The 63,358-nt window shown below is 47.3% G+C and overlaps 1 protein-coding gene across 1 annotated transcript; it reads right to left on the reverse strand.

Annotated features, from left to right (window-relative positions):
- Nucleotides 1-11,170: 11,170 nt before the first annotated feature.
- PRCC (proline rich mitotic checkpoint control factor) lies at nt 11,171-51,224 on the reverse strand. The gene is made up of 9 exons (XM_078785489.1): nt 50,855-51,224; nt 50,552-50,596; nt 46,661-46,792; nt 46,291-46,486; nt 25,402-25,514; nt 18,096-18,182; nt 17,199-17,339; nt 12,025-12,090; nt 11,171-11,840 (listed from the first exon to the last, which is right to left on the reverse strand). The coding sequence occupies exons 1-9, from the start codon at nt 51,140-51,142 to the stop codon at nt 11,754-11,756; spliced, it is 1,155 nt and encodes a 384-aa protein (XP_078641615.1). The 5' UTR covers nt 51,143-51,224; the 3' UTR covers nt 11,171-11,753.
- Between the last annotated feature and the right edge of the window lie 12,134 nt (nt 51,225-63,358).

Here is a 63,358-nt window from a genome sequence, read left to right on the forward strand (position 1 = left end):
ACGCATCTGCCGACCCTCTTCACGCATCTGCCGACTCTCTCACGCATCTGCCCACTCTCTCACGCATCTGCTGACCCTCTCACGCATCTGCCGACTCTCTCACGCATCTGCCCACTCTCTCACGCATCTGCCAACCCTCTCACGCATCTGCCGACTCCTTCAAAAGGCTTGCGCGCACGCTTTTATTGCATCTCGGGCGATCAAGCCGCCGGCCTCCAGGACACGCCCATCGGTGAGCTCGCCTCGGCCTTGATTGGTCGCGAGGGTCACCGATCCCGCCCCTAGAGGAGGCGTTGGCAAGGCCACGCCTTGTTCCTGGCGCTGGGCTGACTCCTCCCACCTTCTGTTCCGAGATGACCTCGTGCTCAATGGAGTCTTGCGGCGAAAAACACGGTCCCAAAGCAGCAGCGGCGAATGCAGAAAACCGCACGCAGAAAACCGCCCAATGCAGTTGGCAATGGCTGACAAAAGGGGTATTGGAAGGGAATCTACCTTATTTGAATTCGGTGCAATGGAGTGTCAATTAATGGAAGACAAAGCCTTAAACTAAAACACATAATAAGGAGATAACTACTGAACAGGGAGATCTATGATTTGCTACGTGATTGTATATGGAATAACTAAGGGGACGACCTTTGAACTTTATACACAACCCGGAGGGTGATATTTTACAACAATTCATTACACTTACAACGATAATAAAAAAACACAACACCATTCTCACATCCACAACAATATATATATATATACAGTATATATATATACATATATATATATATATATATAATATATATATATATATATATATATATATATATATATATATATATATATATATATATATATATATATATATATATATATATATATATATATATATATATATATATATACATACATATACACAGACTTGGCATTTAATATGGAATATTTTTTTTGTGGGGGTGAATTTACTTTTCAAGATGACTTAGAACCAAAAGTTCATTGGAATTATGTTGAAATTATTCTAGATTTTGTTAATGTGACCTTTAAAAGAAACAAAAACCACATTTGACATTTTGAAGCAAATAAATTGATCCTTCAAAGTGATGTAAACTGATGTCGAACTCAATTCACGGACAGTAGTGTTAAACTTCTGTACGTTTTCCAGAAGTATCTCTTTATTTTGCACATTAGCCAAAAAACTTTTCAGCAAAAACAAAAGCTAAATTATGACTGGGATTACCGACAGTAAAATTACAGTTCAGTACTTCGTGTAACCCCCACAAGCATTCAGGAGAGCACGTACATGTCGAGGCATGCTGTTCACGAGATTTGCCAAGGTTTGGACAGGAATCGCTTGCCATGCAGTGACAATAGTCTGCTGCAATTCACGCACAGAGGTGGGCTGCTGGTCCAAGTTGTCGATTTGACGCGTTAATTCTGCCAACAAGTTCTCTATCGGATTCATATCCGGAGACATGGCAGGCCACTCCATATGCCGTGGTGTAGACACCACGGTCAGCAAGAAAGTGTTGGATCATGCGAGCACGATGAGGCCGTGCATTGTCATCTGGAAGACAAAGTTTCCTCGAAAGGCTGCACAAGCAAATGGAAGCAATGTTTCTTCCAGAATGGCCCTGTACTTGAACTGGTTCAGGTTTCCATTCAGAACAACCAGGTCAGTTTTGCCCCCTGCATGAAAAGCAGCCGAAACGGTCACCCCACCATCTCCAGCTTGGATTCTTGCACTACACAATCTTTGTTGTAGGCTTCATGCACTTGTCTGCGCACTCGGACGCGGCCATCTTGACGATAGACCAGAAATCTAGACTCGTCACTGAAGATCACGTGATTCCAGTGTCCTGGCTGCCATTGACGGTGCTCTCTGGCCCACTGCAATCGGCACTGGCGGTGTTGTCTGGTCAGGCGTGGCTTTCTCAGGGGCCGCCTGGCACGATAGCCTGCTTGAACCAGTCGTTGGTTGACTCGCCTTCTGGATACAGGCACATTTGTCAGTTGCTGCCACTCAGCCCTAAGCCGATTAGCTGACTTGGTACGGCCATTGCGGACTAACCGGTGCATCTGGCGATCATCCCTCCTTGTGGTTCTGCGGGGACGTCCTGGCCTCGGTATTGGCGTAGGGACACCCCTCTGAGCATTTCGTTTCAGGATCTTTGACACCTGACCTTGAGTGATGCCATACTGCCGAGCAATACCACGCTGTTTCATGCCGTAATTTCGTAAAGCCACCACTCCATGACAAACAGCATTGTCGAGTTGACGGACCATCTCCAGAGGAAGCGGCAATAACTTTTGGAGACTGGAAGCAGTTGTTTTCCACTAATACAGAACGCAACAACCCTTGTATACCCGACTGTGAAGCCAATCATCAAATGCACCTGTCCATACATTTTGCCACGCCACCTGTGATATAGTGTGATATAATCCTGTTGTTGTCTTCTTGCTGCGACAGACAATCAGTGACATGGTTCTTTTAACAAATAAATCACCAAAGTGTAAAAGAAACTCACCAGAATGATATATTGAGTTAAGAATGTAAACCCAAGTCAAGAAAAAAAAAAAAATTCCATATCAAATGCCAAGTCTAAATATAAACTGAGCAATCGGGGGAGAAGGGCCTTGGTAAGAGGTGACCAAGAACCCGATGGTCACTCTGGCTGGGCTCGAGAGATCCTGTGTGGAGATGGGAGAAACTTCCAGAAGGACAACCATCACTGCAGCACTCCACCGATCTGGGCTTCATGGCAGAGTGGCCAGACGGAAGCCTCTCCTCAATGAAAGACACATTTTGGCCGGGCGGCCAGCTCAAGGAAGAGTCTTGGTTGCTCCAAACTTTTTCCATTTCAGAATTATGGAGGCCACTGTGCTCTTGGGAACCTTCAATGCAGCAGAAATTTTTTGTGGGCTTCCCCAGAAATGTGCCTCGAAACAATCCTGTCTCTGAGCTCTGCAGGCAGTTCCTTCGACCTCATGGCTTGGTTTTTGCTCCGACATGCATTGTCAGCTGTGAGACCTTATATAGACAGGTGTGTGCCTTTCCAAATCACGTCCAATCAATTGAATTTACCACAGGTGGACTCCAATCAAGGTGTAGAACCATCTCAAAGATGATCAAGAGAGATGGGACGCACCTGAGCTAAATTTCAAGTGTCATTGCAAAGGGTCTGAATACTTAGAATGTAATATTTCAGTTTTTTTATTTTTAATAAATTTGCAAAACTTTCTAAAATCCTGTTTTCTCTTTGTCATTATGGGTACCAGGGTACCCGGTGTGTACCCTGGTTAGAATAGGTACACCGTATCCCTGCGTGTCGAAAGAGGTGACAGAGGATTGGCGTCAAAAAACATTGCCTCAAACAGAGAACCATGACAATTACAACGATATATGGGCAGGGTACAGCCCGAAGTGGAGATCGGTTTCTGAGGTTTGGGACATGGAATGTCGGGACAATGACAGCGAGATCAGAAGAAGTGGTGGAAGTATTGGTCAGAAGAAGAGTGGACATATGTTGTGTGCAAGAGACGAGATGGAAGGGAAGTGGTGTGAGAATGGTGAAGGGTAGGTAGGGACAGAAATACAAGTTTGTGTGGCAAGGGTGCCCGGAGGGCGTGAATGGTGTTGGTGTCCTGTTTTCTGAGGAGTTTGTAGACAGTGTGGTGAGTGTGACTAGAGTGAGTGATAGGTTGATGATGGTGAAAATGATGATTGGAAAGCTCTTGGTGAACGTCATCTCGGGATATGCTCCGCAGGTTGGTCGGAGCGATGAAGAGAAAGACAAGTTCTGGTGTGCGATAGAGAAGCTGATGGAAAACGTGAAAGATGGGGAAGTTTTTGTGGTAGGAGGAGACCTAAATGGACATGTGGGAAGGAGTATGGACGGTTTTGAGGGAGTTCATGGGGGTTACGGATATGGTGAGAGAAATGGAGAAGGTGAAAGGATTTTGGAGTTTGCTGATGGAGCTGATTTGTTGATTTGTAATACTCAGTTCCAGAAAGGGGATAATAAGCTTGTTACATACACGTCAGGTGGGTCGATGACAACCGTTGACGACCTGATGGTGCGAAGGCCAGATAGGGGGCACCTCCGGGACACAAAGATGATCCCGGGGGAGGAGGCTGTTTCACAGCACCACATGGTTGTCTGCGACATAAGGGTGAAAGGTGCGAGGAGAGCTCGGCGGGTGAAGTACCAACCAAGAATGATGGTGTGGAAGTTGAAAGAAGTGACAGTAAGGGAGGCATTAAAAGAGAGGCTGAGTAGGGTAGAGGATGATGTGGTTGAGGTTGAACGTGGTTGGGTGTCAATGAAAGATAGTCTGTTGGGAGCCGTTGGTGAGGTATGTGGATCTACAAAAGGACCACCGAGGCACTCGGAAACATGGTGGTGCGATGAAGTTGGAAAGAGGATTGACGAGAAGAGGAAGAAGTTCAAGGAGTGGCAGAAGGCGAAGGGTATGGGAGCAGAAAAAGCAGAGCATGAAAGTTATAAGGCAGCCAAGAAGGCTGCAAAGAAAGAGGTAGCAAAGGCGCAGGAGGCATGTAGGAAAATGTTCGGAGAACGCTTGGATTCGGAAGAGGGTCAGAGAGCGGTATTCAGGATTGCAAAGCAGATAGCGAAAGAGAGGTGTGATGTGATGGGGGTGAGTTGCTTGAAGGATGAAGTGGGACAAATCGTTATGGACCCAGATGGAATTAAAGCAAGATGGAAAAGATATATGGAAATGCTGTTGAATAAAGAGAATGAATGGGATGGCAACATCGAGAGTAACCCAGTTTTAGGACCGGGAAAGAAGATAACTGAGAAGGAAGTTGAAGCGATAAAAGCAATGAAGAGTAGAAAAGCGGGAGGGCCGACGGGAGTTGTGGGAGATATGTTGAAGGCAGCAGGAAGTTGGGGTGTGAAGAGAATGACAGAGATCTGTAATCTGGTGGTGAAAGAAGGCCGCATTCCAGTGGATTGGGAACTGAGTACCCTCGTCACTCTATACAAGGGGAAAGGTGCCCCTCCGGAGTGTGGCTCGTACCGAACGATAGTTATTGGAGCATGGAATGAAGGTATTGGAAAGGGTGTTGGAGAGGAGGATAAGGAAGAAGGTGAAGATCGACGAAATGCAGCCAGGAAGAGGAACGACAGACGCGCTCTTTATTGTGAGGCAGTTGCGGGAGAAGTACATGGAGAAGAGGAAGAAGTTGTTTCTTGGGTTTGTTGATCTGGAGAAAGCATTCAATAGGGTTCCACGCGAAGTATTGACATGGGCATTGAGGAAGTTAGAAGTGGAGGAATGGTTGATCAGAGTAGTGATGGCAATGTACAAAAGAGCGCGCACAGCTGTAAGCACGAAAGACGGGAACAGTGGTGAGTTTGAGGTGAAGGTGGGAGTGCATCAGGGGTCGGTACTAAGTCCACTACTATTTGTAGCTGTGATGGAGGTGCTGGCTCGGAAAGTAAAGGAGGGTTTACCGTGGGAGTTGTATGCAGATGATCTGGTGTTGATTGCGGAAAGTATGGATGGACTGAAGGAAAAGATGAACAGGTGGAAGGAATGTGTGGAGACAAAAGGTCTGAAGGTGAATATAGGAAAGACGAAGGTGATGGCAAGTGGTAAAGCATGTGGTGAGGTGGAAAGAACTGGGAAGTGGCCATGTGCTGTGTGCAGGAAGGGTGTCGGAGTGAACTCCATTCAATGTGCAATGTGCGCTGAGTGGGTTCATCAAAAATGCAGTGGTCTGAGCGGGTCATTAACCAGTGTGGCAGCTACATTCAAGTGTAAGGTGTGCATAGAGGGAGCTGCAGATGGAGGAAATGTTGAGTTGGATCTTGGAGACGGCATGAAGCTGGAAGGTGTGAAAACATTTTGCTACCTCGGAGACATGCTGAATGGAGAAGGTGGATCAGACTCGGCAATGATTGCTGGAGTGAGATGTGCATGGAAGAAGTTTCGGGAACTGAGTGGCGTGCTGATGAGGAGGGGAGTGTCGTTGAAGCTGAAGGGAAAGGTGTATGCTGCATGTGTGAGAAGTGTTATGATTTATGGGAGCGAGACATGGGTCATGAATGTCGAGCAGCAACGAAGGCTGGAAAGGGTGGAAATGCGAATGGTTCGGTGGATGTGCGGACTATCGTTGAGAGAGAGGAAGACAAATGATGAATTGCGAAAGATGATGCGAATAGAGCCTGTGATTGAGGCTGTGAAGAGGAACAGGTTGAGATGGTTTGGTCATGTGTTGAGGAATGATGAAAGTGACTGGTTGAGAAGAGTGATGGAAATGAGTGCAGAATGAAGTAGAGGACGGGGAAGACCGAGAAAGACTTGGCTGAAGATGGTGGAAGAAGAAATGTGGGTCAGGGGGTTAACAAGGAGAGATGCAGAAAATAGGGCAAAATGGAGAAGATTGTCATGGGGACCGCAAGGCTGACCCCCGCTCCAGCAGGGAAAATGGCCTTAAAATTAAAATGCATGTTGTTGTTGTTGTTTGTCTTTGTTATTGTGGGGTATTGAGTGTGGATTGATGAGGGGAAAAAATTAATTTAAACGATTTCAGCATGAGGTTGCAACATAACAAAATGTGAAAAAATTGAAGGGGTCTTAATACTTTCTGAATGCACTGTGGATGTTTTTGGGACATGGATGAAATACCTTAATGAAGTTCAGAATGTGTCGATTGGCATGCGCCGTGTCAGGAAGAAGAAGAACCCACCTCAATGTAAATTAATGTCTGGGTAAGAGCGTTTGTCTCCACACGGAAGAGTGGAGTTGTGTTATTTAGATAGGGCTTGTGATTTATAAGTCCCCTATGTGTGAAGGCCTCTTGTAATTTTGCCCTTCGTTTTTATATTCATCAAAAAGCCATGCCACGAATGCTCCATTCACCCACAACACCGGCAGGGATAGCAAAACCTCCACAGCTGCTCGATAGGACGAAACCCCACCCCTCCTACAACCGACGTCATGCAAACTTGCTCGATTAAGGACTGGGTTCTGCCTCGATGACGCGTGTAAAAGATAACCACGCCCCGAGCTTTGTGAGTGGTTGAGGAACTATGGGGTGATTCAATCGCGCTCGGCGATTGGTGATATGACGTCAGGAAGCTCGGGCTGAAATGGATAAGGAGGAAGATTCCACCTGAATCGCTTTCTTTTTTGTTTTGTTCTGGTTTTGGTCGAGGCAGTCTCTCTTGCCTGGTCGGTTGCTCTTCGTCTCTTCTTGCCTGGTCGCCGACGAAGGACACGATCGTACTGCATTTCGTGCGGGGTGCACCTGACAGGCAGTCAGAGCTCGGTGCAGCCGAACTTGAAGGACCGAGGGAGGAGCTCTTGCCTGTTTTCCTCGCACACCGGCGGCTGGTTGTGGACACGACTTCACGCCAACACGTGTTTTCTCACGCAGTGATGCGGGATCTGTGATGCCCATCGAACCCTCGTTGAGACCGGAGCTCAGTGGCTGCACGACATCCGACATTTATTTTTACTTTCGTTTTCCCTTGTCTTTTACAAGTCTGTGTGTGGAGGGACCCTCATTTCGGAATTTGTTTACTTTGCTTTTCCTTGTTCCTTGGCATTATTTTAATTAACCCATTATTTCTGCATTTTACTTTTGTGTGCCGAGTCCCGTTTGTTGAGCGAGGAATAAACCCTCGTCGCGGCTGTCCGTTCAGGTAAGGTCTCGGGTTCTGCCCCGCGTGCGCCAAAGAGATAACCCCGCCAGGTTCGGCTTGAACGCCTCGGAGTTATAAGATCGTTCAATTATTCGTTACCCTGAGGTCTTCGCCACAGGGCTCACACGACAATACCATTATAAATAAATACATATATAGACTTCTTTTTTTTTTACATCCAGGGAGATTGATGTAATCAGGTCATTATTACCTTGCTTCATACAATGGTTACCAATGGCAATATGTAAAATATTTTCGACATAATCATGGTTTAAAATCACTAAAGGCAATGATAACTTCAAACAAAGGAATTGATTGCTTGATTTGTTGATGCAGAGATACGTACATTACAGCACACACCATGTTTTAGTTTCCACCCGCACCACAGCAGTGCCGTTGATTGCACGCGTCACCATGGTGGAGGAAGAGGAATACCAACCCCCCACCGGGGGGAAAAAATACCATGTAAAAGTGAGACCGGACCCACGTACAAACTGGTATGCAGAAAATTCTGTGTAAAGTCGAAACTGTTGCTTTTTGCTTTTCAGCAAAGGACTTCTGTGACTTACTGGGACTGACACAATCTGTCAATTTCCCGACCCGGATTTCAGTTAACGGAGCATCTTCTCTTCTGGACTTGGTTATGACTAACTTCCCTGAAAATGTCTGCTGCTCTTCTTCTGCTCCAATCGGCTCTTCTGATCATGTGCTTGTTAAAGTGGACATCTCTCTGACCATTCTCAGAGAGCCTCCTCAGTGTCGACGAGTCTGGCATTTCACTCAGGCCAACTGGCACGGTCTTCAAGCAGCCATCAATCATCTGGACTGGTCTCCCATCTCTACGGCCTCTGACATAAATTCTTCCTGGGAATTCTTCCAAAGCAAACTGCTCTCTCTCATGCACAGATTTATCCCATCTCATCTTCTGTTGTCATACCCTTCCTCCCATCCATGGTACACGGAATATTGTGGTGAGGCTATTGCCCAGAAACAACTTGCTTTCGTCTCCTGGAAAGCAAATCCAACGGAAGGAAATCTCATTTCCTTTCACAAAGCCCGAAACAAGTGTGTGTCCACCCTCAGGAGAGCCAGGAAAAAATATCTCTCTGTTCTCAGGACCGAACTCTCTTATCTGTCTCCCTCTTCCAAATCCTGGTGGCATCTGGTCAAATCTGTTTCTGGTGTTTGTTCCCCCTCCATCCCCTCCCTCACCTCAAATGGCCACACGGCTGACTCCGCACGTGAAAAAGCTGAATGCCTCAACTCTGTGTTTGCCTCTAAATCTTGTGTCCCAAACCCATCCCTCTCTGTACCCACCGTACCCAGTTGCTCCTGGACTCTGTGTCCTTTCCTCCTGACAAGGTGGAAAAGTTTCTGTCAACCCTCGACTCGGACTCTGCAACTGGACCTGACGGCATCAGCCCACGGATCCTAAAATCCTGTTCTTCCGCTCTTTCACTCCCTCTCTCTGTTCTCTTCACCCTCTTTTGCTCATGGTCATCTTCCATCTGCTTGGAAATCTGCCAACATCACCGCTTTGCACAAAAAAGGTGCAAAAACAGATCCCAGCAACTACAGACCAATCAGCCTTCTCCCAATTATCAGCAAAGTCATGGAATCCATCATTGCTTCAGATATGAAATCTTTCCTCTTCTCCAATGGCTTGATTACTGATCATTAATTTGGTTTCAGACCTGGACACTCTACTCTGGACATGCTGCTTCTGCTTTCTCAACAATGGATGGAGGTCCTCAATGCCAAACAGGAAATTAGAGCAGTCTCCCTTGACATATCACGTGCCTTCGATACGGTCTGGCACCCCGCTCTGCTCACCAAACTCTCCTCTTTTGGTATCCATGGAAATCTCCACGCATGGCTGGCGGACTTCCTCTCTAGTCGTAGTCAACGTGTGGCCCTGAATGGGTTTCTCTCATCTCCTCTTCCTGTTCAGGCTGGAGTTCCACAAGGCAGTGTTCTGGGCCCTGTGCTTTTTCTGGTCTCCATCAATGATCTCTCTGACTCTCTTGAAAATCCTCTGTTTCTCTTTGCTGATGACTCTACTCTCGGTCGCTCCATTCTTCATCCCTCAGATCGGCAGTCTGCTGCCTCCTCACTCTGCAGACCTGGACAAAATCACAGACTGGGCAAACAAGTGGAACATGTCTTTCAATCCTGACAAATCTCACACTCTTACGATGTCTCTCCGAAAAGACCGACTGGACAACCCTCCCATCCACTTTCTGAATAATCCTCTCCAAGAAGTTCTGTCACCCAAGCTTTTGGGTCTCACTATCTGCCATGATCTTTCCTGGGAAAACCACATTTCAAATCTGGCCTCCAAAGCCAGTCGCCGACTGGGCATCCTCCGTCGTGCGAAGTCCTTCCTTGGCACACCTGAGCTCCTCACCACATACAAAGCTTTCATCCGCAGCTCAATGGAATACTGCTCTCCCCTCTGGGCTGGTGCTCCTGCCTCACACCTAGCTCGTCTTCACGCTGTTGAAACCAAAGCATTCAGAATCATTGGAATCTCCCGCGATGAAGCTAACTCCAAGGGCCTCTCACTCACTCACCGCAGGCAGGTTGGTGGTCTTTCCATCTTCTACCGACTCCTTTCTGGCCTTGCCCCCCCGAGCTCTCTGGGCTCTGTCCCACAAATATTCCTACAGGTCGCACAAGATCTGCCTGCAACCCTCTTATGGTCAAACTGCCAAAATCAACTCTCTGCTCACCTTCACTCCTTCATTCCTCTTTTCTCCCACCTCTGGAACAAACTCCCTCACTCTCTTCAATCCCACTCCACCCTCCAGGTCTTTAAAACAGCTGTTCACCACCATCTCTTATCTTCCCCCATCCAAAACCTTGATCTTTTCTACCCCCACTAATTTCACCCCAATTCCACTTTTTTGAAATACCAACTTCTGTCCTGGAAGTCCTTGGTGTCCTTGTGTTTTATACTTCTCCCTCCACCCCCCCCCCCACCCCCCCCTTCCCACACCTCCTCACCCCAAGCCCTCTCCCTTCCACACATCTCCCTGCTCTCAAATGTTGTGTTTGTGTGCTTCCCCTTCTCTCCCCATCTTGTTTTCCGCTCCCTCGTTTTGTGTGTTTTGTTTGTCTGGTTGATTTGTTTGTGAAGTAAATGTTAGCTCTTTCACAAGCCTCGATTTAGTATTTAAAAATAAAAATAAAAAATAAAAAAAAACTGCATAAACCAAACCTGATAAAAAGGTTTACTGTGCAGTACAATACAACTATTTGTTGAGCATAACACTGCTCCCGCTTCCTACCCTTCAGATGACGATCAAATCAATGTTTGTTTGTTTATTTGTTTTTCTTTAAAACAAAATGGTGTGGTCATAGAATGCACACAATTGGAAAAACAAAATGAAAACAAACAACCATTGTGGATGGACATTGCCTCAATATCAAGCCGAGGCTCAGATATCCTTCAACAAATTTTCAGATGGTTGTGTTAATTGGAAGAAAAAGATGACAACCATCAGGACTGAAATATCTCCCAGTTTATTAAACTCTGATGTTCGAAAAACATGAAACACTCAACAGGAATATTTATACAAAAGTTTATAAATTTAAAAATAAATGTAACCTCACAAAACTTGTAGAATTTTTTTTAATCAACGTATGACCCAAGAGTATCATCCTTTGTCAGAATTATATTCCAAGTTTGTGTGACGTTGTAATTAAAAATGCAGTTGTACACAAATGACATGTTAAATGTACGGGGATGTGGGACTCATCGGACAACAAGTTCAATTCATATTGACCACCTTTACAACGTGCGTGGTGGATTTCAAGAGGTACGTACATCTCGATAATCATTGAACCATTCCATTTGCAGTTTCCCGGTGTCAAGAGGGAACCATCCCGATAATCAGGAGAAAGTGCTAGAAATACCAAGGATTCGGTAGCAAAACCTTGCAAACAAAAGATAGGTGGCACGATTATTACAAGGCATATCAAAGGGGATTGAACCTCCACTGGCCGAGCAAATTCACTTTGTACCCTCACAGGGCCAAACTTGGGTAATGTGTGCAAGGTTGTGGTATAACAACACTGCAGGAAGACGTATTAGAAGCCATATTTGGCCTGCGTTTGCCTCCGAGTAAGACGGTTTTCTGACCACGAATTCTTCAGTTCCAATTCCCGTTCCTTCGCCTAGTGATACAAACACATTTTCGAAGAAAAATAAGACAGATTGCATTTTCTGGTATTGTATGCATGGAGGCCTCTGCCCTTTTTTGTACGAAGAAGAAGAACCATTATATTGTCACACTGGTGATTCAAGAATGCCATGCTGTTTAAAGAAGCACCAGCGGGGATGAAATTTGAGGTCACTCACCTGGTGGATTAGATACGAGAGCTGATGCTTCCTTCGTTGTTGAGATGTTGGTTGCTCTCCGCGTTTCTGGAAATAGAACGTAAAATAAAAAAGACATAAGGGGAATGGGGAGCAGAACATACTAGAGAGTTCATAGAACATCTTACCCCCACGCAGTCTTGAGATAAAGGACGGCAAGGCTCTTTTAAATTCTGGCTTTTGCATTTCTGACCACAATTTATTTCCTACGAATCACAATTTTGTCTAAATCTCGAAATCCCCCAATGCTGAGAGAACAAGCGGAAAATTTGATTGGTCAAGATGGCATAAAATTGTCCCAAGTAGTGCAACGCTGGAGGTTTTTGAAAGTGTCAACAAGGTGATTTGCATTATACTGTGAACAGTTCAAATGTATAATTAATTTGAAATAAAAGAAAAAATAGTAAAGGCTGTATAAATTTTTTTCAGAAGTTTACAGCTGTAAGAAGTTTCGGAAGTTCCACCACCTTAATTAACATTCATTATAATCATGCCTCTGTGTTATTTTGTGACATCCCTAAGTTTCCTGTTTGGAATGATTTTCAATTTTGTTTCACTCATGTTAGTCTTTCTGCACGTCTGGCAGTCAATTTGATTGGCATTTGGGAATGCTAATATGCAATTCCCAAAGTGCTACCTCTGCAGATATCGAGTTGAGATCTCTTTGCACAGTCCATGTTACAGATGAGTTTCACATAATCAGCAAAGAGCACGCATTGGCTGACATGGTGATCGGACAGATTATGAATCGGAGGGGGACCAATAACAGAGCCTTGAGGGACACCGCATGGTGCAGGAACCCTACCAGAGAGGACACCATCAACACAGACACTGAACTGCCTCGAGGTGAGGAATGCCACCAGCCACTCCTTGACATTTCCTACAATTCCATAACTAGTAAATTTCTTGAGAAGTCGGTGGTTGACCGAGTCAAAGGCTTTGCTGATGTTTAAATAGCATATGTCAACTGAAAACCCCTCATCTAGCATACGGGTTACTATCTCCACAGTGGTGAGGAGGTTGGTGAGGCAGGATCCTCCTTTGACGAAGCCATGTTCAGCATTGCAGAAAAGGGAGGGGTTTGTTCGGTAGTCCGTGATTGCCGACTTCACAAGTCTCTCCATGCATGACCTTACACACTGCACTTGTTAGGCTTATGGGGCGGTAATTCATGACCTCGTCCTTGGGCCCTCTCTTGTGGATCGGTATAATGACAGCGTCCCACCAGTCATTAGGAACGGTTCAACTAATTAACGTTTTGTTGAAAAGGATAGCTCAAGGGTCAGCCAGGACTTCAGAAAGGGCCTTCAGGATTGGTGAGGTGAACACCAAGTCTGCAGGACCTGATAGTAGAGTCAAGGCGTGACAGGGCACCTGCCACCATGGTAGGAGTGACCTGCAAATCCATCATCAGCTCCCCTCTATCGCTGCTCAAATATATGGTCCGTGAGATGGAAATCGTATTGATACAAATTTTATTGTCATTGGTATTTACAATGAGTCGTTCCTTGTGCTGTATTTGACTCTCTCTGGTCAAGGTTTTAGCACGGTTACAGGTGCGCTTGCAACACTCCCAGCTGAGCTCTGTGTGTAATTATATGTACGCTCTCCAGAGATGGTTCCTACATCGAGGCGCTCTCCTGACGCGACTTCAGAACCAAGGCGGCCTCAAGACTGGGGTTACATGGCAGAGAGGGACATACAGTGCATTCAGAAAGTATTCAGACTCCTTCACTTTTTTCACATGTTATGTTGCAGCCTTATGCTGAAATCATTTAAATTCATTTTTTCCCTCATCAATCTACACTCATAACCCCATAATGACAAAGAGAAAACAGGATTTTAGAAAGTTTTGCAAATTTACTAAAAAGAAAAAACTGAAATATCACATTTATATAAGTATTCAGACCCTTTGCAATGACACTTGAAATTTAGCTCAGGTGCCTCCCATTTCTCTTGATCATCTTTGAGATGTTTCTACACCTTGATTGGAGTCCACCTGTAGTAAATTCAATTGATTGGACATGATTTGGAAAGGCACACACCTGTCTAGGAAAGGTCTCACAGCTGACAATGCATATCAGAGCAAAAACCAAGCCATGAGGTCGAAGGAACTGCCTGCAGAGCTCAGAGACAGGATTGTATCGAGGCACAGATCTGGGGAAGCCTACAAAAAAAATTCTGCTGCATTGAAGGTTCCCAAGAGCACAGTGGCCTTCATAATTCTTAAATGGAAGAAGTTTGGAACAACCAGGACTCTTCCTCGAGCTGGCTGCCCGGCCAAACGAGCAATCGGGGGAGAAGGGCCTTGGTAAGAGAGGTGACCACGAACCCGATTGGTCACTCTGGCTGAGCTCCAGAGATCCTGTGTGGAGATGAGAGAAACTTACAGAAGGACAACCATCACTGCAACACTCCACCAATCTGAGCTTTATGGCAGAGTGGCTAGACGGAAGCCTCTCCTCAGTGAAAGACACATGAAAGCCCACAGAATCTTGCTTCTCACAGTCTGAGAGTCCTTTAGGTGCTTTTTTGCAAACTCCAAGCAGGCTTTCATGTGTCTTTCACTGAGGAGAGGCTTCCGTCTAGCCACTCTGCCATAAAGCTCAGATTGGTGGAGTGTTGCAGTGATGGTTGTCCTTCTGGAAGTTTCTCCCATCTCCACACAGGATCTCTGGAGCTCAGCCAGAGTGACCATCAGGTTCTTGTTCACCTCTCTTACCAAGGCCCTTCTCCCCCGATTGCTCAGTTTGGCCAGGCGGCCAGCTCGAGGAAGAGTCCTGGTTGTTCCAAACTTCTTCCATTTAAGAATTACTAGGGCATGCCCGTACTATATCTATATCTAAAATTATATCCCCCCCTCTATTTACATGAAATGTTTTGGTCCATTCGCAACGCCAAAGCGAACGGCGAACGCTTTACATGAAATGGTTTGGTGCATGAAATGTTTTGGTCCATTCGCAAGGCCAAAGCGAACGGCGAACGGCTTGCGAGTACAGTGACAATCCCCCCGGGGTTTTTATTAGTTTTAAAACATAGTTTAACGCCAACATAGCGCCAACATAGTTTGCAAACGTGAAATAAATGAATACGCTCTCAAATGTGCCATCCGAGGCAGAGTGTGTCCGCCACGTTCGGCACACGCGATAGCTCGCTGCTCTCTGATTGGTTGAATCGTTTTTTGGACATAGCTCGGTAAGTAATTGTCCGATTAATATGAAACCTTGAAAAGGCACATCCTCGGGTCCCCAGCAATATACCTGGCAAGTTTAAAGTATATCGGACCCGTGGTTGTCGAGAAACAGCGGTCACAGACAAACGTACAAACGTACAAACAAACAAACACACAGAGATTACTGGAATTATAGATAGACTAGGGCATGCCCGTACTATATATATATCTAAAATTATATCCCCCCCCCTCTATTTACATGAAATGGTTTGGTCCAAAGCGAACGGCTTGCGAGTGGTGACAATCCCCCCCCTCTATTTACATGAAATGGTTCGGTCCAAAGCGAACGGCTTCCGGAGTTTGGTAAAGAAATCGCCATCGCGTACACAAACGCGCAGGAAAGCGAATGAATCGCAAATTCGTTTTTATTAGTTGTAAAACATAGTTTAACGCCAACATAGTTTGCAAACGTGAAATAAATGAATACGCTCTCAAATGTGCCATCCGAGGCAGAGTGTGCCCGCCACGTTCGGCACACGCGATCGTTCGCTGCTCTCTGATTGGTTGAATCGTTTTTTGGACATAGCTCGGTAAGTAATTGTCCGATTAATATGAAACCTTGAAAAGGCACATCCTCGGGTCCCCAGCAATATACCTGGCAAGTTTCAAGTATATCGGACCCGTGGTTGTCGAGAAACAGCGGTCACAGACAAACAAACAAACGTACAGACGTACAGACAGACAGACAGAGATTACTGGAATTATAGATAGATGGAGGCCACTGTGCTCGTGGGAACCTTCAATGCAGTATAAATTTTTTTGTAGGCTTCCCCAGATCTGTGCCTCGATACAATCCTGTCTCTAAGCTCTGCAGGCAGTTCCTTCGACCTCATGGCTTGGTTTTTGCTCTGATATGCATTGTCAGCTGTGAGACCTTATATAGACAGGTGTGTGCCTTTCCAAATCATGTTCAATCAATTGAATTTACAACAGGTGGACTCCAATCAAGTTGTGGAAACATCTCAAAGATGATCAAGAGAAATGGGAGGCACCTGAGCTAAATTTCAAGTGTCATAGCAAAGGGTCTGAATACTTATGTCAATGTGATATTTCAGTTTTTTCTTTTTAATAAATTTACAAAACTTTATAAAATCCTGTTTTCTCTTTGTCATTATGGGGTATTGAGTGCAGATTGATGAGGGAAAAAATGAATTTAAACGATTTCAGCATAAGGCTGCAACATAACAAAATGTGAAAAAAGTGAAGGGGTCTGAATACTTTCTGAATGCACTGTAGGTGACTTCCAGCTGCAGAAGGTTACTCTTGAAAACATTCCACAATGCAGAGACCAATGTATTAGTCATCGAATGGACACCCCAATCAAGACTTCGAGCTTCTTCAATAAATGCCGACTTGTCCATTTGTATCTCAGCTTAAAACTCGGCGCTGGCCGGCGGTTTGATGGAGTCGCCATGGGCATGGTGAAATGGATAAAACATTGTCTCGAAGACCAAGGGACGGAAGTGATCTCATGTTAGAAATGTAAGAGGGATCATCAGTTAAAATGAGGTCGAGAGTTGACGACTCCTATATCCCATGTAAAATCTCGTTGGAAAGAGAATATGTTGGAAAAGGAGATGGTTCTAAATCAAAATAAAAAAGGAGATAGAAAAACAAACAAACAAAAAAACAAGCACAAACAGCACCCGCAGCACAAATCTCAATGCGAAAGTGACGTCGGAAAAAGTTATTGCAGCTCTAAGTCTTGATTGGGGTGTCCATCCTATTACTAATACATCAGTCTCTGTGTTGTGGAATGTTTTCAAGACCAACATTCTGCAGCAAGAAGCCACCTATGGCCCTCTCCGCCTCGCGTCAGGTCTCAAAGTTATCACAAAGTTTGCTCAACCTGGCAACAAAGCCAAAGTCTGTGCAGAGTTTACTTTACCCAAATAACAAAGTTTATTTCCCATGTGTGCGCCACCTTGCTGAAAGACTTCATTTCCTTCTCCTCGGTGAGAGACTTTGTGAGGTAGTTCTGCAGCCCACTCAGCTGTTCATCGCCCTTCACTTCAATGAAGTTCACCTCTTCGCCACGGTTACGGCGTCCTTGCAAGCGCTTGAACTGGGAATGGAAAGTGGGATGAGCATGTGTTTATAAACCACATCAACAAAAGAGAAACAAACCACAGTCATTTTTTTCTCAGATAATATATAGATAGCTCCAAAGAAGAAATCCTTTACATTTGGACACAGATGTTCTTACAACGACCGCCAACATGGACAAACGAACGCAGTGCATGGGATTTCAAATTACGATCCCAGAATCATGGCATCCCAGAGGATAACGCAAGCCCCAGGAGAAACAGGTCATCAGAAGAAATGATCAAAACAGTTTAGTTTTGTATGCACTGATAAGCCAGATCTAGAACCAGACCCCAACCAAAATAGAATCCACTCGTCCACCTAGTTTTGCCATAATCAGTCTCCAACTTCTTCAGATATCGTGTTACATTCAATGGTGAAGAATCATTTTAAAAATCTATCTGATCTGGATCCGAATCTTCACCAAAATCTAATCAATTCTTACTTATCACACACCCAACCTGTCCACCAAGTTTCATCCAAATCTGTAATAACATTTTGAGACATCCTGCTCACAGACGAACAAACAGACATGAAAACACAACCTCCGTCCACCTTCGGCAACAAGGTTGTAATCCATCCATGTCACTGTTCCAACACTATCCGATACCTCTACAGCACATTTAAAGGTCCGCAGCGTTTATAAAGTCTATCTGCAATGTGCTCTTCTACTGCAAAAACGAATTCCAGAAACAGAAAGCAGCTGGGTGTTTGTGAAGGAGCAAAAATAACAAACCGCTTCATTTTCAAGAATGCTCGACCTCGCCGGATCCTGCTGGGCACTCTCATCCACGGCCTGGTAATAGGATTCTGCACAAGGTCCCTGTCACAACAAAGCATCACCCGTCAGTTTTGCATAGCACAGGACCTCTTCATTAGTCATGGGCAAAAAGACAAAAAGTTATCCTGACACTTAACCTCCAGACCTATTCTGATTCGCATGAGTAATTTTATTTATTAACCTAAATTTGGATGCCCCCGAAAATGTATCATATCGGCCCTAATTTAGTAGAATGCACACCACCACCTCCTTTTTTTATTTTTCCAATCAAAAGGAATATACGGAAGCTCAAGTCCTAGAAATACACTTGGACAGGTTGCGTCGCTTTTGCTCGACTTTCTATTTGTGTTTTATGGCATTCATTAGGCTTTATAAAATTGTTCTTTGCTTCATTTGCAAAATTCACCTTTAAAAAAAAAAAATTTAAACAAACTTATTTTTGTCATTGCATTAACGATGGAACCGAAACCAAAATGTTTATAACAAGCTGTTCAAAATTCCATGGCCATGTGACTGGAATGCAAACATTGTTGTCTTAATTGGATGCCACTTGTAACTGACCAATGGCAATCAGCCAGTGGCACAATGCCTCGTTGTGAGTCTGGTGTATATACCCAGGATATTGGGTTTACGGTTGTACAAAAATTACATGATAAATTATTACTATATGATGATCAGATTAGCAGGATACAACGTGAATGGGACACCTCAATGTGATCGCCGGCATGGCAAAAGCATGTGCACACATCGGTGGTTGTAAAATCACAAGGTTGAAGAGCGGCCTGGGGTTCAAAGGATTTTTTTTTAATGTTTGCACCTCACCACTGTGGGTTTGATTCATAACCAACTCAGAGTGAGGTTTATCATGTATGTTTACATGAGATCCCAAACAATGGATCATGTACGGTGTTTGTCTATATTCTGTATCTTGCATATCCTGCACAAGGTAAAATGACGTGATGGAACTGAAAAAGATTTCCCTCTGTCCCTTCTTGCCTACGTAACACCTAGGTTTATGTTACTCTTTCAATTATACAAACAAACTACAATAGTTGTCGTTTGCAATCCAAAACAGATATAACATTCGCTATAAAAGTATAATTACTACAATTGCAAGTTGTTGTTGTTCTTTACATTAGCTAAGCTCATGGAAGAGCAAAGTAGAATTGAAACAAACAAACAACACAGATGGAGATAAACAGACAGAGACACAGTGATGGAGAGAGAGATGGAGAGAGAGAGATGGAGAGAGATAGAGAGAGAGAGAAACAGAAACAGAGAGAAAAAGAGACAGAAATAGAGAAAGAAAGAGAAATAAACAGAAATGGAGAGAAACAAAGGGAGAGAAACAAAAAGATAGGTAAACAAAGACAGAGAAACAGAGAGAGAGAGAGAGAAAGAGAGAGAGAGAGAGAAAGAGAGAGAGAAAGAGAAAGGAGAAAGAGAGAGAGAGAGAGAGAGAGAAAGAGAAAGGAGAAAGGAGAAAGAGAGAGAGAGAGAGAGAAAGAGAGAGAGAAAGAGAAAGAGAAAGGAGAGAGAGAGAGAAAGAGAGAGAGAAAGAGAAAGAGAAAGGAGAAAGAGAGAGAGAGAGAGAGAAACAGAAAGAGAGAGAGAGAGAGAAACAGAAAGAGAGAGAGAGAGAGAAACAGAAAGAGAGAGAGAGAGAGAGAAACAGAAAGAGAGAGTGAGAGAAACAGAAACAGAGAGTGAGAGAAACAGAAACAGAGAGAGAGAGAAACAGAAAGAGAGAGAGAGAGAAACAGAAAGAGAGAGAGAGAGAAACAGAAACAGAGAGAGAGAAACAGAGAGAGAGAAACAGAGAGAGAGAAAGAAAGAGAGAGAGAGACAGAAATAGGGAGAGACAGAAATAGGGAGAGACAGAAATAGGGAGAGACAGAAATAGGGAGAGACAGAAATAGGGAGAGACAGAAATAGGGAGAGACAGAAATAGGGAGAGACAGAAATAGGGAGAGACAGAAATAGGGAGAGACAGAAATAGGGAGAGACAGAAATAGGGAGAGACAGAAATAGGGAGAGACAGAAATAGGGAGAGACAGAAATAGGGAGAGACAGAAATAGGGAGAGACAGAAATAGGGAGAGACAGAAATAGGGAGAGACAGAAATAGGGAGAGACAGAAATAGGGAGAGACAGAAATAGGGAGAGACAGAAATAGGGAGAGACAGAAATAGGGAGAGACAGAAATAGGGAGAGACAGAAATAGGGAGAGACAGAAATAGGGAGAGACAGAAATAGGGAGAGACAGAAATAGGGAGAGACAGAAATAGGGAGAGACAGAAATAGGGAGAGACAGAAATAGGGAGAGACAGAAATAGGGAGAGACAGAAATAGGGAGAGACAGAAATAGGGAGAGACAGAAATAGGGAGAGACAGAAATAGGGAGAGACAGAAATAGGGAGAGACAGAAATAGGGAGAGACAGAAATAGGGAGAGACAGAAATAGGGAGAGACAGAAATAGGGAGAGACAGAAATAGGGAGAGACAGAAATAGGGAGAGACAGAAATAGGGAGAGACAGAAATAGGGAGAGACAGAAATAGGGAGAGACAGAAATAGGGAGAGACAGAAATAGGGAGAGACAGAAATAGGGAGAGACAGAAATAGGGAGAGACAGAAATAGGGAGAGACAGAAATAGGGAGAGACAGAAATAGGGAGAGACAGAAATAGGGAGAGACAGAAATAGGGAGAGACAGAAATAGGGAGAGACAGAAATAGGGAGAGACAGAAATAGGGAGAGACAGAAATAGGGAGAGACAGAAATAGGGAGAGACAGAAATAGGGAGAGACAGAAATAGGGAGAGACAGAAATAGGGAGAGACAGAAATAGGGAGAGACAGAAATAGGGAGAGACAGAAATAGGGAGAGACAGAAATAGGGAGAGACAGAAATAGGGAGAGACAGAAATAGGGAGAGACAGAAATAGGGAGAGACAGAAATAGGGAGAGACAGAAATAGGGAGAGACAGAAATAGGGAGAGACAGAAATAGGGAGAGACAGAAATAGGGAGAGACAGAAATAGGGAGAGACAGAAATAGGGAGAGACAGAAATAGGGAGAGACAGAAATAGGGAGAGACAGAAATAGGGAGAGACAGAAATAGGGAGAGACAGAAATAGGGAGAGACAGAAATAGGGAGAGACAGAAATAGGGAGAGACAGAAATAGGGAGAGACAGAAATAGGGAGAGACAGAAATAGGGAGAGACAGAAATAGGGAGAGACAGAAATAGGGAGAGACAGAAATAGGGAGAGACAGAAATAGGGAGAGACAGAAATAGGGAGAGACAGAAATAGGGAGAGACAGAAATAGGGAGAGACAGAAATAGGGAGAGACAGAAATAGGGAGAGACAGAAATAGGGAGAGACAGAAATAGGGAGAGACAGAAATAGGGAGAGACAGAAATAGGGAGAGACAGAAATAGGGAGAGACAGAAATAGGGAGAGACAGAAATAGGGAGAGACAGAAATAGGGAGAGACAGAAATAGGGAGAGACAGAAATAGGGAGAGACAGAAATAGGGAGAGACAGAAATAGGGAGAGACAGAAATAGGGAGAGACAGAAATAGGGAGAGACAGAAATAGGGAGAGACAGAAATAGGGAGAGACAGAAATAGGGAGAGACAGAAATAGGGAGAGACAGAAATAGGGAGAGACAGAAATAGGGAGAGACAGAAATAGGGAGAGACAGAAATAGGGAGAGACAGAAATAGAGAGATGGAGAGAGACAGAAATAGAGAGATGGAGAGAGACAGAAATAGAGAGATGGAGAGAGACAGAAATAGAGAGATGGAGAGAGACAGAAATAGAGAGATGGAGAGAGACAGAAATAGAGAGATGGAGAGAGACAGAAATAGAGAGATGGAGAGAGACAGAAATAGAGAGATGGAGAGAGACAGAAATAGAGAGATGGAGAGAGACAGAAATAGAGAGAGAGAGAGAGAGAGAGAGAGAGAGAGAGAGAGAGAGAGAGAGAGAGAGAGAGAGAGAGAGACAGAAAACACTGATCCTCACAACCAAGATGGTTGCAAGTAACAAAAACCGTGCAAGTAACAAAAGGTTAATGGGGATACGAAAGATCACAGGTCAGAATTGGGGATGACGAGATGGCGGCGCACCGCATGTTTTACAGAAGGTACAACATATACTGTATTTAAAAGAAAGACTGGAGCAAAAACGATGTATCTGTTTTAACATTTAAGAAATGTTACATTCTGTGTTCCATTGCACTCATCCCTCACTCCTTCCTTCCAAATTACAAGTTTACTTGGTTCTTCACATCACAAAGATGAAGCATCTTAAGGTTGCAACGCAATGCTTGCATAACACGTCTCCAGTAGTTTCTGTATTGTGGCTCGTCGAGCGTTTCATGTAATAATCAATCTGCAGAGTTACAAATAAGCTTGAGCATAACCTGATCACTTATCTGCATTCGCCAAGTACAGAGATTTGCAAAATCCTTCTTCAATTAATGATCGACGCAAGACCAAATCATCAATTTAGAAAAAAAGAAAAGGAAAAAAGAACAAGCACATGTATGTTTGAACAATTTGAACGATCTTGACATTGTGACCCCAAAAAGGTGGGCCCTGGGAAAAGTTTAATAGCCTTCAGTTTTCATTCAATCTTTCATTTTTCAGGAGGTCTGAACTGGCTTAAGGGAGAGCGCATATCTACCATGTTTCTTGAATCTGACATTCACATGCCATGTCGTGGACACCTGAAGAAAAGTCATTTTCTGTAGAAAACTATCTGTGGACAAATTCGTTCTTACAGACAAGGCAAGGCACGTGTTTAATTCTGCGCACTTTTGCAACAACAAAAGCACCGAGCAAGTCTCAAATTCAAAGTTTGATGAAAACAAATTGGACAGCATCCCAGTCTTCAATACAAATTCACCAAGCAAGGGAGGCCACTCTGGCTGACCAAATCAAATCAGGAAGGTCATCAGGATCAGGAAGATCAGGATCAGGCAGGATCAGGATCAGGAAGAAAAATCAGGAAGGTCACCCGAGAGTATTGCTGCTGTCGCTGACTCAGTCGGCCACAGTCTCAAGAAATGTCTTCGGCACCGCTGTTAAGAGCTAAAGATCAGGAAAGAAAGCTTGTAGTCTAGTAGGAAGACTAGGTCCCCCTGCACCCCCCGGAGATATACTTCTAATCAGTGTTTCTAGATTGGAAAAAATGTGTAGAAAATGACTAGCTATGGCCCCAAGCTGAAAAAATGTCCCACATACCATTTTTATGCAAATTACTGCTGCAAATTTTATGCAAAATTATGCAAATTTTATGCAAATTTTTGATGAGGAGTAGAGTTGAGGGGTCTTTGAGGGCTTCATCGAGGTGCTCTCGGTTGCAAGACTGGGTCATTCTGAGAAGCACAGCAGGGTCAGAGATCATGATGTTCTCCTCCTCAGTGAATCTCTCCATCAACAGCCTCTCCATTGCCTCACACACTGTTTTGAGGCAAAAGAGGGACTTTGCGTAGGCCTTTCCACTGAGAACACCTTTGAGAGATCCACTTGTTACTAGTTGTGCCTCAAAGAGAATCTCTGCATATCCAGAACCACGCATCTTGTGTCCAGTGAGCATCCCGATGTAGTTCATGGATGTGTGGAAGGGTCCAATCGTTACTACATGACTAGCAAATTCATTTGGCCAGCGCCAGATGATGGGAAGGGCTTTCATGCAGACACCCAGATCAAATGTATTCAGGACCCATCTCTGACCCACCTCAGCAGTTGCTGCCTCGGAACGCTTCAGTAGCTCACGAACAACTGCGTTGTCTGTGATCGGTCTGTGCCTGGTGCCTGCATGGCATGGCAATGGCCTGCAGCCTGTGCCTGGGCTAGGGGGTTTCACCTCTGCAACTGGTTCTCCCCCACCCAGCAAATCAACAGTCGACTACTGCACGCCTATCCACCAACCGATCACAGACAACGCAGTTGTTCGTGAGCTACTGAAGCGTTCCGAGGCAGCAACTGCTGAGGTGGGTCAGAGATGGGTCCTGAATACATTTGATCTGGGTGTCTGCATGAAAGCCCTTCCCATCATCTGGCGCTGGCCAAATGAATTTGCTAGTCATGTAGTAACGATTGGACCCTTCCACACATCCATGAACTACATCGGGATGCTCACTGGACACAAGATGCGTGGTTCTGGATATGCAGAGATTCTCTTTGAGGCACAACTAGTAACAAGTGGATCTCTCAAAGGTGTTCTCAGTGGAAAGGCCTACGCAAAGTCCCTCTTTTGCCTCAAAACAGTGTGTGAGGCAATGGAGAGGCTGTTGATGGAGAGATTCACTGAGGAGGAGAACATCATGATCTCTGACCCTGCTGTGCTTCTCAGAATGACCCAGTCTTGCAACCGAGAGCACCTCGATGAAGCCCTCAAAGACCCCTCAACTCTACTCCTCATCAAAAATTTGCATAAAATTTGCATAATTTTGCATAAAATTTGCAGCAGTAATTTGCATAAAAATGGTATGTGGGACATTTTTTCAGCTTGGGGCCATAGCTAGTCATTTTCTACACATTTTTTCCAATCTAGAAACACTGATTAGAAGTATATCTCCGGGGGGTGCAGGGGGACCTAGTCTTCCTACTAGACTATTGAGGAGTATTCTGATAACAGTGCATACAAGTCATCAATAACATTGTTCGACGTGTGGCCCTCTGCATCGAGTTAAATGGTGCCCATTTGGAGCACAGCATTGAACACAGACGTTGTCAATAATTTCATTGTAAACCTGAAAAATTGATTTGTAGACAACTGACATTTTCAGTGACATCTTGATAAGTGAGTAGTACGATCTGAAAAGATTACTCAGTTTGATTGGATAATATTGAAGTGATGAAACTTTTCCCGGGACCACTTTTTTGGGGTCACCCTGTTCAGTTGCAGTCGAATAGGTATCAATCATGCACGAATTGCACGTGCTTGTAAAACACAAGTATATTACGAAATAACGAGCAGAGATGCAAATTGAATTGCGTTTGGAAAGCGGCTCACTTGCAGGCTAATGTCCAATGCAGATATTCATTATATTCGCTATCTCACGAGGAAGGGTCTTCGATACGCCCCAGGGATCAATACCCATATAAGCAAAAAGAAAACAGCAGAACAATTCCCCCAATTTGAGAACATTTGCTCAGCCATCGGCTTGCAAGGCATATCATCAAGTGAACCTCTAATCATCAAGTGAACAGTCATCCAGGGCTGGGGTAGAGCTGCAGCAGCCTCACCGGATAGTTCTCAGGGTAGGCAAACTCCTCACTGAGAACACATACAGGGGGCCCAGCGAGTGGGCCAATCTCCTTGCTTTCTCCCTCGGGAAGCACAGATAAGCCTCGAGGGTCTGTTGGGGCCCACGGCACACGTATAACCACACATGTACAAAGAGAAGTGCATGCAGATACAAGGTGTACATTACAGGACAAGACGTGAAAAACAAGATGTACAAAGGGCTATTTTCATCGATGTACAAAACGGAAGGCTGGCTGGAGAACTGAAAAAACATGAAAGCGCTTGTTTAAAGTGGAAAGAATCAAATGCTTAACCACTTAAGAGGTGGCAAACTGTTACACCACATTGGCAAGTATGACTCGTTCTGATTATACTGTAATAAAAAAAAAAAAATCTGATTATGATGTAGTAGCATACTCTGTTACACAGCATCAGTGCTGCTGAAGCAGTTTCTTGGCAAGGGTTACACTGGGTGGTCTGCCATTGCCTTCCCAGCAGTAGCTGGGGAAGGAACTTATAATTTGTTCATGGTGCCGAAGATAGCTCTCCTACTCTTCGTGAAGGGCACCGTGGGATCGTTAACATCCACCAATTAATGTCGGCGTACGGGATGCCCCGTTGACGTCCATCCGAGGGACGGCACACACATTGATGAATCACCCTGCCTGTGAAACTCCAGGATGGCAGTTCATAGATTGGATGCATGCATACCTCTAAACCATCCTGCCTTTAAAATAAAACATTTTGTTCCATCTGATACCAATATGCAGCATTACAAAAACTGGAATCGACCTCATAGTTATCAAATAGTACAGTAAACATGTCGCAATAAAACATATGGTATCTCTCCTCGAGAGAGAGGCCTGTTTTGAATATTTTTTGAGCACTGTTGTAGTCTTGACACAGGAGGTCATCTCTCAAGACAGGAACACACACACAATAGAAGCGAGGGGGAGGCAGAGGCTTTGGCGACTCGCATTTTCCCAAGTTCCACTCGCATGGGACCAAGTCCCGTGGGATCGAGAACCGCGCTGAATACAACGACTTTGATGGGAGCGAGAACTGAGCCAGGGGCAGCATCTTTGGTGAGGAATAGGGCTGCGTAGAGTGCACCTGGAGTTACATCAATCGACATGTGTTTGGGATGCAACCTGGCACCCTGGCCTTGCCTTACGGTTCGTTGGGTTTTGCCGACTCTATCCCATCAAGGAAGGATGAGACCGAGAAGGAAGAGACTGAAACGGGACGTACCCCGAAGGCCACACGGGAGGTTATGTGTATCTACATAATCGCCACTTCGGGGACGGAGGATGAAAACAGAGCATGGATTTTGGGGGAGGGAACTACTTAGTCCTTGGGTCGTGGTTCCTCGCTGAGGTGAAGTCGTGAAGATGGATGCTTCAGGACCAGGTAAGGCTCTGTTGGACGGAGCACAGATAAGGAGACGGCTTGGTCCACGAGTCATCGTTCCTTGCCGGGGTGAGGTTGAATGCTTCAGGACCAGGGAAGGCTCCGCTCAGTCTTAGACACTTGTGAGTGGAGATGAAGACCGGTGGCGTGTACACGCAAAAAAAGAAGAAAAAAAACACACAAACACAGACATACGCCTCGTTATCATCTTGCATGTATGTTTGTTATGTTATTAGTTACATTATCCTGACATCGTTTGTTGTTTCAGAGTGAAATCCGAAAGTTTGCTTTGTCATTCAATTATGGATCTCGCTAAAATTGAGCATCAAGCTGTCATCAAATAAATCCACGAAACCATGGAGGTCATGTATGGACAAAGTTGTACCTTCATATTCAGTCTTCTATTCCAGAACCTTCTCAGTTTAGCCACCATTTTCACCATCATACACAAACATCATCCACAAACATTATGGCATGCCAAGGTCTCAGCAAGTTGGATTCCTGGACTTGCGGTCAACTCAAATCAGCACTCACGATCGACAAATGGATAGCACTATGCCCAAGTTTCTTGATCCGTCTACAAATATATACAACAGAATTTATCGCTCATCCGGTAACTCGAGATGAAACGTGACATCACTGGGATGTTGAAATCAAATTGGAATCCACAATTTCCTGATGAAAAACAACAGACTGAAACAACCTGAAAACTTTCTTGAAAACTGGCATAGACAAGTGTAAACTATTCTCTTTTACATAGCAGATCGAGGTTAGTAGAAAAGCTGAAATTGACAGAGGGATAACATTTGACATACCAATGGAGCAGAGTGAGTTAATATACAGTGCATTCTTAAAGTATTCAGACCCCTTCACTTTTTTCACATTTTGTTATGTTGCAGCCTTATGCTGAAATCGTTCAAATTCATTTTTTCCCCCATCAATCTACACTCAATACCCCATAATGACAGAGAAAACAGGATTTTAGAAAGTTTTGCAAATTTATTAAAAAGAAAAAACTGAAATATCACATTGACATAAGTATTCAGACCCTTTGCTATGAAACTTGAAATTTAGCTCAGGTGCCTCCCATTTCTCTTGATCATCTTTGAGATGTTTCTACACCTTGATTGGAGTCCACCTGTGGTAAATTCAATTGATTGGACATGATTTGGAAAGGCACACACCTGTCTATATAAGGTCTCACAGCTGACCATGCATATCAGAGCATAAACCAAGCCATATAACAGAAGGCCAAACTGAGCAATCGGGGGAGAAGGGCCTTGGTAAGAGAGGTGACCAAGAACACAATGGTCACTCTGGCTGAGCTCCAGAGATCCTGTGTGGAGATGGAAGGAACATCAGCTGTTCACCACTGTTTAAAAGGCCTGTTTTGATACACACACCACACAAAGGGATACACACACCTCACACACATCAGCTGTTTAAAACAGCTGTTCACCACCATCTCTTATCTTCCCCCATCCAAAACCTTGATCTTTTCTACCCCCACTAATTCACCACAGATCCACCTTGTTTGAAATTCCAACTTCTTTCCTGGAAGTCCTGGCAGTGTCCATATGTTTTAAACCTCTCCCACCCCCCCCCCCCCCTTCCCATGCCTCTCCCCCAAAGCCCTCTCCCTCCCACAGTTCTCTTGATGTCTCCATGTCTCTCGGCCCATGCTCTCAAATGTTGTGTTTGTGTCCTTCCCCCTCTCTCTAACGCTCTCGATGTTATTTGTTTTATGTGTCTGTTTGTCTTTCTGTGTGATTAATGTTCGCTCTTTCACGAGCCTCGATCTTGTATACAAAACAAACAAAAAAAAAAAAAAAAAAAAAAAATCCAGAAGGACAACCATCACTGCAACACTCCACCGATCTGGGATTTATGGCAGAGTGGCCAGACGTAAGCCTCTCCTCAGTGAAAGACACATGAAAGCCCGCTTGGAGTTTGCAAAAAAGCACCAAAAGGACTCTCAGACTGTGAGAAACAAGATTCTGTGGGCTTTCATGTGTCTTTCACCAAGGAGAGGCTTCTGTCTGGCCACTCTGCCATAAATCCCAGATCGGTGGAGTGTTGCAGTGATGGTTGTCCTTCTGGAAGTATCTCCCATCTCCACACAGGATCTCTGGAGCTCAGCCAGAGTGACCATCGGGTTCTTGTTCACCTCTCTTGCCAAGGCCCCTCTCCACCGGTTTCTCAGTTTGGCCAGGTGGCCAGCTCTAGGAAGAGTCCTGGTTGTTCCAAACTTCTTCCATTTAAGAATTATGGAGGCCACTGTGCTCTTGGAAACCTTCAATGCAGGAGAAATTTTTTTTGTAGGCTTCCCCAGATCTGTGCCTCGACACAATCCTATCTGAGCTCTGCAGGCAGTTCCTTCGACCTCAAGGCTTGGTTTTTGCTCTGATATGCATCGTCAGCTGTGAGACCTTATGTAGACAGGTGTGTGCCTTTCCAAATCATGTCCAATCAATTGAATTTACCACAGGTGGACTCCATCAAGGTGTAGAAACATCTCAAAGATGATCAAGAGAAATGGGAGGCACCTGAGCTAAATTTCAAGTGTCATAGCAAAGGGTATGAATACTTATGTCAGTGTGATATTTCAGTTTTTTCTTTTTAATAAGTTTGCAAAACTTTCTAAAATCCTGTTTTCTCTTTGTCATTATGGGGTATTGAGTGTAGATTGATGAGGGAAAAAATGAATTTAAACGATTTCAGCATAAGGCTGCAACATTATCTCACCATTCTCAAGACCGAACTCTTATCTGTCTCCCTCTTCCAAATCCTGGTGGCATCTGGTCAAATCTGTTTCTGGTGTTTGTTCCCCCTCCATCCCCTCCCTCACCTCAAACGGCTTAACGGCTGACTCCGCACGTGAAAAAGCTGAATGTCTCAACTCTGTGTTTGCCTCTAAATCTTGTGTCCCAAACCCATCCCTCTCTGTACCCACCGTACCCAGTCGTACCCAGCTGCTCCTGGACTCTGTGTCCTTTCCTCCTGACAAGGAGGAAAGGTTTCTGTCAACCCTCGACTCTGATTCTGCAACTGGTCCTGACGGCATCAGCCCACGGGTCCTAAAATCATGTTCTTCTGCTCTTTCACTCCCTCCTCTTTCTGTTCTCTTCACCCTCTCTTTTGCTCAAGGTCATCTGCCATCTGCTTGGAAATCAGCCAACATCACCGCTTTGCACAAAAAAGGTGCAAAAACAGATCCCAGCAACTACAAACCAATCAGCCTTCTCCCAATTATCAGCAAAGTCATGGAATCCATCATTGCTTCAGATATTAAATCTTTCCTCTTCTCCAATGGCTTGATCTCTGATCATCAATTTGGTTTCAGACCTGGTCACTCTACTCTGGACATGCTGCTTCTGCTTTCTCAACAATGGATGGAGGTCCTCAACGCCAAACAGGAAATTAGAGCTGTCTCCCTTGACATTTCACGTGCCTTCGATACGGTCTGGCACCCTGCTCTGCTCACCAAACTCTCCTCCTTTGGTATCCATGGAAATCTCCACGCATGGCTGGCGGACTTCCTCTCTGGTCGTAGTCAACGTGTGGCCCTGAATGGGTTTCTCTCATCTCCTCTTCCTGTTCAGGCTGGAGTTCCCCAAGGTAGTGTTCTGGGCCCTGTGCTTTTTCTGGTCTTCATCAATGATCTCTCTGACTCTCTTGAAAATCCTCTCTATCTCTTTGCTGACGACTCTACTCTCTGTCGCTCCATTCCTCATCCCTCAGATCGGCAGGCTGCAGCCTCCTCACTCTCTGCAGACCTGGACAAAATCACAGACTGGTCAAACAAGTGAAACATGTCTTTCAATCCTGACAAATCTCACACTCTTACAATGACTCTCCAAAAGGACCGACTGGACAACCCTCCCATCTACTTTCTCAACAATCCTCTCCAAGAAGTTCTGTCGCTCAAGCTTTTGGGTCTCACTATCTGCCATGATCTTTCTTGGGAAAACCACATTTCCAAGCTGGCCTCCAAAGCCAGTCGCCGACTGGGCATCCTCCGTCGTGCGAAGTCCTTCCTTGGCACACCTGAGCTCCTCTCCACATACAAGGCTTTCATCCGCAGCTCAATGGAATACTGTTCCCCCCTCTGGGCTGGTGCTCCTGCCTCACACCTTGATCGGCTTCACGCTGTTGAGGCTAAAGCTTTCAGAATCATTGGAATCTCCTGCGATGTAGTCAACACCGAGGGCCTTTCACTCACTCACCACAGGCAGGTTGGTGGTCTTTCTGTCTTCTACCGACTCCTCTCCGGCCTTGCTCCCCCAGCTCTCTCTGTGCTCTGTCCACCCAATATTCCTTCAGGTCGCACAAGATCTGCCTGCAACCCTCTTATGGTTAAACTGCCAAAGTCTAGGCTCTCTGCTCACCTTCACTCTTTCATTCCCCTTTTCTCCCGCCTCTGGAACAAACTCCCCCACTCCCTTCAATCCCACTCCTCCCTCCAGGTCTTTAAAAAAGCTGTTCACCACCATCTCTTATCTTCCCCCATCGAAAACCTTGATCTTTTCTACCCCCGGTAATTCACCCCAGAGTCCTTGCAGTGTTCATATGTTTTATTCCTCTCCCACCTCCCCCCAAGTCCTCCCGATGTCCCTGCTCTCAAATGTTGTGTTTGTGTCCTTCCCCCTCTTCCCCCTCTCTTTTGCGTCCTTCCCCCTCTCTCCCCATCTTGTCTGCCGCTCCCCTTGTTTTTTGTGTTTTGTGTGTCGGTTTGTCTTTTTGTGTGATAAATGTTCGCTCTTTCACGAGCCTCGATCTTGTATACATAAAAAAAAATAAAAAAATAAAAATGTGAAAAAAGGGAAGGGGTCTGAATACTTTCTGAATGCACTGTACAAGAGAGGACAGAGAAATGGCGGAAGGAATGACCACATGGGGCAGCATGTTGGGTCATACAGGATAAAGGAACCGAGTAAGCTAACAAATATGGTAAATATAGGTTAACATCAATTTCAAAAACACATTTATTTCCATATTTGCCAATATAAATACAGTAGAACAAAAATATACAAAGTTATACTTCCAGAACATCAGGAGAAAGGTCCAGGTTAAATGTAGAAGAGTCCAGGTGAACAGGAGTGGCCAGCTGGTAAGAAGAGAAAAGATCAGGTAAGAGAATAGATGACGCGAGATGGTGACGAGTCATCACACTAAAGGAATAGAGCAGCGTGGAAGATGATTGGACAGAATAAAGGAAGTAAAAGAACAGGCAAGAGAAAATAGGGACAAATTAGTGGAAGTGACTAGCTTGGACCTGAGCAGGGTACAGGGGTTGTTGCTCGCCAAGCAAGTACAACCTGCTTGATCTCGTGAGGGGCAAATACCTGAGTGGAAGGTAGAGTTTAACTCCTCTAAAAATGAGGCATTAGAAAACTGATAGGCCATCAACCTGTCTTCAGTGGAAAAGGATGAGGCTTAGCACCCCTATTTCTCGTGTTGAGAAACTTATTATCCTCAGAACCTTGGGGATTCTACCACCTCACAGGTGCAAGGAAAGATATAGTGGTACAGCCCAGAAAGAATATACATACTCAGTGACACCAGAGATGAAAGCTTTGAACACTAAGGAGCTAGGAGTAACCAATGGATGACTGAGCTATGCAAAATATTCCAAGGTAACTCCTTGCATTGGAGGCCGGCTTGGTTATATGATCGGTGCAGGAATGGTCACGGCAGATTTTCCGGTTCCTTGAACAAACACTGCACCTCTACCGGAGGTCAACCACAGAAGGAAACTGGAGGGATAGATAGCTCAAGGGTCTATATGCTGAGGTCGAATAAGTTGGAAGCATCGAATGAGATATTCCAGGTGATTGACCAGCTCTGTATTTTCTCCAAACAAGGATGCAGCTGCAGCCCGTATGTCATTGGTATGAGAGACTTTCCAGGAAAGAGCGGCATCTTCTGCAAAGTGACACGCAAAGTTTTCCAAAAACGACGAGAGATCATGATGCAAACCAGGAACAGTATTTGCCCCAATATACTGCCTTGATGGACATCAGCCTCCAAGGAAAGAAATATCGTCCAGGGAAGGAAATGCACTCGAAGAATGCCATCCAGGGCTACACATTCATTCCAAGCAAGAATACAATTTACCAACTGGTCGAGGATGCCTTTGGCCAAAAGCTTAATGATCTGAGCTGGGTGCCAAATGGCAGAAAATATTCAAGGAAACATCCAGTGAGACTGATGTAACCTCTTGATGGAGGTACAGGTTGTCCATTCATTGCTGAGTTAGCAGTATGAAGTATCCAAGGTGTAGTGGCCAGTTTGGAACCCAAATTGATGACTGTATATTAATAAGGTGGAGAAAAGGTAAGCCTTCAAGTCTGTTGAAATAATTGATTCCAATATTCCTTTATGGTTGAAAAGACGACTTTCTGGTCTGAGGTTTATAGGGTCTGTCTTGGCACCCTTCTTAAGAACTGGAGTGACACAATCCACCTTCCATTGTGAGGAAAAGCGAGGAATAGCAGAAGAGAACTGAAGGAGAAATAGCCAGTTCAGATGGACAGGTTTTGAAGATAAGTGCATAGATGCCATCAGAGACAGTTGCTGATTTACATTCAAGGATGTGTAGATGGTTCTCCACCTTTGCCGGTGAAAAGTTCACTTTTTCCAGGGAGCTGCCTTTAGGATGAGGGAAATGTGGAATGGGGAGCGAGAGATTTGCAACCTAAGCCTTTTCAGCAAAACACAATTCAAGAATTCTGCCTTATCACAAGCTGTGCACATTGTGACTCATTCCTTAACGAGCGAAAAGATTGAGGAAAAGCATGCTCTCGAAAGTTTTAAACAGTTGCCACCAGGATCTGGCAAATGGGGGAAAAATGGACAACCGTAGTCCATGACAGCAGAAAATGCTTCATTGATGGCGACATTGTTGCTTCGTTTGCACAAAAAAGAAAAATAAATAAACTACAGCAAAGTCCATGGCGCACCATCATAAATCCACACACTTCCCACCGAAAGCAAAGTTGAAAGACGGCACAGAGTTCCACTAGGAAGGACCAAATATCAAATTTTGAGTTAAAAAAAACTATATTCTATTTTGATACATACATGGAGATGTGGCCTAAGTTCATGTGGAGATGTGGCCTAAGTTCAGTTCATGTGGCCCCACCTCCCTAAGTCCCCACACCCTGGAGTTATATATTTCAAGCATCCCTCAACTTTGATTACACACACAAAGTTTCAGTAACAAAATGTTCAAATGTGCCCGCAATTGCATTTTTGGAATTTGACCTCTCGACTCCGCCGCAGGGCCCCGGTAGGCAGGACCAAAATGATACCGCTCTTGCATCTTCTTGCCATATGGTAACCATCGCCACCAGGTTCGGTGAATTTCTGCGCAACCATTTAGTAGGAGACAGCGTGACAGGCAGACAGACCTGATTACAATATCCTTCACTGCTTCCCACCTCACTCCCCCACCCCCCACCACCTCCCTCAGGTATTAAAAAAAAAAAAAATTAAGTGTGAGGATTAAAAGAAATTCCAATAAAAACTTCATGACTTTTTCACTACAAATATGGGAATTATATATCCCATGTTGATCTCGTGTTCATCCATGAAAACAAGTGCTGCACAAGATATAACAGAAGGCTGAGAATAAGATGGAGAGCATCATGTAGTTTATTTAACCTTTGCTTCACACTGCAATAGAGCAGGAGGAAGCAGAGCCAATAATTTTAGTATCGTCTCACTCAACATATTTTAAACTATTCATAATATACAGCTAGCCCTTTTCTACTCGGCCACATCTCCACAATTCAAACAATTTTCAGGGTATTTTTCCACCTTTACAGGAGCAAAGGTCTTAGAAGAGCAAAAATATGTCTGGAAAAGTATTGCGTTTTACTGCCGGCAATTTGTCGAATCAAAGAACTCCATACATGATACAGCATGGAAGAATGGACAGCAAACCACACTACAAGGACTAAAGCTGTCATCCAAAAATTGGAACTGCTGCAACATTCAAAAACAAATTATTACACAAACGCTGTCACAAATGGTATCAAGAAAAAAAAAATGCTTCGATTCACAGTCCAGGACCAATACATGTTGTTGTGTCATTGTACATGTACATGGTGTTGTGTCATTGTAGTACAAAGTTTTCTACACTAGTGGAACCAATGTTTTTTGGAATCCTTATACCTGAGGCAACAAGACCTGAGTTGGTTCCATTTTTTTCAATGGCGTCTTTGGCGGCCATTTTGACTTTCAAAATAGCCGCCATTTTTTGCAATTTTGTATGTATCTTTTCACATAAAACACTGATTAACCATTTTTTCTGGCATTTTTGTCATTCCTTGTACAGAAAATCCACCAGAACACATATCCAGTTAACAGACGTTTTTTGAGAAATATCAGTAATCTTAAAATTCAAAATGGCCGCTATTTGAACCAATTTTGCCATTATTTTCATTTTGAAAGATGCATCTTTTCACATAAAACACTGACCATTTTTTCTGGCATTTGTGTCATTCTTTGTACAGAAAAGCTACTAGAACACTAATATCTAGTTAACAAAAACTCTTTCGTGGAATATCAGCCATCTTGAAATTCAAAATGGCCACCATTTGCAATTATTTGCTATGCTTAATTTGCACAAAGGCAAGCAAAAGCATATTACTAGTACCCGACTGCAAAGCCGCAACGAGCCGGCGAAGCCAAAGCCTCTTGCCACTATTTTACCCATCACGATGGCATCAGTAGGTTAGGTAGTTGATAGTAGGTCGGTGTAGGTACCGTACCTGGTAAGACTTGGAAAAAGAGAAGAGCAGACAGTCCTCCCCAATACCTACATACAATAAATGTCACAAGAAGCTTAAGGAAGTAACTATACGATGTGCTAGCCTAAGGCCTATTTTAAGAAATTTTAACTGGGCTTAACATACGTTTTCACAGTATGTGTGTAGTCTTCTAACTTCAGTCGCTGTCAGGGCTGGTTCTCTCCGGGCACGGCAGCTTCCTCCACCAGAAGAAGTTAGCTTGCAGTAAGATCAGTGCCGACAGATCAGACGATAGCGCCGTTTCAACGGCAATGTGTGACTGTCGTTAATCAAACCGAGCTTTCTTTCTTTATGTAAACCGCTTATACTGTATTTCTGGCCGTGAAAAACTATCCCCGACGGCCACGAGATTTCTAAAAAATAATTATTCGTCAATTTTAGAATATTTGACGTCGTTTTCACTCTCCGAAACGCGTAATAAGCTTTTAAAAAATGTTTTTTCAAATGCTCGAATCTCATTGGTTCCGGTGTTGGTGACGATTTTCGTTGAAGATAACGAGGTTGGTCTTAACGTATTTTAATTACAAATTAGAGGTTCATTAGATTGTGAATCAAAGAACGACGGGTGAAACAAACTCCTATTGAACTTTTTCGCAATTGTTTTATGCAAACTTCCGCATCCGGTCGATGGCGGCCTCCATTGCGTGATTTGGTTTTAGAAATATTTTTTCAAATGCTCGAATCTCATTGGTTCCGGTGTTTGGTGACGCTTTTCGTTGAAGATAACCAGGCCCGTGCGGGCCGAGGTTGATCTTAAAGTATTTTAATAATAAATTAGAGGTTCATTAGATTGTGAATCAAACAAAGACGGGTGAAAGAAACTCCTATTGAACGTTTTCAATTTGTTATGCATACTTCCGCATCCGCAAGATGGCGGCCTCCATTGCGCTTCGGAATTCTCAAGCCAAGGCATAATCTGGTTTTCGACATAATACGTACGCGTTTATTGACAACACCGGCTTCGCCGGCTATAAGTAAATGTTATTATTTATTTATTATTATTTGTCTCGTCAAGCTATGCCAAAGTGTGTTAATGTTAATACCAAACAAAACTGTAACCCAAAGGAAGGTATCATTAGTCATCTTGAATTTCAAAATGGCTGCCAAATATTAAAGTTACTACTACTATTCAAATATAAGGTAACATTGAATAATGTTCCTGGTATAATCATCTCTTTAGACAATAGTGCAATACATTTTGACAATGGTCAAACATTCAAAGGTCCATAATTTTGTAAATATCAGTTTTATTTTCTTCATTGTAATATCTATGCCTCGTTGTCATCATCAGGGTTTTCAAGTTCCTCAGTTTGTTGCACAGCCGTGTTGGCACATTCTTCATCTGCTCCACATGCACATGACTCTGTGCAGGTCAGGTTGTGTCGCCTGCAGGAACATCTTCTGGAGCATTTGCTTATTCCACATCCACACCGAACAAGCTCGACCACAGATTCGGGAGCTATTGCAATTTCTGAGAGGATAGGTATTGGAATGTTATCTGCATCACATGACCAGCCTAGCTTAAACGGGTCTGGAATATTTGGATTTTCCACAAGGTCTTTGTTCCAAATATATGCTTGCATGTGTGCCCTGAGGATGTGTTGATACCACACACCAGAAGTTGGAGGTATTTTGTCTATCCCCCCGGGTTGGCTCGAGAAGCGTTTCCACCTCAGTTTCCCGGCTGTGTTGGCCTGTAAGTCCTTTTTGTGCTCAAGAGCCTGCAGAGAAACCTCTCACATCCTGAAGGTTGAAGTTGAGGACTTTGGCTGATATTGCACCTGCCGATCAGATTTGAACTCCTGGATGATGTGCTGTCCAATAAGTGCACATGTTCCATTTATCTTTTCATTGCGTGATTGTGTTTTGGTGGTGGCTGCTCCCTGGATGATCCATCTTATCATACAGAACAGTTGTTCCGGTATTCCAACTTCAATACTGTCCTTTAGCGACCCCTCAAATTTCCAAGGATTTTGCCTCGCCTGTGTTATTGCATTTCTTATAATCTTTCCACTTTGAAAGAGAATTTTGAACTTTGCTTGCATATCCTTTTGTTCAGCAGAAGCTGCCCGAATAGCTGCAGCACCAGCATCACTGGAATGAACTGTTGATAGTTTTCCAGATATGCCTGTGATTTCGACATTATCCAGGTTGTTCTTCAGTTTCTGGTTTAAGTATAGCCTCTTGTTGGGATCAAAACCAGGAACGTTGTGGTTCTGGAAGATATCTTTATACAGAAGGTGCACATCAGGCATGGGGATGAACTCTCCTTCATCAATCCTTTGCTGTGTGATGCTTGTAAACTCTACTTCAGCTGCTATGGATTTCAGGTTCTCTTCCTGTTTGGCTTCAAAGGACAACTCACCACCCTTACGATGTGGACATTGAACATATTTTTCCCAGTTACGAGTGTAACAAAGGTGATGGTACACAATATCTCCAGCAAGTAAATCACCAGAAGTTATCACATCACCTAGGTTTACCTGCCAAGTCTTGTTTCCACTCTTATTGACAATATCTGTGAAATGCGAGCCTCTACTATAACTAGGACAAGGATGGAGAACCTCATTAGTATCTTTCTGGCAAAAGAAACATTTATCTGAAGAATGAGTCACTTTTGCTTTGAGATCTTGTAACTGTTGACACAGTTGTTGCTGAAGTTGACGGTGCTGCTCGGTTTTGAGGATTCGACGGTCGTCCCCTCTTGCGGTTCGTCAGATTTGAAATATTCTTTGATTCACAAGATTTACTAAAGTTCACTTCATCACGTTTGATATGAGCACGATTTGTCACTGCCTTGTAACATTGCTTGTGCCATGCAGCCTTTTTTTCTTTAAGTACTACTGAAGAAACATCACATAGTCTCTCACTAGCTGACGCAAAGCTTAAGTTGCCAAGTTGCACTCTTTTGTGTAAGCTGCTAAGAAATGTTTCATATGAAGCACATTTGAAATTGGCATGAGCAACGTCAACCAAAGGTTCAGGAGTTCTCTCTTGGCAGAATACACAAAGTTCGTAACTTGTGCATTGCTTCTTAGAAGCCAGCTCTTCAAACGATGACATTATGCGGCGGTGAAGCTGAAATCCAACTCGTCTATGAATACCTGTAAGATAAAAAAAGAATAAAGCAAATGTTCATATTTCTTTCATTATTGTAATTATAGTTATCTATGTATAGTTTAAGACTGTAGAAATTAGAATACATACAAAATTGCAAAAAACGGTGGCCATTTTGAAATTCAAAATGGCCGCCGAAGACGCCATTGAAAAAAATGGAACCAACTCAGGTCTTGTTGCCAAGGGTATATAGATGCAAAAAAACATTGGTTCCACGAGTGTAGCAAATTTTGCACTTACATATAATAATTCTACATAACACCATGTACTACACAGCAATTTACCAACACGCACAATGGTTTATTAAAAAAAAATAATAACCACCTTTAGAGGCCATGTTTCCCCACAAAGCGGGGGTTGGCCTTTTTCGGAAACCGTGGTTGTTGTTTTTCGGTCCCCTTTTTGAAGCAATGTTTTACGGCCGGATGCCCTTCCTGACGCCAACCCTTTTTGCCGCCTTTAACGACAAACAGGGAATTACCAGTGAACTGGTACTCAATTAGCCGACCTCGGAAGGATGACAGGCTGAGTCAACCCCCCTGGCGTTAATTCAGCAATCGACCGGGATTCGAACCCAGGATCCTTGGATCCTAAGCCGGCACCCTAGCCGCTAGCCCAACACCAACACGCACAATGGTTTGTGTGACAAAAATTCCTGCAGAGCAAATGAGATATGCTCACCTTAATTGGGCCTAATTTATATATTAAGAAGAAATGCGGAATATATATGGTGGAAGAAGAAATGTGGGCAAGGGGGTTAACAAGGAGAGATGCAGAAAATAGGGCAAGATGGAGAAGATCGTCATGGGGACCGCAAGGCTACAACCGCTCTAGCAGGGAAAATGGCCTTAAAATGCATGCTGTTGTTGTTGTTGTTGTTATATATTAAGAAAGATGTGAATGGTTTCACGACTGGTCTCACCAGGTAGATAAGATATTCGCTGGTTTTTTAACATTCACATGACAATAGGATTTGTAATCCTTTAATTGGGCATCTGGGTGTTCGTCCTTGTGAAACATAGATCAAAAACGAAACAAAAAAACCAACAAAGCTCCTTGTGAAACATAGCTCAAAAACAAAATAACCACCAAAGCTCATTGTGAAACAGCTCAAAAACAAAATAACCAACAAAGCTCCTTGTGAAACAGCTCAAAAAGAAACAAAAAACAAAGCTCCTTGTGAAACAGCTCAAAAATAAACAAAAAACAAAGCTCCTTGTGAAACATAACAAAAAAAAACAACAAAGCTGTTTGCGAAACATAGCTCAAAAACAACAAAGCTCCTTGTGACGGCTCAAAAACAAAATAACCAACAAAGCTCATTGTGAAACAGCTCAAAAACAGCAAAGCACCTTGTAAAACATAGCTCATAACAAACAAAGCTCCTTGTGAAACAGCTCAAAAACAAAACAAAAAAAACAACAACTCCTTGTCAAACATAGCTCAAAAACAAAATAACCAACAAAGCTCATTGTGAAACATAGCTCAAAAAGAGCAAAGCACCTTGTGAAACATAGCTCATAACAAACAACAAAGCTCCTTGTGAAACATAGCTCAAAAACAAAATAACCAACAAAGCTCCTTGTGAAACATAGCTCAAAAACACAAAACAAAGCTCCTTGTGAAAGATAGCTCAAAAACAAAATTAACTAACAAAAAGGCTCCTTGTGAAACATAGCTCAAAAACAACAAAGCTCCTTGTGAAACACAGCTCAAAAACAAGTAAACAACAAAGCTCCTTGTGAAACAGCTCAAAAACACAAAAAAACAAAAACAAGAAAGAGCAATCAGAGATTACAGACCCACACCAGGATGTGTTTGTGTTTTTTAAGGCTTTTGTGCTAAAAACAAATATGGCGGCCGAACCATGTGACCGATGACATCATCATTAACATTTTATTCCCCATGGAGAGTTCTTTACAATGAGCCATGTCTCAATTTTTTCTATGCGGCGCTTTCGGAGATATAGAGGTGCAAAGAGGGTGGAGTGGGATTGAAGAGAGTGAGGGAGTTTGTTCCAGAGGCGGGAGAAAAGAGGAATGAAGGAGTGAAGGTGAGCAGAGAGTCTTGATTTTGGCAGTTTAACCATAAGAGGGTTGCAGGCAGATCTTGTGTAACCTGTAGGAATATTTGGGGGACAGAGCCCAGAGAGAGCTGGGGGGCAAGGCCAGAGAGGAGTCGGTAGAAGACGGAAAGACCACCAACCTGCCTGCGGTGAGTGAGTGAGAGGCCCTTGGAGTTAGCTTCATCACGGGAGATTCCAATGATTCTGAATGCTTTGGTTTCAACAGCGTGAAGACGAGCTAGGTGTGAGGCAGGAGCACCAGCCCAGAGGGGAGAACAGTATTCCATTGAGCTGCGGATGAAAGCCTTGTATGTGGTGAGGAGCCCAGGTGTGCCAAGGAAGGACTTCGCACGACGGAGGATGCCCAGTCGGCGACTGGCTTTGGAGGCCAGATTTGAAATGTGGTTTTCCCAGGAAAGATCATGGCAGATAGTGAGACCCAAAAGCTTGAGTGACAGAACTTCTTGGAGAGGATTATTCAGTAAGTGGATGGGAGGGTTGTCAAGTCGGTCTTTTCAGAGAGACATCGTAAGAGTGTGAGATTTGTCAGGATTGAAAGACATGTTCCACTTGTTTGCCCAGTCTGTGATTTTGTCCAGGTCTGCAGAGTGAGGAGGCTGCAGACTGCCAATCTGAGGGATGAAGAATGGAGCGACAGAGAGTAGAGTCATCAGCAAAGAGATAGAGAGGATTTTCAAGAGAGTCAGAGAGATCATTGATGAAGACCAGAAAAAGCACAGGGCCCAGAACACTGCCTTGGGGAACTCCAGCCTGAACAGGAAGAGGAGATGAGAGAAACCCATTCAGGGCCAAACGTTGACTACGACTAGAGAGGAAGTCCGCCAGCCATGCGTGGAGATTTCCATGGATACCAAAAGAGGAGAGTTTGGTGAGCATAGCGGGGTGCCAGACCGTATCGAAGGCACGTGATATGTCAAGGGAGACAGCTCTAATTTCCTGTTTGGCATTGAGGACCTCCATCCATTGTTGAGAAAGCAGAAGCAGCATGTCCAGAGTAGAGTGACCAGGTCTGAAACCAAATTGATGATCAGAGATCAAGCCATTGGAGAAAAGGAAAGATTTCATATCTGAAGCAATGATAGATTCCATGACTTTGCTGATAATTGGGAGAAGGCCGATTGGTCTGTAGTTGCTGGGATCTGTTTTTGCACCTTTTTTGTGCAAAGCGGTGATGTTGGCAGATTTCCAAGCAGATGGCAGATGACCTTGAGCAAAAGAGAGGGTGAAGAGAACAGAGAGGGAGTGAAAGAGCGGAAGAACAGGATTTTAGGACCCGTGGGCTGATGCCGTCAGGTCCAGTTGCAGAATCAGAGTCGAGGGTTGACAGAAACTTTTCCACCTTGTCAGGAGGAAAGGACACAGAGTCCAGGAGCAGCTGGGTACGACTGGATAAGGTGGGTACAGAGAGGGATGGGTTTGGGACACAAGATTTAGAGGCAAACACAGAGTTGAGGCATTCAGCTTTTTCACGTGCGGAGTCAGCCGTGTGGCCGTTTGAGGTGATGGAGGGGATGGAGGGGGATCAAACACCAGAAACAGATTTGACCAGACGCCACCAGGATTTGGAAGAGGGAGACAGATAAGATAGTTCTGTCCTGAGAACGGAGAGATATTGTTTCCTGGCTCTCCTGAGGGTGGACACACACTTGTTTCGGGCTTTGTGAAAGGAAATGAGATTTCCTTCCATTGGATTTGCTTTCCAGGAGACGAAAGCAAGTTGTTTCTGGGCAATAGCCTCACCACAAGATTCTGTGTACCATGGACGGGAGGAAGGGTATGACAACTGAAGACGAGATGGGATAAATGTGTGCATGAGAGAGAGCAATTTACTTTGGAAGAATTCCCAGGATGAGTTGATGTCAGAGGCGGTAGAAATGGGAGACCAGTCCAGATGATTGATGGCTGCTTGAAGACCGTGCCAGTTGGCCTGAGTGAAATGCCAGACTTGTCGACGCTGAGGAGGCTCTCTGAGAATGATCAGAGAGATGTCCACTTTAACAAGCACATGATCAGATGAGCCGATTGGAGCAGAAGAAGAGCAGCAGACATTTTCAGGGAAGTTAGTCATAACCAAGTCCAGAAGAGAAGATGCTCCGTTGACTGAGATCCGGGTCGGGAAATTGACAGATTGTGTCAGTCCCAGTGAGTCACAGAAGTCCTTTGCTGAAGAGCCATGGCTGGTGAGAGAGGTACCCACACCCAGCCAACTGGCATGGTGACAATTGAAATCACCACATATGAGGAAGAGAGAGTTGGGATGGGTAGATAGAAGTTGGTCCATATTCTCAGACAGCGAGATGTAGATTGAGTCATCACTGTTTGGTGGACGGTACAATACACGAACAAAAGGTGGGAGCGAAGGGGAAGCCGTAGCCAAAGGTATTCCTGGGGGTGAGGTGGAGAGAGGGCAGTGCAGGGCGAGTGAGGAAAAGAGTTTTTTTAATAAAGATAGCAACCCCCCCCCCCCCCCCCCCCCCCTCCAGGACGAGGCTCAGGTCTATCATACCGAAGGAGGGAGTAACCTGGGAGAGATACCAAGGAATCAGAGACATCATGAAGGAGGAAAGTTTCTGTTGAGCATATCACGTCTGGTTTGTCAGAAGCAACCTGTATGGAGAGATCAGTCAAGTTTGAGCGAAGGCCCCGGATGTTTGATGTCCATACTGTTAAAGAAGAGGAAGGGGGAGCATCGGATACAGAACAGGGGGAGGCGGGGGGGAGCAGTAGGGTAAGATGTGGAAGAGGAGGAAGAGGTAGGGAGAGCTGTTGAAGGTGTGTCAGAGATTTCAGAATAGCTTGGAGAAAGGGAAGAATGGGGCAGACAAAAGGTTTGATGGTGATTGGGTGAGGCGCAGTGAGGTGTTATTTGAGGAGGGGGAAGAGTGAGGCAGAAGGTTGAGGGAGATGAAGGTGAAAGTTGGAAGGGGGAAGAAGCGGGGAGGATGCTTTGAGGAGGAGGGGTGAGAGGGGAGTCTCGGAGGGGAGGAGTGAGGGAGAGTCTCGGAGGGGAGGGGTGTGGGGGGAGTTTAGGAGGGAAGGGGCAAGGGGGTTGATCTGAAAGGGATGGGTGATGGGAAAGATTTGGAGGGGAGGGGCAAGGGGGAATATTTGAAAGAGATGGGTGATGGGGAGGTTTTGGAGGGGAGGGGTGATGGGGAAGTTTTGGAGGGAAGGGGTGATGGGGAAGTTTTGGAGGGAAGGGGTGATGGGGAAGATTTGGAGGGGAGGGGCAAGGGGGAATATTTGAAAGAGATGGGTGATGGGGAAGATTTGGAGAGGAGGGGCAAGGGGGTGGATTTGGAGGGGAGGGGTGATGGGGAAGTTTTGAAGGGGAGGGGTGATGGGGAAGTTTTTGCGGGAAGGGGTGATGGGGAAGTTTTGGAGGGAAGGGGTGATGGGGAAGATTTGGAGGGGAGGGGTGAGATTGGATTTTGCAAAATGTACGATTAATGGGAAACGAACATTTATTGCAAAATGAGTTTCTTGAGACCTTCGAGTCAAAAATACGTTTGAGGACGCTGAAGGATGGGTGGAGTTCTGGAGAGTTCAGGGAATGTATGAAAGAGGCACTGTAACTGTAAGAGATGGAATTTTTTTTTGGAATGAATAGATTTGGTGAGCAAGTCGAAAGCATCCTTTTATAGAAGAAGAAAAAGGTGTTATAGTATATGACAGAATACAGTTCTTCAGGTGACAGTTGAAACATTTTTTAACGACGTGAACACGTGATCACGAACAACGTGGTCGAAGAACGAACGAACAAATAAGAACGAACGAACAACGGATAAGAACAGAGAAGGAAATATTTTTATTTTTACTTATTTTTTTTGAGTCGAGATGAAAACAGAGACAGAGACTGAACGTGAAACGTGAAAAATAGAGACCGAAAGTAATTGCGAGCGCAATCGAAGAACCACTGAGACAGAAACAAAGCCTCAAGCCAAGGTCAGACACGGTCGCCTACTAGTACTACACTTGGCCTCAGAATATGCGACACGAACTAACCGACAATTCTGTACACAGGTATGAAAAACTAACACCAAGAATACTATTAAAGACACACCAATAGTTACACACACCGAAAGAAAGATAGTTTCGACAAAAACACAATTGTGACAAGTTACTTAACTTCGAAAGCGTGCGCGCATGGTGTAACTTGCATGCATGGTGTAAATGGAGTTGCACCTACGGTGTAAATTTCCTATCAATCGGACCAGCGGTTGCCGAGAAAATCATATTTATTCTGTGCGGACAAATAGACAAAGGGACCCAAATGCAATACCCTCTCCTCCTGCGAGGGTAACAAGCTCCTTGTGAAATACAACTCAAAAACAAACAAAAACCATTAAACCTTGTGAAACAAACAGGGTGACCCATTTATCTACCCACAATTTTGAACCCTAAAATTATATTGCTGGGAAACAAGATAAAACAAAAAAATTTACAGGATGCCGATACATATTGAAAGTTTTTATGATACAAATGTTACACAAATATATCAGATTTACGCAACTCAACCAGTGAACATTCAAGAAATGAAAGAGCAGATTCAAGCAGCTTTTGGAGAAAGGACAGTTGGATTGCAACAGAAAGTGGTTTTGGAGAACTGTATTGCAAAAGGTTCCACACACACATTGCTTGAAAATGATGGAACCATATCAAAATTCATAATTAATTTTCTATACATCTGATTTCAATCAAATTTGTCTCACAAAAACCTGAAATATCTATCAATGCCCTCTAAAAAAAAGTTTGATTTTGTTTTTTAGCAATAGCATTATAGGGGTTCAAATTGTGGATAGATAAATAGGTCACCCAGTACATGGCCTGTGGTTCTGCTAGTTAGACAATCTCCATAATATGTAAAGAACAATTTGCAAAATGTTTACCACCTGCCTCTTCCTTCTTTTTTCTACATTCTAGAAGCACCCACTGCCTCCAGGAGCGGCTTTGGGGATGGGGGAAGTGGTAGGGGAGTTGGGGTAAGTATATTTTGTGCCGTGGCTAGTAATTTCCCCCCCCCCCCCCCTCCCCCCCCCCCCCTCTCTCTCTCTCCAGCAGGGGTAAGTAGACCACATGCACAGGTGAAAATCGTAAGGGGGGGAAGGAGGGTTATTTTGTGCCCATGAACTAACTCTGGGTACCACCAACACATAAGCAAAATTTTTATAGAGATTGGTTTCTTTTACACATTGCATGTAAGTTTTAAGTTTCTTTTACATGCAAGGATTACACAGCCGTTTTCTTTTCTATAATTATTTATCAGCCATACACACATACACAGCGAATTGCCTTATTTATATAGTAGGATGTATTACTTGCACAAGGGCCCTTATTGTGAAAAGTTGTACAATAGTCAAACACCTCAGGTTTCTTATTCCACATTATTAGTACACGATCATGTTAAATATGACTTGTATTAATAACTAGAAATCCTAAGGATTTGCAATTGAACTCACCAGGCAACCGAATAGCACAGCTCGGTGGTGGTGGCGGCGTTTCGGGTATGGAGAAAAAGCTTTCGCCCATCGGCAATTCATCCTTCGCCATGTCGTCCAATTCGGAATCGTGCCTGGCATGAGAGGCAACTTGTTGCGTTGCAAACTTGGATGCCGTTTTGATTGCTGATGGGCTTGGAACAGTCAACTGTGCGACCTGAACCACAAAGGGGAAAAGTACAATGAAACGTCAGAGTAGCTAAATCAAGCAATCCGTGCAATTTGGCTTTGTGAAAAATAGTGCACGAGCCATATACCATCACAAAACAAGCATACGTGCACCAATTTAACAGTAGTGTGCATTTTACAACAATTAAGCAAAATCCCTCACCGATGCACTAGTCAGCCGGGCAGCTTTATTTTGGCTTAAGATGTGTGGGACCAGTGCTCGCTTTGTCTCCTTCACAGCCATTTTCCTAGGCTTTGGCAGCAATGCCGAAAGTCCTGGCCTTCCGCCCTCCACCTGCACGCAGTAAGGCTCCGACTCAGAACTTGTATGGGGCTCAGTAAACTCCACAAAAGAACCATTGGGGGAAGCTAATGGAAAGCCCAAATTTTTGCAGGGAACCAGGATTCGGGAGGGGGGTGGGGGGGTGCGGGTGAATGGGGGGAGGTGCAGGGGGTGGGTGGGAGTCGCATCGGATCATGAAAAATCCTCTATATCCGTGGTTCTTAACCTGGGTTCAACCGAACCCCAGAGGTTCAGTGAGCCAGTCTCAGGGGTTCGGCGGAGGTCCTCCAAAACGCATTGCAATTTGTTTTTTAAAGTTTTGTATCAATTTTGAATCTATGTGTAATTAGGCTTATTATTAATATTATTATTATTATTTTGCTATGTATGTTACGAACGAATGGAAATGTTATTTGTAATTGTATTCCCATCACATTCATGGTTTCTCTGGTCTGTGTATAAGATAAGTGGTTTCACACTGACTGTAGTAAGTTGAATCAATGAGCAACTTGCTAATTATTCTGTCGATGGTGCTTACTTGATTACTTACTTACTGGATTTTGGACTTTGCAGGTGTTCGGAAATTCCAGTGAATAGCCTCGATTAGCTTGCCGTGTGCCGTGCATCATTGGTCACACCTTACTTTGGAGTTACTGATTAATTGAAAAGTAAGTTGGAAATGTTTGTGGATATGCAGGGTGGGTTCAGAGTTATATTAAAGTCAAAAGTGGATGGTGATTATAAAATGATTGAATTACTCAGAAAATTAGGTGGAGGTGAAATAACTCCTTTGGTCGCAATTCAAAATTAACAATTCGCAGTTTTCTATGTAATATTATAATGGGATTTGAGGTGACATCGAGTTGAGTAGATAATAAATCCCGTCATCGTAACTATAAGTTATGTTTTCATCGTTAAAATTTCTCAGTTTTCAGAGGGGTACTGATTATATTTAAGCATGTTCCTTTTTAAATTTTTGTCATATAATTATTTGCCCGAACTCAATTAAGATCAGTTTGTTACTTCTTTTTTTTTCTTTTCTTTTTTTGCAGTAAGTCGAGCAAAAAAAGGAAGTGGTCGGAGGATTACATGTGGTACGGGTTCACGTGTTTGATGGAACAGGACGGAAGTCAGCGTCCTCAATGCATGCTTTGCAATGTCAAGTTAGGCAACTCCAGCCCAGCACCAGCAAAACTACGGGAACACTTCAAAAAACTGCACGGCGAGGGGCAGTACAAAGACGCAACGCTGGATGAATTCAAATTGAATAGATTCTGATTCGACGCAAGTGCTACCTTGCCCACTCTCGGCTTTGTTCCAATTGACAAACTGATCCTCACCGCGTCGTATGAAGTTGCGTACCTGATCGCAAAGCAGGGCAAACCGCACACCGTTGGCGAGACACTCATCAAACCGGCCGCGTTGAAGTTGGCCAACATCATGCTGGGAAAAGCTGCTGAAAACAAGTTGTCTCTCGTTTCACTCTCAAATGACTCCATCAGATGCAGAATCGACGACATGAGCGACAACATCCTCGCCCAGGTAGTTGCAGATTTAGTCGCGAGCCCGACGAAATTCAGCCTTCAACTCGACAAGACCACAGACGTTTTGAATTTGAGCCAGCTCATCTTATTTGTGCGTTATGTCAAAGGAGACGAGATCAAGGAAGACTTTCTGTTCTGCAAGCCTCTCACAACAACGACGAAGGCAGCTGACGTGAAGAAGCTTGTGGACGACTTCTTCAGAAGCAAAGGCCTCTCGTGGAACATGGTGTCTGCAGTTTGATCGGACGGAGCTCCAGCCATGCTGGGATGCAACTCCGGTTTTGGAGTGCTGGTGAAGGCCGATGCACCACACATCGTCACGCACTGCGTCCTGCACAGACACGCGCTGGCATCAAAAATCCTGCCTCCAAAACTGGCCAATGTTCTGAAAATCGTCGTTGAAACTGTGAATTACGTGCAGAGCCGTGCTCTGAATCATCGCATCTTCAAAGAGCCGTGCAATGAAATCGGCTCTGAATTCGAAGTCCTTCTCTACCACTCTAACGTTCGATGGTTATCACGAGGGAAGGTAGTGAGCCGTGTTTTTGCCTTGCATGTAGAATTAGCCCTGTTTTTGCGAGAACACAAGCAACCATGCAACGCACTTCCAAGAGTCAGAGTTCATCCTCGCTTTGGCCTACTTGGCTGACATCTTCGACGCACTCAATCATCTCAATTACCAGATGCAGGGTGGACTGGGTGGTGGAGTGAATGTCATCGAATCTGAAGAAAAGTTGAGCGCTTTCCGAAAGAAGTTACCATTGTGGAGGCGGCGAACAGAGAACGACAACTTCACGAACTTTTCGCTACTGGACGAGTGCGTGAGCGGGATCGAAGAAGAGTCTGAAGTTGGAGGCACTGCTGTACCGGGGGAGCTGAAGCAAGCGATTGCCACGCACTTGGATGAGCTGGGAAAGTCATTCGACGGCTACTTCCCCGACCAAGAGCAATACCCAGCATGGGGTGCGGCAGCCGTTTACTTTCAACGTTGCAACGGCAGATGTCAACGACCAATACCTCGACGACCTCATCGAACTTCAGCAGAGCCAGACTCAACAACAACTCTTCGGCACAACAACGCTCTCAACGTTTTGGTGCCGCCAGATGGAAGGGTATCCTCACATCGCTAAAATTGCCCTTGAGATCCTCACGCCATTCGTTACAATGTATCTCTGCGAGCATGCGTTTTCGAAACTGGTGGACATTAAAATAAAGAAAAGGAGCAGGCTTGCATGCGAAAATGATTTGAGGGTGGCCCTTGCCAAAACAAAACCACGCATTTCCCAGATCACCTCCCAAAAAGGAGAACAGAAAACGCATTAAGATGCAATTCTTCTTAATTTTTGTCAAATATGAGGGGTTCCACGAGTGTTCGGTGGGTTTCGTTAGGGTCCGGCGCCTTTAAAAAGGTTAAGAACCACTGCTCTATATAGAGCGACGGTGCTATTTGCTACGGTTGGGGCTACAATCCTCGATAGGTTGCCACTTCTACACTGGAAGTCAGGGCAGGAATTTGGAATCCATTAATGGTGCCGGCGATAGCTCATCTACTTTTTGCAAAGGACACTGTGGGAAACTAATGCCAGCAGATGGGACGTCCAGTTTAACGTCCATCCGAGAGACAGCACACACATTGATGAGAGGGTCAGCGCCCCCCCCCCCCCTCAAGTTTTTTTTTTCCCCTCATGCTGAGCTTTCATGACTTTCTGTTGAACTCCTGCGCACGTTTTGATACCGATGCTATTTTTATTTTTTTTATGGATCTACGGTTGCCACGGAATCTATCTCTCTTTCCGCCCCCCCCCCCCCCCTGCTTTCAGAAGGTCCAAAATAACCCGGCATGGTTAGGGTTAAGGTGGCTGGCTTAAGATCTTTGGGTCCTGAGTTTGAAAGCAATTATATAATAACACTAGGTGGGTTGACTCAGCCTATCATCCTTCCATGGGCGGTGAAATGAGTGAGTAGCAGGTTATACTGGGAAGAATGAGACATTTGAGTATCCTGCCTCGGGGAGGCGATCCTTTCCAGGACTGTGTCCCCTAGCCAAAGAAAAAAAAACTGCTCCTGCAGCCCCATCCATCTGAAGAGGCAAACGGAGTGGTTCTTCTTCTTTCTTCTAAACATCATTGTCCAGCATATGATATGATCTCATATGATATGAGTACATGCTCCCCTTTGAGCCTTAAACACACAAAAAAAATGCTCATTATTTCAGAAGAAATCTTACCCGATATCCTTTCTTTGGAGTTGGCTCATCTTCATCTTCATCAGACTAAAGAGAAACAGGTTTTCCATGCTTTAATTATCAAAATATACAAATATATTACACTATTGTATTACACTGCTAAGAACTAGGATGGTTGAGCTACGTCTAGCAAATACAACTTCCCACAACATAATAGTAATACCAACTGTTATTATATTTATAGACAACGTAAAAAAATCAAACGTGAACCGTAAAAATAAAAAATAAAAATAAAAACTTTTTAAAAAACATTCAAATTACACGAGAAACACAAAAACAGCTCACGTCTGGTAGCGCAGGTAGTTGAATCTTCACGGGCTCTGCGCGCTTTTTTGGAGGCGGCAGCGCTGAAGTTAGGCCTAGCGAAGCTCTGCTACACGCACCTGGGGGCTGCCTCTCGAGCCGCGCCGACAGCTCACTAGTCGACCCCGCTAAAGGCCTACTAGAAGGGAGTCCCAGAACAGAGGAAGCTTTCAGCCCCTCTTCATTCGCGTCGCTTTCATCGCTACTCCCGTAATCGACTAACGACATTACAAGCGCGTTCAAACTCGATCGATTGCGGATCGCGAGCATACGCTTGGTAACGACCAGAACCGGAAGGTACCCAAAGGAAATGGCTTACGTTACGTGAGGTGAGGTGAGAGACTATTTGTGTAAATATTCTGAACAATTTGCAGAAATACCTCCATTATTTTAGGTTTGAAATACCTATGTGTACAATAATTCATACGAAAGATGCGAATATTGTTATTAAATTAAATTTCTAGCCACTGTCATGAACCAACTACTGTAATGACGTGAACTAATACACCGCACGAAGTAGTGCCGCTGTTCAATCAACCATCGTGATTTATTTGTGAATAAGGAATGTTTTAGTGCATCCTTATATGGAAACCTTTTGCACGAGTCGATATAAACGAGGATTGTAGCGATGGTTGTTCTAAACTACCTCAACTCTGTGGACGTGTCCTATTTAAAGGGTGAGGGGAGGGGATGGTGTGTACGATTGGTGTATGTTATTGCGGTCATGTTTTGGGCTCGAGTTGGCAGCGAAGGTTGAGGAGGTGGTTGTGTCGCACAATGTTGTAAAAATCAGATCTACAACATCGTCCCAATAGTAGGTTTAATTCAGAATCGATCTCTAGCAACACCTGTAAGAAATCAACAAGCATAATATTGAAGCGCGGTGCTACGTGCGCTTACTTGTACAACAAGAAGGAAGCGGACAACGCGGTGAGTTTAAGAGGCTTTATTAAACGAGCTCAACTGTAGCACTGGCGCGCTCCGGGCTACGCGCCCGGTGTATATCCCGCGGCCACGCCTACCCCTCGGGCGTGGCCGCCGCCCACTTGGTGCGCGGAATGATGCCCTCACGCCAGTGAGCTTTCGTGTCCGCCACACGCGCCCCCCCAGAATTCCCGCGCACCTGGAGGGCCAGTTTGCGGGGCAAACAGATGACCCGGCCGAAGCGCCCTCTGGCGACCGGCGGCGTCCGGGGTGCAGGGATGCCAGCTGGGATGCCTCCGGCTGCGCCCGGGATGGGTGCAGGACCGGGGGGCAGCGTGCCGGCGGGCCTGGGCGGTGCCGGGGGTCCGCCCGCAGGGGGGCGGCCCTGACGCGGGGACCGAGCCACCGGCGGTGGGTGGTCCACGTCGAGGTGGGCCGGTTTGAGGCGATCCACCGAGACGCGGTCGGGAGTACCGCCGATGTCCAAGGTGAAGTGTTTCACCTTGGTCTCCAGCACGCGGAAAGGCCCGTCGTACGGGGGCCACAGTGGTGTCCGGTGGGTGTCGTGCCGGACGAAGACCTACTCCGCGGTGCGAAGCTCTGGGGCGATGTGCGTAGGCGGGTGCCCGTGGTGCGCTGTCGGCACCGGGGCGAACCTCCGGGCTGTCTCCTGCAGCGCGGAGCGCTCCTGCGCCGTGGACAATGGTGCCGTGAGGTCGGGGAGGAACTCGCCCGGCACCCGCAATGGTTGTCCGAAGACCAACTCCGCCGCGGATACGCGCAGGTCGTCCGGAGGCCCAGCAGGACCCAGGGGAGCCTGTCGACCCAGCCGCCGTCGCGGAGGGTGGCCCGGAGCGCGGCCTTCAACGAGCGGTGGAACCGCTCGCACAGGCCGTTGGCCTGGGGGTGGTAGGCCGTGGTTCGGTGCAGCTGGACCCCGAGCCCCCGCGCGACCGCCCCCCAGAGCTCCGAGGTGAACTGGGGGCCGCGGTCGGACGATATGTCCGAGGGGGCGCCGAACCGGGTGACCCAGGTGGCGATGAACGCCTGTGCGACGTCCGTCGCCGCCAAAGGCACGGCCTCCGGCCACCGGGTGGTGCGGTCCACCATTGTCAGGACATGGGTGAAACCCCGCGAGGGGGGCAGAGGTCCCACGAGGTCCACGTGTACGTGGTCGAACCGTCATTCCGGCACCGTGACGGGGCCAAAGGGGCCTGGGTGTGCCGGTGCACCTTGGCACGCGAGGCACGTCCTGGTCCAGCCGCGGACGGCCTTCCGGAGGCCATGACAGACAAACTTGTCGGCGACCAACCTCTGGGAGGCCTTCGTGCCCGGGTGGGACAGGCCGTGGATGGCGTCAAACACCTGGCGCTGCCAGCCCGCGGGCACGATGGGGCGAGGCCGCCCGAGGGAGACGTCGCACAAGAGGGCCGCGCCATCGAACGGCACCTCGGTGATGCGGAGGCCCATGACGGCGGTCCGCAAGGTCTGGACGCCGGGGTCGGAGGCCTGGTCCACCGCCATCCGGGCATAGTCGATGCCAAGGTGGACTGCGTGGGCGACGGACCGGGAAAGGCAATCCGCCACCGGGTTGTCCTTCCTCGCGACGTGCCTGATGTCCGTCGTGTACTCGGACACGGCCGAGAGGTGACGCTGCTGCCGGGCTGACCACGGCTCGGTGACCTTGCCCATCGCGAAGACCAGTGGCTTGTGGTCGACGAAGGCCGTGAACGCACGGCCCTCGAGCAGATGGCGGAAGTGCCTGACGGCCAGGTGAAGCCCGAGCAACTCGCGGTCGAAGGTACTATAGCGGCGTTCGGGCGGGCGAAGCTGCCGGCTGAAGAACGCCAGCGGTTGCCAAGCACCACGCACCCATTGCTCATGCACCACGCCCACCGCGTAGTCCGAGGCGTCGGTGGTGAGGGCGATCGGTGCATCGGGCGCCGGGTGCACGAGCATGGTGGCGTTAGCCAAGGCGAGCTTCGCGCCCGCGAACGCCGCGTCCATCTGCTCGGTCCAGGTAACGTCACCTTTGCCCGGCTTCCCTCGGAGGGCCTCGTGCAAGGGGCACAGGAGCTGGGCGATGCGGGGCAGGAACTGATGGTAAAAGTTTACCATACCCAGGAACTCCTGGAGCCCCTTGATCGTGCGGGGGCGCGGAAACCCCTTCACCGCCTCCACCTTGGCCGGTAGGAGGACGGCCCCGTGCCTGGTGACGCGGTGCCCCAAAAAATCGATGTCGGCGACACCAAACCGGCACTTGGCGGGGTTCACAATGAGGCCATGCTGGCCCAGACGTTCGAAGAGCGTGCGGAGATGGTGAAGGTGCTCTTCGCGGGACGCGCTGGCGACGAGGATGTCGTCCAGGTATACATACACAAAATCCAAGTCGCGCAAGATGCTGTCCATGAGTCGCTGGAACGCCTGAGCCGCATTCTTCAAACCGAAGGGCATCCGAAGAAATTCGAACAGTCCGAACGGCGTGATGACCGCCGTCTTCGGGATGTCCTCCGGCCTGACGGGGACCTGATGGTAGCCGCGTATGAGATCCACCTTCAAAAAGAAGGACATGCCTGCCAACCGGGCGGAGAAGTCCTGGATGTGGGGGACAGGGTAGCGGTCGGGGGTGGTGGCGTCGTTGAGGCGCCGGTAGTCCCCGCACGGTCGCCATCCCCCGCCGGGCTTTGGCACGATGTGAAGCGGCGACGCCCAAGCACTCTCGGAGCGCCGCACGATGCCGAGCTGCTCCAGCGTAGCGAACTCCGCTTTAGCTACCGCGAGCTTCGTCGGCTCGAGGCGGCGTGCCCGGGCGTAGACCGGTGGCCCGGCGGTGGGGATGTGGTGTTCCACCCCGTGCTTGATGGCCCCCGCCGAGAAGGTGGGCCGCGTAAGGGCCGGGAAGCTGGCGAGGAGGTGGGTGAAGTCGTCCGCTGCCGGAAGCGTACAAACTAACCTCGCCGGGACCGAACCACTCAGCAAGCCGCTTGGCAAGCCGCTCGGTGAGCCGCTCAGTGAGCCGCTCAACGAGCTGCTCAGCACGCAAGCAAGCGAGCTGAACGTTTCAGCCTGGACGAGACGTCTGTTCTGCACATCTACCAACAACCCGTGTGCACAGAGGAAGTCCGCACCGAGCAGTGCCATGGGGACACTCGCGGTTACGAACGTCCACTCGAAGCGTTGCCTTCCGAACCGCAGGGAGAGGCAGTGCTTCCCGAATGTGCGTATGGGTGTTCCGTTCGCGGCAAGCAACGCGGGGCCCCGGCCCGCGGTGTGCTTTTCGGACGTCGAGGCAGGGATAACGCTCACCTGTGCCCCCGTATCGCATAGGAAACGGCGCCCGGACAGGCCGCTACCGAGCGCCGGCTTTGTAGTTTCCCGACTTGCCGAAGGAGCACGGCGGGCAACAAGTCCTCGCCTTGTGGCCAAACCTGGCGTGGAAATGGCACCAGGTTTGCGGCGAAGGCGGAGGCCATGGTTTTCGCGGTGGTGGTGGGCGTGGTGTGGCGGCGGCCACGCGGCGTGCGTCAGCCTCGGGATCCCCGAGGTGTGGTGCATCATCATCAGGGTCAGCCTCGGGATGCGTGGCGGCCGCGCCAAAACTCGCCTGCGCGTCCAAAGCCACGAAGAACCTGTCGGCCTCGGCAGCGAGCGCTCGGGGTTCCGTCGTCACAGAACCGGCCAACGCGAGGCGGACTTGTGCCGGCAGCTGGCGTCGAAATAACGCCCGGAAAAGAGCGTTCGGGGTTTCGTCGCCCATCAATGACAGCATATGGTCCATGCGGACCGACGGTCGCGTGTCACCGAGCTCGGGGAGGTCCAGGAGGCGGTCGGCCCGTGCGTCCACCGTGAGGCCGAACGTGGCGAGGAGGAGACGCTTGATCGCCTCGTACCTGCCGTCGGCCGGTGGGTTCCTCAGGACTGACAGGACGCGGGTGGCCGTGCCGGGCCCGAGGGAAGTGACCACGTGGCAGTACATGGTCTCGTCCACCGTGATGCCTCGAAGTCGGAACTGGGCTTCTGCCTGCAGGAACCAGACTTCGGCTTGCGTCTCCCAGAACTCTCCCAGAAACTCTCCCAGAGCTTCATTTGGACCGCGTTGTTTGCCATTGCGATGGCGTATTCGGGTGGTCAGCGACGGCTGACCAGAACGTCGGAGGGTCACCAATGAAGCGCGGTGCTACGCGCGCTTACTTGTACAACAAGAAGGAAGTGGACAACGCGGTGTGTTTAAGAGTCTTTATTAAACGAGCTCAACTGTAGCACTGGCGCGCTCCGGGCTGCGCGCCCGGTGTATATCCCACGGCCACGCCTATCCCTAGGGCGTGGTCACCGCCCACTTGGTGCGTGGAATGATGCCCTCACGCCAGTGAGCTTTCGTGTCCGCCACAATATCAGTATACCGTAATCATAGAAGTAATAATGAATTGGCAATTGGTACAAGCAAGCCTGGAACATCTAGCAATATGCATCATTCGAGTATGCACTACCACACAGAATAAATGTAACAGGAATGAATCGGAGCGATGTCCGTCCGAGTTCTTATGGAAACCCCTCAGTGGTCGGAGACAGCATAGCACCTGGGTTCAACTTGGACACTATTTCATTGCACACAACATCCAATGAGACAAGGCTGTAAAGCATTTCCAAACAGTTTTTTAAATAATCGCTGCTTCACGCGTCTTTACACTCAGTCCACAAAGCAACCATGCAATGACCACGTGCCACGTCTGGGGACGCGATGACGTCACGCCAAATATTTTCAGTTTTTATACAAGCCAGGTAAATTTATCTTTTTATTCCTCAGCCACTCCAGTGCAGCTTTGGCTGAGTGCTTTGGGTGGTTCCAGTGCTGAACTTCCGTCCCAATTTCAGTTTTCCTGCAGAAGGCCTCCGGTTTTCCTCTGGGATTTTTCTGTATTTGCTCCATCCATTTTCCCTTCTATCCTGACAAGTGCCCCAGTCCCTGCTGATGATAAACATCCCCATAACATGATGCTGCCACCACCATGCTTCACAGTAGGGATGGTGTTCTTTGGGTGATGTGCTGTGTTGGGTTTGCTCCAAATGTAACTTTTGCATTTTGGCCAAAAGGTTCCATCTTGGTTTCGTCAGACCACAAAAGTTTTTCCCACATGGCTCCAGAATCTCCGGAGTGGTTTTTTGCATACCTCAAATGGGACTCAAGGTGGGCTTTTTGTGTAATGGCTTCCTTCTTAGCACCCTACCGTACAGGCCAAACTTGTTGAGTGCTTGAGATATTGTTGTCACATGCACACAGTGACCATAAAGTGACCACACAGTCTTTGCCATAAAGGCCTGTAGCTCTTTCAAAATTGCCATTGGCCTCTTGGTGGCCTCTGATAACTCTCTTCCTTGCTTGGCCATCCAGTTTGGAGGGATGGCCTGATCTAGGCAGAGTCTTGGTGGTACCACACGCCCACCACTTCTTAATGGTTAATAGGTCAAAGGTCAGCATCACATAAAATCGTCAATTTTCATCCAATTGACCTGAAATTTTAAGAATTTGCATATTTTGTCACTGAATTGGTTCACTAACCAAAAGCTCGAAGCTGATTGTTTTTTTTAGATCAAAAGGTCAAAGGCCAAGATCACGTAAAATCACCACATTCCACCAGATTGAAATGAAATTTAAAGAATATGCATATCGGGTAACTGAATTGGTTCACTAATCAAAAGGGAGGAGTCGATTTTTTTTAGGTCAAAAGGTCAAAGGTCAAGACTGCATAAAATAATCAATTTTCATTTTGTACTTTTTCTTTAAACTGATTTCGTTATCCTGAGCATACAGAAGCGATTATAATTACTATTATAAGGGGAGTGGACACTTATCCAACCAAGAGGAGTTGTGGGTTGAAAAAGGTGAAAATTTTGAAAGTGTGTGTCGACCTTCTATGAATCTATAGGCACTGTACCTCCACCTGGCTGAACAATTTACGTTTTGTACCCCACGAATAGGTCGGATCTGAATTCGGACTTGAACCAAAATCTAATTGGCTTGTTCTTGTCGCTTACATATCGTTTTTGGCCCGATCACTCATTGGTGAAGAATTACTTTTAAAAATGTTTTTATCGTATCCAGATCCGTAATCTCATCTCACACCAACATATAATTTATTCCTCATTTCATATAATTTATTCGGATCCAGATCTTCACCAAAATCTAATCATTACCCTCGCCAGAGGGGAGGGTATTGCATTTGAGACCGTTTGTTTGTCTGTTTGTCTGTCTGTCTGTTTGTTTGTCCACACAGAATAAATATGATTTTCTCTGCAACCGTTGGGTCCGATTGACAGCAAATTTTAACCATAGGTGCCCCTCCACCTGTAGAATTTTCAAAATGATAATTATGACGTCATAGGCCACGTGGTATGGGCGCCATCTTGGAAAAACCGAAAAATTTTGCATCTCTATATATCCGAAAGCGCTGCTTAGAAAAAAATGCGACATGGCTCATTGTAAAGAACTCTCCATGGGGAATAAAATATGTTAATGATAATGTCATAGGTTCCTCCATTATGATGTCATAATTCGACAAGTACAAAACTTCATCCGATGAAGATGAAATTTCTTGAGCATCATCTGGGGAGGTAAAATTGGTGGAGAAAAAAAAAAGATGACGTCATCGGTTACGTGGTTCGGCCGCCATATTTGTTTTAACACAAAAGCCTTAAAAACCACTGAAAACACGTCCTGGCAAGGGTCTGCAATCTGATTGCTCTTTCTAGTTTCATCTGTGTCACATACCAAAACTCTCCAGCAAATTTTGTCTGCATCCGTCCTCAATCCCTTGAGATATCCTGTGCACAAAGAAAGAGACAGACAGACAAACAGGGGTGAAAACAAAATCTCAGCTCGGGGTGAAAACATAATCTCAGCTCGATAATGATAATAGTGTGGCGGACACAAAAGCCCACTGGCGTGGTGACATCATTCCACGCACCAAGTGGGCGGTGGCCACGCCCGAGGGGTAGGCGTGGCCTCATGATATACACCGGGCGACCAGCCCGGAGGAGTTCAGTGTTACAGTGTAGTCTTACAATAAAGACGTTTATATGTTACCGCTTGTCCGCTTCCTCCTTGCTCACAAGCAGCGCGCGTAACGCCGCGCTTTACTGGTGACCCTCGACGTTGGATCTGCCGGAGCGATCCTTCCACACGTGACGCCATCGCCATGGCCGACTTCGTCAAACTTCCGGAATTTTGGGAGGCTCAGGCCGAAGTCTGGTTCGTCCAGGCCGAAGCCCAATTTCAGCTTCGGCACCTCACCGGCGATGACACGCGCTATTGCCACGTCGTCGCCTCCCTCGGGCCCGGCACGGCCGCTCGAGTTGTGTCCGTCCTTCGCCACCCACCGGACGGCCACAAGTACGAGGCACTCAAGCGGCTACTCCTAGCCACGTTCAGCCTCACGGACGACGCACGGGCCGACCGCCTCCTGGATCTCCCCGAGCTCGGTGAGACGCGCCCGTCGGTCCGAATGGACCATATGCTGTCACTGTTGGGCGACGAAGCCCCCGGTTCGCTATTCCGGGCGCTTTTCCGTCGCCAACTTCCAGCGCAGGTTCGCCTCGCGTTGGCCGGGACCGGGCTAACGGAACCCCGAGCATTGGCGGCCGAGGCGGACAAGTACTTCGCCGCTTCGGACACGCGGGCGAGCGTCGGCGTGGCCATCACGGCCTTCGACGCTGATGTTCAGCAGCATGTTCCACAGCATCATCTTCTACAGCACGCTGATGTTCAGCAGCACGCTGATGTTCAGCAGCATGCTGATACGCACTTCGTGAACGCCGCCACGCCCCCGGCCCCGCCCACCGCCGCGGCGAAAACCGCCACCGCGGGGAAATCCATCGACTCCACCGGCCTGGCGGAGCCAGCCGCGCTCCTCCAGCTCCACCACCTGGTGCTGGTTCCACGCCAAGTTCGGCCACGAAGCTCGGCGGTGTCATCCGCCGTGCTCCTTCAACGGGTCGGGAAACGCCCGGGCCGGCGCTCAATTGTGGCGATGAGCGCCGGCCGTTCGAGCAGCCTGCTGTTCATAACGGACACCTTCTCCGGGCGCCGTTACCTGTGCGACACGGGAGCGCAGGTGAGTGTCATTCCCGCCGGCACGTCAGACAAGCACGCCGCGGGTGGGGGCCCCGTGCTGCTTGCCGCGAACGGGACGCCCATCCGTACGTACGGAAAACGCTGCCTCTCTCTGCGGTTTGGAGGGCAGGTTTTCCGATGGTCGTTCGTCACCGCCGACGTGCCCATGGCACTGCTTGGCGCGGACTTCCTGTGCGCTAATGGGCTCCTGGTCGACGTCAAGCGCAGATGGCTTGTCCAGGCCGAGACGTTCAGCTCGCTCGCATGTGCGTTGCCCAGCTCAACGAGCGGCTTGCCAAGCGGCTTGCCGAACGATTCGGTTCCGGCCACGTTGGTCTGTACGCTTCCGGCAGCGGACGCATTCACCCGCCTCCTCGCCAGCTTCCCGGCCCTCACGCGGCCCACCTTCTCGGCGGGGGCCGTCAAGCACGGGGTGGCCCATCACATCCCCACCGTCGGGCCACCGGTCTACGCCCGGGCACGCCGCCTCGAGCCGACGAAGCTGGCGGTGGCAAAAGCGGAGTTCGCTACCCTGGAGCGACTCGGCATCGTTCGGCGCTCAGAGAGCGCTTGGGCGTCGCCGCTGCACATCGTGCCGAAGCCCGGCGGGGGATGGCGACCGTGCGGGGACTATCGCCGTCTCAATGACGCCACGACTCCCGACCGCTACCCCGTCCCCCACATTCAGGACTTTTCCGCCCGTTTGGCCGGCAGGTCCTTCTTCTCGAAGGTGGACCTCATACGCGGCTACCATCAGGTCCCCGTCAGGCCGGAGGACGTCCCGAAGACGGCGGTCATCACGCCATTCGGACTCTTCGAGTTCCTGCGCATGCCCTTCGGTCTGAAGAATGCGGCTCAGGCGTTCCAGCGACTGATGGACAGCGTCCTGCGCGACTTGGATTTTGTCTACGTCTACCTGGACGATATCCTCATCGCCAGCGCGTCCCGCGAAGAGCACCTACGCCACCTCCGCACGCTCTTCGAACGCCTGGGCCAGCATGGCCTGATTGTGAACCCCGCAAAGTGCCGGTTCGGCGCCGCCACAATCGATTTTCTGGGGCACCGTGTCACCAGGCACGGAGCCGTCCCCCTGCCGGCCAAGGTGGAGGCGGTGAAGGGGTTTCCGCGCCCCCGCACGATCAGAGGGCTGCAGGAGTTCCTGGGCATGGTGAACTTTTACCATCGGTTCCTGCCCCGTATCGCCCAGCTCCTGCGCCCCCTGCACGAAGCTCTCCGAGGTAAGCCGGGCAAAGGCGACGTTACCTGGACCGAGCAGATGGACACGGCGTTCACGGGCGCGAAGCTCGCCTTGGCTAACGCCACCATGCTCGCGCACCCGGCGCCCGATGCACCGATCGCCCTCACCACCGATGCCTCGGACTACGCGGTGGGCGCGGTGCACGAGCAATGGGTGCGTGGAGCTTGGCAACCGCTGGCGTTCTTTAGCCGGCAGCTTCGCCCGCCCGAACGCCGTTACAGTACCTTCGACCGCGAGTTGCTCGGACTTCACTTGGCGGTCAGGCACTTCCGCCATCTGCTCGAGGGCCGGGCGTTCACTGCCTTCGTCGACCACAAGCCGCTGATCTTCGCGATGGGCAAGGTCACCGAGCCGTGGTCGGCCCGGCAGCAGCGTCACCTCTCGGCCGTGTCCGAGTACACGACGGACATCCAGCACGTCGCGGGGAAGGACAACCCGGTGGCGGATTGCCTTTCCCGGGCCGTCGCCCACGCAGTCCACCTCGGCATCGACTATGCCCGGATGGCAGCGGACCAGGCCGCTGACCCCGACGTCCAGGCCTTGCGGACCGCCGTCACGGGCCTCCGCGTCACCGAGGTGCCGTTCGACGGCGTGGGCGCGGCCCTCTTGTGCGACGTCTCCCTCGGGCGTCCTCGCCCCATTGTGCCCGCGGGCTGGCAGCGCCAGGTGTTTGACGCCATCCACGGCCTGTCCCACCCGGGCGCGAGGGCCTCCCAAAGGCTGATCGCCGACAAGTTCGTCTGGCATGGCCTCCGGAAGGCCGTCCGCGGCTGGGCCAGGACATGCCTCGCGTGCCAGCGCGCCAAGGTGCACCGGCACACCCAGGCCCCGTTGGCCCCGTTCACGGTGCCGGAACGCCGGTTTGACCACGTCCACGTGGACCTGGTGGGACCTCTGCCCCCCTCGCGGGGTTTCACCCACGTCCTCACCATGGTGGACCGCACCACCCGGTGGCCGGAGGCCGTGCCCTTGGCGTCGACAACGGCGGCCGATGTCGCGCAGGCTTTCATCGCCACCTGGGTCGCCCGGTTCGGCGCCCCCTCAGACATCTCATCCGACCGCGGCCCCCAGTTCACCTCGGAGCTCTGGGGGGCGGTTGCGCAGGGGCTCGGGGTCCGGCTGCACCGAACCACGGCCTACCACCCCCAGGCTAACGGCCTGTGTGAGCGATTTCACCGCTCATTGAAGGCCGCGCTCCGGGCCACCCTCCGCGACGGCGGCTGGGTCGACAGGCTCCCCTGGGTCCTGCTGGGCCTCCGGACGGCGCCCAAGGAGGACCTGCGCGCATCCGCGGCGGAGTTGGTCTTCGGGCAACCGCTGCGGGTGCCGGGCGAGTTCCTCCCTGACTCCACGGCACCATGGTCCGCGGCACAGCAGCGCTCCGCTCTGCAAGAGACCGCCCAGAGGTTCGCCCCGGTGCCAACGGCATGCCACGGGCACCCACCGACGCACGTCGCCCCGGAGCTTCGCACGGCGGAGTACGTCTTCGTCCGCCACGATGCCCATCGGACACCACTGCGGCCCCCGTACGACGGGCCTTTCCGCGTGCTGGAGACCGGGGCGAAGCACTTCACCCTGGACATCGGCGGTACTCCTGACCGCGTTTCGGTAGACCGCCTCAAGCCGGCCCACCTCGATGTGGACCATCCACCGCCAGTGGCCCGACCCCCACGTCGGGGCCGCCCTCCTGCGGGCGGACCCCCGGCACCGCCCAGCCCCGCCGCCACGGCGCCCCCCGGTCCTGCACCCATCCCAGGGGCAGCCAGGGGCATCCAACCTGGTATCCCTGCACCCCGGACGCCGCCGATCGCCAGGGGGCGCTTCGGCCGGGTCATTCGTCTGCCCCGCAAACTGGCCCTCCAGGTGCGCGGGAATTCTGGGGGGGCGCGTGTGGCGGACACAAAAGCCCACTGGCGTGGTGACATCATTCCACGCACCAAGTGGGCGGTGGCCACGCCCGAGGGGTAGGCGTGGCCTCATGATATACACCGGGCGACCAGCCCGGAGGAGTTCAGTGTTACAGTGTAGTCTTACAATAAAGACGTTTATATGTTACCGCTTGTCCGCTTCCTCCTTGCTCACAAGCAGCGCGCGTAACGCCGCGCTTTAATAGCGTAATATTAATGTTATTACAAAACAATATTAATGCTGTACTAATAATATCTTCCATCCTCAAGGGGATTTTCCTCCTTGGACA

The sequence above is a fragment of the Myxine glutinosa genome, chromosome 10 (assembly GCF_964187855.1).
Source record: "Myxine glutinosa chromosome 10, kmMyxGlut1.1, whole genome shotgun sequence".
Classification (NCBI taxonomy): Eukaryota; Metazoa; Chordata; class Myxini; order Myxiniformes; family Myxinidae; genus Myxine; species Myxine glutinosa.

What these genes read in the sequence shown, in the direction of transcription:
- PRCC (XM_078785489.1), bottom strand. Translation starts at nt 51,142, where the DNA reads ATGCTCGCGATCCGCAATCGATCGAGTTTGAACGCGCTTGTAATGTCG. An exon ending in AAATGAAGTCTTTCAGCAAG is followed by an intron (nt 12,091 to 17,198) that starts GTGGCGCACACA and finishes TTCTATTTCCAG; the next exon opens with AAACGCGGAGAGCAACCAAC. An exon ending in TCTCGTATCTAATCCACCAG is followed by an intron (nt 11,841 to 12,024) that starts GTGAGTGACCTC and finishes TTGTATCACTAG; the next exon opens with GCGAAGGAACGGGAATTGGA.